This window comes from Nicotiana sylvestris, chromosome 3, assembly GCF_000393655.2.
Source record: "Nicotiana sylvestris chromosome 3, ASM39365v2, whole genome shotgun sequence".
Classification (NCBI taxonomy): Eukaryota; Viridiplantae; Streptophyta; class Magnoliopsida; order Solanales; family Solanaceae; genus Nicotiana; species Nicotiana sylvestris.
The window spans coordinates 75580032-75652120 of record NC_091059.1 but is presented as its reverse complement, the minus strand read 5'-3'; the positions used below and the strand labels follow the sequence as shown (position 1 = coordinate 75652120).

Here is a 72089-nt window from a genome sequence, read left to right as displayed (position 1 = left end):
CATTCCGAGCCTCTTATCATAATCTTCTACAAAAGTTCGATTCTTAACCATACTCCGGACTTGAATCCTTAGGCACCACATTTTTAACTTTTGAATTCACTAGGACCGTTGTTGAGAGTCACCCATTATGGCTTAGTCCCGAATATAATCAACTTCAAGGCTCCGCTGGCATATGAACACCCATCTCAATGAAGCACTCGACTGAATCACTTCCTTTGTAAATCACCCCTATACGAAGCATAAATCCTGAATCTTCCCAAAGCCTGAACATGAGTCAATAAGGCCAACTATAGCACACATTTATCAATTCCTTTGCTCAAATTACCACTCATGTTCTTTTTCCTTAGCTGTAATAACTCACCAATACGCTGATAATTCGAACCTCACAAGTAGATAACCATGCAACCCAATCGTAGGCGATAGGACTCTCCCACTTAGCTTGAAGCCACTATTACATAACTCTGGAACCCACAAGATTCTTTATCTCTTATTGACATGACCTTGGCGCAATCAAACCACAGATTCCTCGAAATCCTTCCATTAGTGTTTCATGAACACTTTGAATCTCTAGCAACATTCGCATCTTCGACCTCTTACTAGATAGTCAGTAAAATCCTCCGCAGGAGCTTCGCCAACCATGTGACCGCTGACCTGCTCACAGGAGATAACTCACCTGTGGAAATTACACGACGACATCTTCCAATGTCGCTGCACGGGGTACAATCACTACGACATCAATAACCCATCCTGATCCAGTGCTCAAGACACTGAGGAAACATCACGCACCAAGACACTTCCCACATGCTCTTCCTCATCCTTCGCTGCCCAGTCAAATACGCAAGAGGAAACATCACGCACCACATTTGCAGTACCATTACAGTTCCTCGATTCCCGATTTAGAACCATCACTTCACATCGCATAAGATTGAATGGGAAGGAAATGAAGGCGTAAGCCTCAAAGGAATCAAACTGCACGATGAAGAATCAAGAAGGGAAGTGCTCCTAACAGCCTTGTAGCCGCTCGAAGATAAGTACAGACGTCTCCGTACCGATCCGCAAGACTCTACTAAACTCGCTCATGACTCGAGAGGCCTAAGGGAACCTAGTGCTCTGATACCATGTTGTCACAACCCAAAATCCACTAAGGGGGGTAATGGCGCCGGACGCCACTGTCAGGCAAGCTAACCACAAATACTTAATTAAATTCTCGTTTTAATAATTTTGAAAACTGTGATTTTCCTTCAATTTTACTAGTAAAAGATAATCATTACAAAATAAATAAAAATATTTATAAATTAATACAAAATACCCCATAATCATCCCAGAACCCTGCATCACGAGTGCATGAGCAATTTCTAGGAAATAAAGTACAATATGATAACTGTCCGGAATACAATTGGACAGAAAATGCTAAAAACACGAATCACACCCCAATTCGAGTCTAATGAAACTAAGAAATTCTAATTTCTACATTCGATGTCGAAACCTATCAAATCACGTCCGATTGACATCAAATTTTGCATACAAGTCACATGCGATATTACGGACCTATTCCAACTTCCAAAATCGGAATCCGATCCCGATATCAAAAAGTTTACTCCCGGTCAAACTTCTCAAAAATCTTCAAATTTATAACTTTCGCCAAATGACTCCGAAATGACCTACGGACCTCCGAATCCACTTCTGGAAGCGCTCCCAATACCAGAATCATCATACGGAGCTATTCCCAGACTCGGAATCCCAGACGGACATTGATAGCATTGAAATGCACTTCAACCCAAGTTTATGAAATTCTTCCAAAATGCTAACTTCCACAATAGGCGCCAAAACGCTCCCGAGTCATCCAAAGTCCGATCCAGACATACACCCAAGTCCAAAATCATCATACGAACCTGTTGGAACTTTCAAATCCCGATTCTGGGGTCGTTTACTCAAAAATCACACTTTAGTCAATTCTTCCAACTTAAAGCTTCCGAAATGAGAATTTTCTTTCCGAATCAATTTCGAACTTCTTGAAATTCAATTCCGACCACACATGCAAGTCATAATATCTGAAGTGAAGCTACTCAGGGCCTCAAACCGCTAAACGACGCGTTAGAGCCCAAAACGAACGGTCGAGTCATTACAAATTCCAACTAAAATTGCTTGTGCTTATACTTAAAAATACTTTTCTTTCCTTCTTAAAATTTGGCCAAACATTTTAACTTTAAAAAGAACACTTTTGACAACAAAAAACACCTTTGGCTAAGCAGAAACTCGGCGAAACAGACTAACACTTGATTTCCAACTATTATTATATTGTTTTAACATAAATATAAATAACTGAAACCTACATTTATACTATATAATATATACACACGAGGTTCATAAGGTTGCATTTAATTGAAAGATCGGTATAGTACATCGCTTCACTTATCTGATGGGAAAATAGAAGATATAATACTAATAATGGGGTACGTAAGATTTAGGTAAAAACTGTTGGTCTATTAATATTTATTAATTATTACACGGATTTGGATTTAAGCTTTTCCGGTTTTAAGAGCACATTTACACAACCAAAATTTTTGTATAATAACTTCGTTTGTCCGAACCTTTTTGCTTGTTTGTTAGCAATTGGATTTTATACATCTATAATAATATTTTGTATATAGATTTTATTTTCTTGTTAGGGACATTGATTATACAAAAAATTATTCTTTTCAAAATTTATTTTATAAAAGATAATAAATTGTTTAAATTTAAAACATCAAGAAGTAAGGTGGAATGTGTGATAAAATGATAAAATACAAAAAGTATTCAATTTTATCTTTTAACTTACAAGATTTAATATATATATATATATATATATATATATATATATATATATATATATATATATATTTATAAATGTTTAAGTAAGCCTGGCAGAAAAGTAATTTTATAAAGAGTGTATCAGTATAGTGAAAGTTTTGTTGTAATAGGTAAAAAAGTGTTATAGAGACGTAAAATATAATATAATATATCGATTTTATAGAAAATTTAACTATTATAGTGAAATGGTATTATAGATGATGATTGTTATTGAGAAGTTTGAATGTACCCATTTGCATTATTTTTTATTATTTTTCGCTTTAGTGGAAAGCTCATTAATGATAAGTAATCCGAATATATTGTCACCAGATTTTCCTCTAGTTTTATAGTTATCGCTCTCATCTGTGACTAAGTCATCTCAAAAGTTTCTTGAAAATTCATTACTGGCTAAGACTTTCAAATCAAAGCATGAGCGTTTGTCATTGAGAGGGAGAAATAGATCATCGATTGAAGAATCAGGTTAGTAAATTTTATCGGGACTTCTATTTATAATATATTTGACTTTAAAGAGCTTTAGCAGTAAACTAATATAATTTTTTTTTAAAAAAGACCTCATAAAAATATAGGAGATGCAAGAATTGCTCGTACTAAGTAGACCTTGTCGTAAAAATTTGAGTTGTAGAGATAATAATTACATCAGATCTAATCTTTAAGTTAAATTTAGTTTTCAAGTTGGTTTAAAAATCGGAACTCATGTTATATAAAAGGCTTTTAATAAATAAAGTTATACATAGATCTCCGTTTGGAATTCGTTTGATAAGAAAAGATCTTCTCATAAATTTGAATGTTCTGAAGCTGTTTCTAATTTTTGGAAAATCTCACATAGTTTTGAAATACTTATGTGATTAGTTCTAGCTGCCTTAATAATTAAATAGAGTTCATTTCATCATAAAATTATCACTACTAGAAATCCGGAAAAAAACGACCAAAGTTGGTCGCTTACGGGTCAAAAAGTGTCCAAACTTGCTTGGTCGCTATTTTGCTGGTCCTTTTACCTTAGAGACCAAAGTTGGTCGCGAATTAGCGATCAACTTTGATCTCTAAGATAAAAGGACCAAATATTCTGGGTACATAATATACCGACCAACTTTGGTCGCTTTAATATTTTCATAATATAAATTTAGCGACCAAAGTTGGTCTCTATATTTAAATTACGTTATTTATTTATTTATTATTAATCAAAATATAGCGACCAACTTTGGTCTGTAAACCAAATATTATATTTTAAAATCTGGAAAATAGCGACCAAAGTTGGTCGTTTTTTAAATTTTTTTAATTTTTTTTTAAACATAAGTGACCAAAAGTGGTCGCTAATTTCAAGAATTTAATTATTTTTTAAACATAAGCGACCAAAATTGGTCGCTATTTTCCAGAATTTTTTTTAATAGAATAGCGACCAAAGTTGGTCTCTTTTTAGGAAATCTGGGTTAATTAGCGACCAACCTTGGTCGCTATTGCCCAGAAAATATTTTTTTAAATAGAAAAGTGACCAAAATTGGTCGCTTTTCTGGTTATAATTTTGGCAGAAATTGCTTGTTTTGGCAGCTACACCACCTGCCAGCATACCAAATTCCCTATTACAAGCAACAACACAACAACAACAACAACAACAACAACAACAACAACAACAACAACAACAACAACAACAACAACAACAACAACAACAACACAACAACAACAACAATATTAACAACAACGTTAAAACCAACAAAGTATAAAGTTCAATAGAACTAACACATTAAGCTAACAAAACTAAGTTAACGCTTATTACAAGACCATTCGAAAACTGGTTCTATTGTCTAGTTCAAAGTATATAAAGTACTCACGGAGTGTTCTTTCAGCATCCTCGTCCGAAAGTTGGATTGCCTCGCCCGACTCATTAGGTGGCTGACTGCGCATGAATTCCTCCACGTCAGCTGTGAAGCGACCCTATATGAAAAATTATATTGAATTAGTATTTCAAAATTTATATAAAAGTAAATCAAAATACTCAATGAAAAGTAAAAAACTTACATATATAGTCGAGGCTCGGCCCTCGACCCACCTTTCTGGATCAGTCTCTTTCTCCTTCTTTACAATACGAGTCTCATTGAATAGCTCATCTTGCTTCATTGGCATCATAAAGCTGTCTGGTGGCTTTGGTGATTATCCTCGTAGTACTATTACTCGGGATGAACTTGGATACAGAGAATAATTTGGATACAGTACCTGACAGGGTGTGTCTTTGATCAATTGTTGTTCTCATTAGCGACAATGATGATGAGAAGGCGATGGCATGTGTTTCAAACAGTGATGGTGTAGGTAGGAATTTAACATTTCCTAAGCAGATAAAAGAAGAGGTTATAGAGGAATTCTCTACTTCATTTTCCAAGAGGAAAAGAAGTTTAATTGAGAGTGACAAGGTTGATGGTAATGGAAAGTTGTCCGTTTCTCATGGCAGTTCACATAAAACGGGGATCATAAGACTCTGTGATGACAAAGACGAAAGGAAGTTTTATTCTCAACTTTCTTCCAAGTCTGATCCGTACAAGCTTAATGGGATTGGTGATATTTCTTCGGATTCAGACAATGATTTGAGTGACAAAAGTATGGAAATACTAATCAAAAGAATTAAAGGTAAAACATTTTTCTTAGAAGAGAAGGATGTTGAACTCTGCATGAACGTGATATGTGCACTTTATAGGCAGCAAATTTCTCCAAACTTCTCTTCCTTAGAGAAGCGTTTTGGTAATTTCGGGATTTGTATAGTATTTTGATTATTTTCACTTGGGCTTCGTTCCCTTAGCCTATTTTGATGTCCTCGTTCTGATTTTATATAGATTCGACGCGAGTGGAGGCCGATTCTAGGGGCAAAGGCGTCGCGAGTTAGAGATTTGACCGGTTCGAGGTGAGTAATGATTGCAAATGATGTTCTGAGGGTTTGAAACTCATTTGTACACCGTAGTGCTATATTGAGGTGAGGCACACGCTTGATGACAAGCGTGGGGTCGTGCACTGTTGGGGATTGTGACTTAGTTCGTCCCGAATGACTATTTTACCACATATTTGACTGAAACCTATTTGCTATCATCATGATTTGAGCGGAATACCATATTTGGGCCTTGTGCCACCTATTTGAACCCTTCGAGGATTTTTATTGGTATTTCCTCACTATTGACTTTATACTTGAACTCAGTCATGTTATTTTCCACTGTTTTTCATACTCAGCCATATTTACTCAATTTTAATACTTTAATGATATTTTAAATAATGTTTGGCTCAGAAACACATGTTTTACTATTGCCCGAGTGGCTTGTAAGGATTTTGACTGAGTAAGGTCGAGGGCCTATGTTGTGAGGAAATATTTGATACCGATTGTGAGGCCGAGGGCCTGAGATATGTATGCCACGAGGTGGCTTGATATTGTGCTTGGGCCGTAAGGGGGCCCCTCCAGAGTCTGTACACCCCCAGTGAGCGCGGGTACCCATTATGATGTGAGATTTAGCCCGAGGGGCTGGTATTGTTCTATGTGATTGCCCGAGAGGCTGGTACTGCTCTGAGATGTTGCCTGAGGGGCGGATTTATTGATACTGTGCCCGAGGGGCGAGCTTTTATGTGTTTACTTTTCATAATTGACTGTCAATTACCTGCTTAATTATTGAAAAAGGCTTTTCATGAAACTATGTTTGAGTTACAGAATTTTATCTATCTTTCTCTGGTTTACTGTTTGAATCGTTTTACTGCTTCATTATAGAATGCTTTGTGCCTTACGTGATTTCTTGCTTTCAGTCCTTATTTACATTTGTTAATCATTGAGTTGGAGTACTCATTTTACTCCTTGCACCTCTGTGTGCAGATTCAGGCGTTATTGATCCTGCCAATGCGAGTTGAGAGCTTCCGGCGGACATTCGGAGTTCACGAGGTAGCTGCTTGATGTCCGCAGTCCCGTGTTTCCCCCTCTTTATCATTTCCATTTCTTATCAGACATTTGTAATAGTTTATGGATTTTTCAGACTTGTATTAGGTTTTATAGATGCTCATGACTAGTGACACCCCGATTTTGGGCTATGTTGGGTTGTTCTTCTGCATATTTATCATATTATCTACTACTTATTATTATTAAACCATGTTTTAGACGGTTTTCTTGTTGTTTAACTGTTTAACATTGAATTGAGAATAGTTAGCTAGCCTTATCTTCACGAGAGGCACCATCACGACCGGGTCCGGGTTTAGGATCGTGACAACAAGTCTATCAATCCCTAAAAGAACCTCGAGAGCAATTGTATCTTCTTTTCTTGTTCATTGACACTTATCTTGCATAGTACTAACACATACAGGTACTTTCAAGACTTCTTCAGGAAGTTTTTGTTAATCCCAAGACTACTTTTAAATAAAAGACAACACATTAATTTTGAAAAGAAAAGGCTACAGATTGAATGCAAGTAGTGAGACTTTTTCTCTGACCAGTAGTCTTTTCTTGTCAAAAATAATGTATGCGTACATTTCTTTAAATAGTATATAATATAATTTAAAAGCGGTCAAGACACTTTGATTTGTCAAAACTAGAAACTTTGATTTGCACACAGAGGGTCCTTTGGTTGCCGGTTAGATTTATGCAGGTATTAGTTATTCATGTATTAGTTATGTATGTATTAGTTATGCAAGAATAAATAATACAGGGATTAGTTATGCATATATTAGTTATATATGGATTAGTTATGCAAAGATTATTTTTTGAAGATTAGTTGTATATGGTCGGGTTCTTTTAGGGATTGATAGACTTGTTAAGATCCTAATTAGTATATATAATTTTTCATCAAGTATATCTGTGTGTAAATTGATTCATCGACTTATAACCTACTCATATGCATCATTGAATATTAAAAACAAAATGTCTCCACCTACACATATATATATATATATATATATATATATAACACGCTTCGTTGTACTATTTTAACTACATATATAGCATGTTAGAGTATATTTTAGTGTATTCATCCCTTATATTACAAAAGTGTTCACGGATTACATTTATATTATTTAGATAGTAAATACAAAAGTGATTTTTAATTTTGACCAATGTTGACCTGAAAAGAGACCAACTTTGGTCGCTAATTATTCAGAATTAAAAAATAGCGACCAACGTTGATCGCTAATTATCCATAATTAAAAAATTGCGACCAACGTTGATCGCTACTTGCTTTCCCTTTCATAACCGACCAACTTTGGTCGCTAACTTTGAATTATATTTATTTATATTTTATAATTTTTTAAAATAATAATATAATTATTAAAATTTTACAACTGGGTCCCAGATTAGCGACCAAAGTTGGCCTCTATCTGCTTCCCCTTTCGTAAGCGACCAACTTTGGTCGTTAATTTTAAATTATATTTATTTATATTTTATAATTTATTTTAAATAATAATATAATTATTAAAATTTTATAGGTGGGTCCCACTTTACTTTGGTCGCTAATTTCAGTATTTCTTTGACCAAGCAAGTCTGACCAGTCCGGTCAACATTTTGACCATATTATCGACCAAAAAGCGACCAACCTTGGTCGGTAATGTTTTTAGAATAATTATTTAATTATTTTCTCAATTTAGCGACCAATTTTGGTCGTTTTTCTTGACAGGCCAATTTTGGTCGCCAAATTTTGGTCGTTTTTTCCCGGATTCCTAGTAGTGAAGATATCATTAAGATAGGAGGATTAATGAGATACAATTGGTTTTATGATTTTTGAAATATTGAAGCATTTTCTTTTTAATCAACGACATCATCCATCTCAAAAAATCATGAATTCTTTTATTTATAGTTTCTTATTTTTTTGGGGAATAATTTCAAAGACTTGTGGGCTTAGCATAACAAAAATGTTTGGTTGGTTAACAAGTTATGAGAATGACTGGGTTATAACATGTGAATTCGTTATTTTACAGATCACCTAGGCATTAGAAGGGTAGATTGTGTCTTTGTCCGATTTTTGTTTGTGAAAATATCTGGTTCTTTAACCTATAGATTTCTATACCAAACACGAAGTAAACTGCAGAAACTTAAAGATACGTGCGATTTCACGTGAAAAACCTCCTTGCTCAAAGGGAGTAAAATATGACCTACCCGTGTATGATTTTCTCAAACTTCACTAACAACAAGAGTAGCTTTTAGGATACAACACAATAATCAAGGGACTATAAACTCTAGTACCTTAACCCCTACAATCAATTCAATTATAACTATTTCTCCTAGACAATAAACTATAGCCTAGAACTCCAAAATAAATTATCATAATTGTTTGCCTACGATTATACTTCTCAAAAGCAAAATAGGTTACAATCAATGAACAATGAACCAAGGCTTAAACAACTAAAGAACTAGACAAATTCTTCATCATTAAATTTTTCAATTGAGTAGCTCGAATCCTGCAGCGTCTTGCTTTGATTGCTATTTGTCATCATTGATTTTGTAGTAGAGCTGTGAAAATATGATGAGTCTTCAATAGCTGCAATGCAAAGCTTTTATAGGGGTAAGGTTGGCTAATTCTTCAATTTTAGCTCCAAAACTTAAAAAAATTTGGACTTGGTTTCCTTAATTATCTCCAGCTCCACACACCTTTTTCTTTATGCAAGTGTAACAATATTAACGAATCTGTATTGCACATGAATCCTTCAGTTGATACAGTACTTGTAGACCACAAAATAAATCTTTCGAAGAATCCGACTTGCGCTAGGAATCAATTTGTAGTTCTTGATCAAAGCACTCTAAGGGACCTGGTTCTTTCGATAAATACTTGACACATCTACAGCTCTATTAGTTTGTACATCAAATATATTCAAGAGACTTGGTTCATTGACAATACTTTTAAATCATCAAACCAATATTTAAGCTCAACTCACAAGATTAAATAATGTTAGAATTATTTAGTGAATATACTTTTACTATTAGAATTTTGATTAATTGGAAAAATAAAATATAAGGGATAATATAAATATGTGTATGATTTTATAGTAAATTGGGATAAACTTTTATTTTTAATTTTAAACATTTTTAACGGACTTGGGGAGAAGAATCTTGGAGAAGGGTATTTTGGTTATTTTGATATTTTATCCTAAAAGTAGTAATTTCAATATTATTATGCTACATTGAAGATCATATAAAATAATATCATAATTATAATATAACTAATTTTAAATTAAAAGTTCGATCAAACACAAATAAAATAATCTCATATTATATTCTATAATTATAGTTTCTTATCCCACAAACAAAACAACCCCTAACCGTCACAGATTGATGTCATATACTAACATAACTAGTCAATGCTTCCACTCACCAACCAAACAGCCCCTAAACGACATAAAAAATGTTTTTTCAAATAGGAAAAAAAAAAAAGAAGAAAAAAACAAAGAGATAAGCATAGAAGTTCTCATGAAAAGGAATTACATGTTGTCAAACAAAGGAAACAACATCCTGCAAACCTTACTGGAATCGTCATCAATATTCTATGGCAAAAGATCTAAAATTAACAAAGCCTAAAGTTTAATATTTAAAAAGGAAAAATGAGATAGAATATCGTAAATCACAAATGAGGTTAGTATTATCTAAAGAGATTAGCAATTGACAGTAATTGATTCACTATTCCTTTCATTGATATTGACAAATATATACAGATTACAACATATAATTTGCCAAGAATAAATAAAATCAAATCCCTCTAATTAAGGGATTATTACAATAGAAAAGGAAAAAGTCAAATCCCCTGCAAACAGATGGGAGGAACTACCATCAGTTTGGCCTTTAAATGAAGAAACCGTTGCTTGGACAATGGTTTTGTTAGGACGTCAGCTAGCTGATCAGCTGTGGGAATGTACGACACCTGAAGATGTTTCTTTCTGACTTGATCTCGTACAAAATGAAAATCCAGTTCAAGGTGTTTTGAGCAGGCGTGGAACACTGGATTGGCTGCTAGATATGTGGCCGACACATTGTCGCACCAGATTCTTGGAATGGTATGAAGGGGTTGCTGGAGCTCTCTAAGAAGTCATTGCAGCCAGTAAACTTCAGATGCTGTTGATGCTAAGGCACAGTACTCTAAATCTGTGCTAGATCGAGCAATTGTGTTTCGTTTCTTCGAACACCATGAGATGACATTAGTGCCATGTAAGACAAGATAAGCTGAGGTACTTTTTCGGTATATTTTATCACCACCCCAATCCGCATCAGAAAAAGCAAACAGAGTTGGAGATCTTGAAGGTTTGAGAATAGGACCATGATCTATTGTTCCTTTGAAGTACCTGAGTATTCGTTTCACGGCTAGCCAACGATTTACGGAGGGTGAGTGTATAAATTGAGCTGCCTTGTTGGCTGCCATGGTAATGGCAGGTCGAGTGAGGGCTAAGTATTGAAGCGTTCCCACCACTTAACGAAATAATGTGGGATTTTCAAAGTTATTGGAAGAATCCTTGGATATGATTGTTTGTGGAGAAGATGATGTGGACACATGGGTAGCTTCATGCATATTCACACGTCTCAAGAGATCTGAGATATACTTGGATTGGGAGAGTTGAAGACCATTTGTTAGCCACGTCACTTCTATTCCAAGAAAATATGTGAGCGAACCCAAATCTTTAAGTGCAACAGCTGAACCAAGTTGCTGAATGATTTTTGGAGAAGACTAACTGTGGATCCTGTCAAAATTAGATCATCAACATACACGAGGCAGTAAGCAATATTTTTTCCAGAGGAGTAGATAAAAAGAGAGTTGTCAGCCTTAGATCCTTTAAAACCAATATTTTCTAATGCTGTTGTGAGGCAAAAGTACCATGCCCGTGGAGCTTATTTTAAACCATACAATGACTTCTTTAATGAACACACATGATGTGGGTTGGTGCGATCAACGAAGCCTTAGGGCTGCTCCATGCATACTGGTTCTTCAAGTATCCCATGAAAGAATGCATTTGATACATCAAGCTGGCGGATAGGCCAATTGGAGTTTACTGCAATAGATAAAATAAGACGAACCATGGCTGGTTTGATGATGGGGCTAAAGGTTTCAACATAATCCATACATGGTCTTTGATGAAAACCTTTAGCCACGAGTCTAGCCTTGTAACGATCAACTGAGCCATCCGGTTTGGTCTTGATGCATTAAATCTACTTGCAACCTATTACATTTGTGGCTTGTGATCTTAGTACCAATTCCCATGTCCCATTGGCCATTAAGGCATCTATTTCCTCTAACATTGCTTGATTCCAAATTTGGTGTTTTGCTGTCTCTTGATAAGTGGTTGGGGTGGTGAGAGCGGCGGATTGTAGTATGATGAACTTTGGGTTTCGGTATCCAGTTTGGGACCTTGTAACCATGTGGTGCTTGTTTTGAACATTTGTATCTTGGTTTGGAAGTATTATGGAGCCAATTGTGAATGGAGAAGGTGGTTGGGGTGCACTGGGAGGTATTGGATTTGCAATTATGTTGTTGGCAGGTGAACTATGACGGTTAGTTGATTCTGGTGATGCTTATGTTGGTGTTATTTGTGGAGAGGGGATGTCATTGGGTGCTGGTTGGTGGGGTAATGATGTGGTAGGTTGTCCAAGAGAAAAAATAGAAAGTGGTGCTGGCGTTGGACCGAGAATTGAAGATCTCCCATCACTTTCTTTAAATGGGAACACCTATTCATCAAATAAGACATGGCGCGAGTAAAACATTTTATTGGTAGATAACAACAAACATTTATAACCCTTATGAAGAAGACTATATCCAAGTAACACACATTTGGTAGAACGAGGTTCAGGTTTATTTTTGGCGTAAGGACGAAGCCATGGATAACAACAACAACCAAAAATATGAAAAAAGTTATATTTCGGGTCACGTCGAAAAATCAATTGGTAAGGTGATTTGTGGTTGAGTTTTGGGATAGGTAAGCGATTTATTGTGTAAACTGCAGCGGCAAAGGCATGATCCCAATATTTTGGTGGTACTGATGAATGGTATAAGTAAGCTCATCATGTTTCAGTGATGTGGCGGTGTTTGCATTCAGCACATCCATTTTGTTCGGGTGTGTGGGGGCAAGAGCTTCTTTGTGCAATGGCATTTTCAGCTAAGTAGTGTTGTAGTGCTTGGTGTTCCACTCCCCAATCTGATTGAAATTGTTTAATGGATTTTCCAAAAAAATTTCAACTAAAGCCCGAATTTAACAAAACATTGAACACATCAGATTTGCGGCGAAGAAAATATATCCATGTGTACTTGGTATAGTGATCAAATAAGAGTACATAATATAAGCAACCATCAGAAGAAGGAATTGGAGTAGGGCCCCATAGATCAGAACAAATTAGTTCTAATGGTTCTTTGGCATTATAATTAGAAATACGAAATGGTAGTTCGTGTGATTTGCTAGCACAACATGTTTCACACAGAGATGAAGTACTCTTGGCAGAAGCAAACAATTTATTCAAAGATAAAACTTTATTAATAGTTCATGAACAAGCATGGCCTAATCTAGCATGCCAAGTGGACAAAGAAACTGAATTACAAACTGGAGAAACATGATCTGAAGTCAATTGATAGAGCCCATCCTTAGTGTGTCCCCAATGAAGTGGCTACTTCGTTTTGAGGTCCTTAATCAGAAAAAAATTTGGGAAAAGTTCAACAGAGACATCGTTAGAAATTGTGAACTGACGGACAGATAATAAATTTGTGTTGGATTTTGGACATGAAGAATATTATCCAAGGGAAAATTTTGAGAATTGAGAGAAATATTATTCGAACCAACGAGTAAATGAGTAGGGTTTTACCATTGGTGAGTGTTGCGGAAGCCAAATGTATATAGTGTGAATAAGTCACAACTACTATACCAAAAATTATGACAGCCACCAAATAATAAATAAGACAATAAAACAACAATAAATGAAACACCAGAATTTACGAGGTTCGGCTAATTTTGCCTACTCCTCGGACACAACCAATATTTTATTTCACTCCAAAAATACAAGTGAAATAATACTAAAGAGAGAAGATACAAATGTCTTAAACAGATGAGAAGGCAAATGAGAGGTGTGTTTAAATCCTAAACATTAAGCCTTCTTTTATAGGGGGAAAATCCCCCCAACTATTGATAACCCACCGATGTGGGAATCTGAAATTTTGACATTTCAACAAATCTCCACCTTGGCAAAAATTCCACGTCTTCAATTTTCTCTCTATAACAAATTTTGGTTGTGTCTTCATCTTCAATCTTCAGTGTTCAACAATGTTGATCAAATCCAAACAATGTTGAAACTTGACCGCAGTCACCACCTTTGTCAGCATATCAGCAGGATTCTCTGTAGTATGAATTTTCTTCACCGTGACTCCACCTTCTTCTATGATTTCTCGTACGAAATGATACCGAACATCAATGTGCTTCGTCCTTGCATGATAAACTTGGTTCTTCGCTAATTGAATAGCACTTTGACTATCACAAAAAATTGTGATACCTTTTTGTTCAACACCAAGCTCCTTTAGCAATCCTTGAAGCCAAATTGCCTCTTTCACAGCATCTGTAATAGCCATGTACTCTGCCTCTGTTGTAGACAAAGCAACTGTTGACTGCAAAGTAGACTTCCAACTAACTGGTGCCTTTGCAAAAGTAAACACATAACCAGTAGTTGATCTTCGTTTGTCCAGATCACCCGCAAAATCTGAGTCACAATATCCAACTACAGACTGATTGTCTTCCTGCTCAAAAACTAACCCGACATCTACAGTATTATGAATATACCGTAGAATCCACTTCACAGCTTGCCAATGCTCCTTCCCTGGATTGTGCATATATCTGCTAATAACTCCAACAGCTTGTGAAATGTCAGGCCTTGTGCAAACCATTGCATACATCAAGCTACCAACAGCATTTGCGTATGGTACCTTTGACATATACTTTCGTTCAGCTTCATCCATTGGCGACATAGTAGTACTTAGCTTAAAATGGGAAGCAAGTGGAGTACTAACTGGCTTAGTCTTGTCATCTATGCCAAAACGTTGAAGTACTCTCTTCAAATATTCCTTTTGAGATAAACAGAGTTTCTTTGAACGTCTATCTCTAATTATCTCCATGCCAAGAATTTTCTTTGCCTCACCCAGATCCTTCATCTCGAACTCCTTCTTCAGTTGAATCTTCAACTTATCAATTTCTTCCGAATTCTTGGAAGCTATCAACATATCATCAACATATAGGAGAAGATATACAAAGGAACCATCTTTAAGCTTGCGCAAATACACACAATGATCGTATTTGCTTCTCTTGTACCCTTGCCGCAACATAAACTCGTCAAATCGCTTGTACCATTGTCTAGAAGATTGTTTCAATCCGTACAACGATTTTTCAAGTTTGCATACCATATTTTCTTTTCCAGCAACTTTGAATCCTTCTGGCTGAGTCATGTAGATTTCCTCCTCCAAGTTTCCATGTAAAAACGCAGTTTTTACATCCATCTGAACTAGTTCCAAATCCAATTGTGCTACCAAAGCCAACATAATTCTAATGGAGGAATGTTTTACAACTGGAGAAAACACTTCATTGTAATCAATTCCCTCCTTTTGAGCATATCCTTTGGCCACCAATCTTACTTTGTAGCGAACATCTACTTGGTTAGGAAATCCTTCTTTCTTTGCAAATACCCATTTGCACCCAATTGCTTTCTTTCCCTTCGGGAGATTGGCCAATCTCCATGTATGATTCTGATGAAGGGACTGTATTTCATCATTCATGGCAATCCTCCACTTATCTTCTTCTGAACTTTGGACAGCATCTTTATAAGTGGTAGGAACATCATCAGCTACAATTGAGGTTGCACAAGCAACTGTCTCTATGAGACGAACAGGTTTCGTTATTGTTCTTTTTGGCCTGCTGGTTGCTATTGATTCAAGTTGTTGTTGAGGTTCCTGAGTTGGAATCTCCTCTACTGGCTCTCCTTCCAGAGGGTAATCTTCATTTGTTTCCTCCTCTGCTTCTTGTGTAGGAAAAATAAATTTTCCCTCAAACTCCACCTGCTTAGAAGCACCTTTATTTTGTTTGGTATCTTCTGTTACCTTATTTACCATAGCAGATTCATCAAAGGTAACATCCCTGCTGAATATTACTTTCTTTGTCATAGGACACCATAAGCGATATCCTTTGACTCCAGAAGTAATTCCCATAAAAATAGCCTTCTTTGCCCTTGGATCCAATTTTGACTCCGTCACATGATAATATGCAGTTGAGCCAAACACGTGCAAAGAGTTATAATCTACAGCAGGTTTTCCATACCATTTTTCAAATGGTGTCTTGCCATCAATAGCAGCAGATGGTAGACGATTAATGAGGTGGCATGCATATGTAATTGCCTCAGCCCAAAATTCTTTGCCCAAGCCAGCATTGGACAACATACACCGTACCTTCTCCAGCAAGGTCCGGTTCATACGTTCTGCCACTCCATTTTGTTGTGGTGTATGTCTAACAGTGAAGTGTCGGACGATGCCATCATTTTCACAGACCTTATTGAAATGATCATTTTTGTATTCACCTCCATTGTCTGTGCGAATACACTTGATCCTCTTGCCTGTTTGATTCTCCACCATCGTCTTCCATTTGAGAAAAATTCCCAACACTTCATCTTTGCTCTTCATTGTATACACCCATACTCTTCGGGAAAAATCATCAACAAAGGTTACAAAATAGTGTTTCCCACCCAATGAAGGTGTTTTGGAAGGACCCCAAACATCAGAGTGTACATAATCCAAAATGCCTTTAGTATTATGGATCGCTGTACCAAATTTAACCCTTGTCTGTTTCCCTTTAACACAATGCTCACAAAACTCCAAGTTGCAAGCCTTTACTCCTTTTAACAATCCTTGATCTGATAGAGTTTTCAAGGATTTTCCTCCAGCATGTCCCAAGCGCATGTGCCATAGCTTGGTTGCTTCTGCCTCTTTGTCGTCACTGGATGTCACTGTCGCTGTCCCAATAACTGTACTTGCCACGATAGCGGTACATATTATTATTCTTCCGATTAGCCTTCATTACCACTAGTGCACCGGAGCATACTCTCATCACTCCATTTTCTGCAATGATTTTGAACCCTTTTGATTCCAGGGCTCCCACAGAGATGAGATTCTTCTTCAAATCCGGTACATATCGAACATCTGTTAATGTTCTGATCATTCCATCATGGTTCCTTAATCGTATTGAACCAATGCCATATGAGGTAAGAGGGCTGTTATCCGCTGTGTGGATGACTCCATATTCTCCTTCTTGAAATTCCACAAACCAGTCCCTGTTGGGACACATATGATGGCTACAAGCCGAGTCCATCAACCATATGTCTGATGATGTTGATGACTCTGTTGTAACTAATGAGAAGTCTGAATCATCACAATCAGCTACATTTGAATCCATAATGGCCTTTCCATTGTTATGTTTGGCCTTATTCTTCAACTTCGGACAGTCTTTCTTCCAGTGCCCTTTTTCTCGACAAAAAGCACATTCATCTTTGCTGGGTCTGGATCTTGACTTGGATCTTCCCTTCTTTGTCCTCGTTTGATTTTGAGGACGACCCCTTACAAACAGTGCTTCTCCTTCTCCGCCCTTCTGTTTTTCTCGCTTTCTTTGTTCATAGCTGTACAAAGCCGAACAAACTTCTCTGAGAGAAACTTCGTCATTTCCATGGAGTAGAGCAGTTTCAAGGTGCTCGTACTCATCAGGAAGTGACGCCAACAACGTTAAGGCCAAGTCACCATCATCATAAGTTGTATCCATATTTTGCAAATCTGTGACCAACTTATTGAAACTGGTGATATGTTCATTCATCGTGGTACCAAGAATATAGGTGAAGTGAAACAGTCTCTTCTTCATGTACAATTTATTTTGACTGTTTTTCTTCAAAAATTTATCCTCCAGTGCTTTCCATAATTTACTTGCAGAAGTTTCCTTTGTGTATGGATATTTCTGCTCTCTAGCAAGGTAGGATTGAATGGTACCGCAAGCAACATGATTGATAATTCTCCAATCTTCTTCTCCAATAGCATCTGGTCTCTTTTCTTCAATAGCAAGATCTAGCCCTTGTTGAAAAAGGACATCTAGAACCTCGCCTTGCCACATCCCAAAATGTCCGGACCCGTCAAATATTTCTACCGCAAATTTCGCATTTGACACAATTCTTGTCATAAGCGAAGATGCCAATGATGACGTATTGTTGACACTTGATGTAGATTCTTCTTGTTTATTGTCTCCCATATTTGACACAAATATTATTTAATAGCTGACGACACAAATCAAGATTATTTCCTTTCTGATGTAGAAGATCAGACTAAGCTGCAACCACAGAGCATACTCAGACAGAACCTTGACTCAGTTACCAAGATAAATCTTTTCTGATGTGGAAGATCAGACTATGCTGCAACCACAGAGCATACTTAGACAGTACCTTGGCTCTGATACCAATTGTTGCGGAAGCCAAATGTATATAGTGTGAATAAGTCACAACTACTATACCAAAAATTATGACAGCCACCAAATAATAAATAAGACAATAAAACAACAATAAATGGAACACCAGAATTTACGAGGTTCGGCTAATTTTGCCTACTCCTCGGACACAACCAATATTTTATTTCACTCTAAAAATACAAGTGAAATAATACTAAAGAGAGAAGATACAAATGCCTTAAACAGATGAGAAGACAAATGAGAGGTGTGTTTAAATCATAAACATTAAGCCTTCTTTTATAGGGGGAAAATCCCCCCAACTATTGTTAACCCACCGATGTGGGAATCTGAAATTTTGACATTTCAACAGTGAGAGCCACTTCGTCAGTGCCAGAGTATTCAGAGTAAATGCCAAGGTTCTCCAATTCAGAAGTCAAGTGATGGGTTGCTCCAGAGTTAACGATCCACGGTTGGTGGGTGAAGTAGGAGATGAAGTGTAGTTGGATGCTGGTTTAGGGTTAAAATCGTTGTGATTGTTGTATTTTGGACTTGGACATTGTCTTGAGGTATGTCCTCAACCCTGACAATTATAGCAGGTGGGCGTGAAAGGCTCAGTATTGTTGTGAGATGCACATCCATGACCAGAATTGGATTGATAGCCTCCACGTTTATTGTCGCGTTCCCTACCTCGTGCGCTACCACTAGTGTTTTGGCGAGCATTGTAGTGCACAATGGCAGGAGGATTAAGAGAGGCATTTGAACTCTTAAGCTGCATTTATTCAGAAAGTAGTAAGCCAAATAGATCATAAAAAAAAATAGGAGTTAACCTTGATTCAATATTACGTGTGAATGATTTGTAGTCTGGGCCAAGACACGCAAGATATTATCAATAAGATCATCCTCAATGATGGTAGCATTAAGTGCAACAAGTTGATCAAATAGTCACTTGGCACGATCTTTGTAGGTTTCAATGGAGTCATTATCCCGAGACAAGGCATAAAGAGCATTTTTTAGAGTGTGAACTTGTGCTCTAGAACCTGAAGCATAAGTGGTCTATAGACGAGACCAAGCAGCATAGGCGGTGGTTACACCAACAACCTGGGAGAGAACTAATTCAGAGAGGGAACTTAAGATCCAACTTAACATAATTTGGTCATTGATGTATCAGTCCGTGTATTCTGTATCTAGAGTATTGTTAATTTCTTTAGGAGGAGCAGACTTGGAACCATCAATGTGGTGAATCAATTGCTGCCCACAAAGAAATGGAATGATTTGTGTTTTCTAGAGAAGATAATTGGAGGACGTGAGCTTGATTGTTACTTGATTATGAACTGAAGGAAGGGGCAAAGGCATTAGAGAGGAAGAAGAGAAAGAGGAGGAAGAAGATGATTGAGGGGCCATGGTTAGGATCGAAAAAATGGTGTTTAAACCATTGGAGGCTCTAATACCATAAAGAGATTAACAATTGATAGTAATTGGCTCACTATTCCTTTGATTGATATTGGCAAATATATATAGATTATGACATATGACTTGCCAAGAATAAATGAAATCAAATCCCTATAATCAAAGGATTATTACAATAGAAAAGGAAATAGTCAAATCCCTGTACACAAGGGATTAATACAACATAAAAGGAATTTATCTATTTTCCTTAATATTATCAATGAAAATTAAGCATGGCGGGAGGTCTGAAATTATCATTTTTTGTGCGAAAATCATGAATTGTAAAATCATTGGTTATGCTTATATTAAATTGTTGAACATTTACAATTAAAGAACGTGAATTCTCACATTTATTCATCTAGGAGAAACATTTCTAATTCCTATTTAGTCTTCATCATCCTCTACAATGGCGAAGCCACAAATTTTAAAAAGGATGTTCAAGGTCTAATATATATCTATAAGAAATAATTTTTGACTTATATATACAGTATAATTTTATATATATTCAGTTTAATTTTCCGATGACTCTATGTGGCTACGCTAGTGATTCTCTACCATCTTTGTAGTATTCATGCTTAGTGTTGAATACTTATTGTGCCTTTTGTTGTTAGTCTATAAAATATTTTGATTATAAATATCAGATCAATCTAACTATGCACTAGTTGATCTGAATCTTAACATTATTAAAATGCAAGTGTTTAAGATCTGTCGCTCTTCTATTTGAGATTAATTAATCAACTTAAATTTTTGATGAAATATTTTTGCAAAAAAAAAAAGAAGCCACTTTTTACCATTCTCTTTACAAAGCTCCAACAAATAATTTAAACCATTATCTAAAGTAACTACATTTTGGACATGATTTTGCAAATATTAGGACTCATGAAATCCACTCATTTTACATAGGAGCTCCGATAATGACAAGGACAAATACAAGACAATTTGGTAACAGCAAAATCATAAATAGACCAATAATGATGACAGAATTGAACAATTTCTATTAATGAAGAAATAAATTTGAACTATTTTTCTTAGTATTAAAAATTAATATATTTAAGTATCGAATTCCAAACCTTAATTATTGAAAATTAAAAATTTGGATGTGGCAGTGCAAAAAAGAAGGCCGTGTACTAGTACTATTAGTATATGTTGGGCACAAATTAGGAAAGTCATGGGGCAAAGAGCTAAGCCTATCAGTCAAAAAGTTACCCAATATGAGAAAGCCACGTACAATATTTGAACGGCATACCCATCTTCTTCTGTATAAAAAGTTGACCAATACACATGCATATATGTGTGTTCTTGCCATATACGGAGTTTACTCTCTCCCGCTCTCTGTTGCTCTGCTCTCTCCTTCCAAAACCCTCACTCTCTTTTTGCCATTTTCAGTTTGAAACAAGAAACAACTTCTGTTTATTGCATTTTCCTTTTTTCTCTTCTTCTGCTCTCTTTTTCACTCCTTCCAAGCTCAACAACAATGGCACCCAGAGGCAGACCTAGAAAGGTTCGATTTTTACACCCTTTTTTTTCCCTTTGTAGTTGTACGGAGTATCTTCTTTCTTGTTTGTTTTCCTTCTACTGTTGTTTTTTCATTATTATTATTTTGGGTTTTCATTGGGCAGAGACTAAGTAGAATGGACGCAGCAGTTGATGCTATGACGCCTTTCGGGTTTGATGAATCGCTCGTTAGGAAAACTGTGAATAAGCTCCTCAAGGTTAGCCTACTATTGTTTTAGTTTTTGAGAAAAAGGAAACGGTGCTTTGAAACATGAAAATCGTTTCATATTCTCTGCCCATTTGGGGATTATTAATAAAGTGGGTTAGCTAAAATATTTTTTGGCTTAGGAATACGAAGGAGATGAAGGGTGGGAAGGGTGGGCGTTCATAGAGGATTGCGGCTACAAGGAGCTCATTGATGCTTTTCTTCGCGACCAAGAAGTCGACCATGGTGAAGAGCGGCAAACCCAAACACAAAAGGTAATATTCCATTCTCAGTTATGGAGGAAAATGATTTTCTTTTTTTTTTATTTTTTTATGAAGAGTATTTTTCTTGGGAAATGCTTATCGTAGGGAATCATATATTTTATTGAGGTTTTAAAGTGGCATACGGTAATTGTACAAAGAGTAGACCTTGCATTGGGTCTGAGAATAGTGTTTTGGTGAGATTTTTAACTATTGACCACAATGTTAAGTGGTAGATTAAAATAATACTATATTGAAACAAGTGATAGTATAAAGCAAGAGTTGGGATATTACCACCAAAAGTTTGTGATGAATCGAGCCTTAGAATAGAGCCGTCTTTGGTAGGAATACATTATCCCCAAGTGAGATTTCTGGGCATGAATGCTGATTAGAGCCGGAAGTTAAAGGTGTTGCGGAAGCCAAATGTATATAGTGTGAATAAGTCACAACTACTATATCAAAATTATGACAGCCACCAAATAATAAATAAGACAATAAAGCAACAATAAAGGGAACACCAGAATTTACGAGGTTCGGCTAATTTTGCCTACTCCTCGGACACAACCAATATTTTATTTCACTCCAAAAATACAAGTGAAATAATACTAAAGAGAGAAGATACAAATGCCTTAAACAGATGAGAAGGCAAATGAGAGGTGTGTTTCAATCCTAAACATTAGGCCTTCTTTTATAGGGGAAAAATCCCCCCAAACTTAACTCCCAACCAATGTGGGACTTTGGCATTTTGCCAAACTTCAACAAATCTCCACCTTGGCAAAATTCCACATTTTCAATTCTCTCTCAATAACAAATTTTGGTTGTGTCTTCATCTTCAATCTTCAGTGTTCAACAATGTTGATCAAATCCAAACAATGTTGAAACTTGACCGCAGTCACCACCTTTGTCAGCATATCAGCAGGATTCTCTGTAGTATGAATTTTCTTCACCGTGACTCCACCTTTTTCTATGACTTCTCGTACGAAATGATACCGAACATCAATGTGCTTCGTCCTTGCATGATAAACTTGGTTCTTCGCTAATTGAATAGCACTTTGACTATCACAAAAAATTGTGATACCTTTTTGTTCAACACCAAGCTCCTTTAGCAATCCTTGAAGCCAAATTGCCTCTTTCACAGCATCTGTAATAGCCATGTACTCTGCCTCTGTTGTAGACAAAGCAACTGTTGACTGCAAAGTAGACTTCCAACTAACTGGTGCCTTTGCAAAAGTAAACACATAACCAGTAGTTGATCTTCGTTTGTCCATATCACCCGCAAAATCTGAGTCACAATATCCAACTACAGACTGATTGTCTTCCTGCTCAAAAACTAACCCGACATCTACAGTATTATGAATATACCGTAGAATCCACTTCACAGCTTGCCAATGCTCCTTCCCTGGATTGTGCATATATCTGCTAATAACTCCAACAGCTTGTGAAATGTCAGGCCTTGTGCAAACCATTGCATACATCAAGCTACCAACAGCATTTGCGTATGGTACCTTTGACATATACTCTCGTTCAGCTTCATCCATTGGCGACATAGTAGTACTTAGCTTAAAATGGGAAGCAAGTGGAGTACTAACTGGCTTAGTCTTGTCATCTATGCCAAAACGTTGAAGTACTCTCTTCAAATATTCCTTTTGAGATAAACAGAGTTTCTTTGAACGTCTATCTCTAATTATCTCCATGCCAAGAATTTTCTTTGCCTCACCCAAATCCTTCATCTCGAACTCCTTCTTCAGTTGAATCTTCAACTTATCAATTTCTTCCAAATTCTTGGAAGCTATCAACATATCATCAACATATAGGAGAAGATATACAAAGGAACCATCTTTAAGCTTGTGCAAATACACACAATGATCGTATTTGCTTCTCTTGTACCCTTGCCGCAACATAAACTCGTCAAATCGCTTGTACCATTGTCTAGAAGATTGTTTCAATCCGTACAACGATTTTTCAAGTTTGCACACCATATTTTCTTTTCCAGCAACTTTGAATCCTTCTGGCTGAGTCATGTAGATTTCCTCCTCCAAGTTTCCATGTAAAAACGCAGTTTTTACATCCATCTGAACTAGTTCCAAATCCAATTGTGCTACCAAAGCCAACATAATTCTAATGGAGGAATGTTTTACAACTGGAGAAAACACTTCATTGTAATCAATTCCCTCCTTTTGAGCATATCCTTTGGCCACCAATCTTGCTTTGTAGCGAACATCTAATTGGTTAGGAAATCCTTCTTTCTTTGCAAATACCCATTTGCACCCAATTGCTTTCTTTCCCTTCGGGAGATTGGCCAATCTCCATGTATGATTCTGATGAAGGGACTGTATTTCATCATTCATGGCAATCCTCCACTTATCTTCTTCTGAACTTTGGACAGCGTCTTTATAAGTAGTAGGAACATCATCAACTACAATTGAGGTTGCACAAGCAACCGTCTCTATGAGACGAACAGGTTTCGTTATTGTTCTTTTTGGCCTGCTGGTTGCTATTGATTCAAGTTGTTGTTGAGATTCCTGAGTTGGAATCTCCTCTACTGGCTCTCCTTCCAGAGGGTAATCTTCATTTGTTTCCTCCTCTGCTTCTTGTGTAGGAAAAATAAATTTTCCCTCAAACTCCACCTGCTTAGAAGCACCTTCATTTTGTTTGGTATCTTCTGTTACCTTATTTACCATAGCAAATTCATCAAAGGTAACATCTCTGCTGAATATTACTTTCTTTGTCATAGGACACCATAAGCGATATCCTTTGACTCCAGAAGTAATTCCCATAAAAATAGCCTTCTTTGCCCTTGGATCCAATTTTGACTCCGTCACATGATAATATGCAGTTGAGTCAAACACGTGCAAAGAGTTATAATCTACAGCAGGTTTTCCGTACCATTTTTCAAATGGTGTTTTGCCATCAATAGCAGCAGATGGTAGACGATTAATGAGGTGGCATGCATATGTAATTGCCTCAGCCCAAAATTCTTTGCCCAAGCCAGCATTGGACAACATACACCGTACCTTCTCCAGCAAGGTCCGGTTCATACGTTCTGCCACTCCATTCTGTTGTGGTGTATGTCTAACAGTGAAGTGTCGGACGATGCCATCATTTTCACAGACCTTATTGAAATGATCATTTTTGTATTCACCTCCATTGTCTGTGCGAATACACTTGATTCTCCTGCCTGTCTGATTCTCCACCATCGTCTTCCATTTGAGAAAAATTCCCAACACTTCATCTTTGCTCTTCATTGTATACACCCATACTCTTCGGGAAAAATCATCAACAAAGGTTACAAAATAGTGCTTCCCACCCAATGAAGGTGTTTTGGAAGGACCCCAAACATCAGAGTGTACATAATCCAAAATGCCTTTAGTATTATGGATCGATGTACCAAATTTAACCCTTGTCTGTTTCCCTTTAACACAATGCTCACAAAACTCCAAGTTGCAAGCCTTTACTCCTTTTAACAATCCTTGATCTGATAGAGTTTTCAAGGATTTTCCTCCAGCATGTCCCAAGCGCATGTGCCATAGCTTGGTTGCTTCTGCCTCTTTGTCGTCACTGGATGTTACTGTCGCTGTCCCAATAACTGTACTGCCACGATAGCGGTACATATTATTATTCTTCCGATTAGCCTTCATTACCACTAGTGCACCGGAGCATACTCTCATCACTCCATTTTCTGCAATGATTTTGAACCCTTTTGATTCTAGGGCTCCCACAGAGATGAGATTCTTCTTCAAATCCGGTACATATCGAACATCTATCAATGTTCTGATCATTCCATCATGGTTCCTTAATCGTATTGAACCAATGCCATATGAGGTAAGAGGGCTGTTATCCGCTGTGTGGATGACTCCATATTCTCCTTCTTGAAATTCCACGAACCAGTCCCTGTTGGGACACATATGATAGCTACAAGCCGAGTCCATCAACCATATGTCTGATGATGTTGATGACTCTGTTGTAACTAATGAGAAGTCTGAATCATCACAATCAGCTACATTTGAATCCATAATAGCCTTTCCATTGTTATGTTTGGCCTTATTCTTCAACTTCGGACAGTCTTTCTTCCAGTGCCCTTTTTCTCGACAAAAGGCACATTCATCTTTGCTGGGTCTGGATCTTGACTTGGATCTTCCCTTCTTTGTCCTCGTTTGATTTTGAGGACGACCCCTCACAAACAGTGCTTCTCCTTCTCCGCCCTTCTGTTTTTCTCGCTTTCTTTGTTCATAGCTGTACAAAGCTGAACAAACTTCTCTGAGAGAAATTTCGTCATTTCCATGGAGTAGAGTAGTTTCAAGGTGCTCGTACTCATCAGGAAGTGACGCCAACAACATTAAGGCCAAGTCACCATCATCATAAGTTGTATCCATATTTTGCAAATCTGTGACCAACTTATTGAAACTGGTGATATGTTCATTCATCGTGGTACCAGGAACATAGGTGAAGTGAAACAGTCTCTTCTTCATGTACAATTTATTTTGACTGTTTTTCTTCAAAAATTTATCCTCCAGTGCTTTCCATAATTTACTTGCAGAAGTTTTCTTTGTGTATGGATATTTCTGCTCTCTAGCAAGGTAGGATCGAATGGTACCGCAAGCAACACGGTTGATAATTCTCCAATCTTCTTCTCCAATAACATCTGGTTTCTTTTCTTCAATGGCCAGATCTAGCCCTTGTTGAAAAAGGACATCTAGAACCTCGCCTTGCCACATCCCAAAATGTCCGGACCCGTCAAAAATTTCTACCGCAAATTTCGCATTTGACACAATTCTTGTCATAAGCGAAGATGCCAATGATGACGTATTGTTGACACTTGATGTAGATTCTTCTTGTTTATTGTCCCCCATATTTGACACAAATATTATTTAATAGCTGACGACACAAATCAAGATTATTTCCTTTCTGATGTAGAAGATCAGACTAAGCTGCAACTACAGAGCATACTCAGACAGAACCTTGACTCAGTTACCAAGATAAATCTTTTCTGATGTGGAAGATCAGACTATGCTGCAACCACAGAGCATACTTAGACAGTACCTTGGCTCTGATACCAATTGTTGCGGAAGCCAAATGTATATAGTGTGAATAAGTCACAACTACTATACCAAAATTATGACAGCCACCAAATAATAAATAAGACAATAAAGCAACAATAAAGGGAACACCAGAATTTACGAGGTTCGGCTAATTTTGCCTACTCCTCGGACACAACCAATATTTTATTTCACTCCAAAAATACAAGTGAAATAATACTAAAGAGAGAAGATACAAATGCCTTAAACAGATGAGAAGGCAAATGAGAGGTGTGTTTCAATCCTAAACATTAGGCCTTCTTTTATAGGGGAAAAATCCCCCCAAACTTAACTCCCAACCAATGTGGGACTTTGACATTTTGCCAAACTTCAACAGAAGGTTATTGGTTCGAAATTCTAATTCTTTTATGTTATTGGGTTCTAAATTAATAATTAATACATGTTCAATGAATTACATAAGACAAATACAAGGTTTAGACTTTGGACTAAAGCTCCGCCCTGCTTTTGTACTTAGATGTTTCATTTTCTCATTCTAGTGAAATTACTTTTCTCGGAGAAAACGATTTCCCTTCTGCAGGTTAATCATACGCTAGAAAATAAGTATTTTCAGTCATGCAGAACATACTTGCATTTTTTTTCTCCTATTTGTTTTTTTGGGTGTAGAGTGTGTTTCTTGTATATTTGAATTTCTTTTTCTTGGGGTTGGCTTGGATAAGGGAAGGGGCTTGAGTTCCCCCTCTATTCTTAACTATCTCTAATCATGAGCCACATATATATTGATCAGGTTTAGATGATTTACAGTGGAACATTAGGCTTCAAGTTGTTCTATTACCAGAAAAGATATCAACTTTGGGAAATACAAAGAAAGACAAAATCTTAGTGAATGAAATGCACAAAATTATTGGATGTTGAATTGTTAAGAATTACTTGCGTATACGTATTTGTAAATGCAGGATGGCTAGTGAATTTTATAGCTCAAGCTCTGTTTTATAAAATTGGCACTAACTAACATCCTTATGTCTAAGGTAGCCCAAAATTTTGAGTTTTACGTGGATTAAGAAGCATTCATACTGTTTGATCATGAAAGGGGTTAAATCTGTCTATTCAGTTTTACCTGGATCCATACCAGCATAGTTACCTGCTCAAATGCATTAAAGTGTTTCTTACCAAAGGTGGAAAAGAATCCTTGTTGTTTATTGGCTGTTTACTTGTGTCATCTAAGTCTGCTGATGAATAATTGCCTTTATGTCAAGAGGAGTCTACTGCCCGTTTTTTCTAATTGCTGGTTTTTGATTGCTTCTGCCTTTCATGTATTATCCGCTGTGTTTACAATAACCTGTACAACAATAATAAACCCACTAAAATCCCACGAATGGTTGTTTACAAAAATCTGTAATAGTCCATCAAATGGTGTCCTTTGCTGTTGGCGTAAATGGTTCCTAAAAACTGTTAAAAGTTACGTAAAGCATCTCATTAAAATCAACATAAGTGGATCCTTTAGGTTGCTCTAATCGATCATGTGTGTATACACTATACAGTATGAGCATCTGAGAACATTCATTTTAAATTTCTTTGGAACTTGATACTAGAGTATTTGTCCGCCAATGATTTTCTGTGGCACAAATAAGTGAAAACTTAAAATTACTTTTAGCAGTATTAAATTTGCATATCCTACAGGACTGCACTAATAATGAGTTTGTATCAGTGACTAAAGTGTATCTCATCACAATCTTTCATGTAAAGTCTCTCCTGAAATTGATTCTCCATTGTTCCCCTGTATGACACTCTGCTACTCTACATTCTGCCTTTTAGTATTTATTTAATACTACGAAATAGACAGAAACAAGTTACATGTTTTTCTCCTTTTGATTCAAACTCCATGATCTGTATTTTACTTTTAATCACATCCATATTTCTACAACTACTAGCCTAAATATTATGATGTCTGTAACTACAAAGCCCTGAACTTTATTTGCTTATCTGTCTTGGATCGTATTTTTTGGGAATCTCTGCTTAGGGTAGATTTAGTTATAATTTTTGGTTAAGCTTGTATCAATAGGAAATCAGCTAGATGGCTCGTTTTCTGTATTGCATTGAGTGCCAATAATATGAAATGATGAAATTTTGTCACCTTTTATTCGATATTGATATGATTGTAATGGATATAATTGCATCTGGAGTTGTATATGCATATCCTGGAATAGCTGAAGACCTTGAATTATAGCAGGGTGTCTCCTCACAAGATGAAAGCGCCGAAGACCCTGCTTCAGAAAGCACCATTGCTCCCTCGGGCACTCTTGTTGTTTCCACATGCTATGAAGCTGGCAATACTGTAGGAGAAACGGCATGCACTGAGCTTGTTAATGCAGTAGAAGAACCAACATACGAAGAGCTTTGCAGCAACAAACAAGACATTGGCAGTACTGGTGAGTAACTTATCATGTTCTAATTCTGCTTCTTGATCAGTGTAAATTTTTAAGTCTAGTAGCCATTTAGCTGCCATGCAGTGGAAATCAGTTAAACAAAGTAGAAAAACATTCGGTCCAGCTGATGCATGAGTAACTTGCATCCATATCAGATAGACAAATTTAGTATACCAACAGACTAGGGAAGATACAAATATTGCATTCTTTTCTAGTGTAGCTGCTGCGTTTCATTCTCTGCCATAGTTTCACCCGTGCTGGGGACTTGGAATGTAAGAATACTGCTTTTTATTTGTGAAACAGTAAAGTAGTGCCCATATGATTTTGAGGCCGTTACTAAAATTTCCCTAACAACCCCATTTTGCAGAAGTATTTTGTCCCCCTTCAGCTGAAAGAGATGGAAATAGGTGGACAGACATAGGGGAGGATCAAACCTTAACACAGAAAGGATCGGCTAACGCTGTTTTCAGCAATAATGGTGAAAATCCCCGGAGTAACTCTCATGTTACTTCTCCACCTCCAACTACTTCCGCATGCCCAGTTAATCGTCTCAAAATGAGTTCTTGGAGCCAAGTGCAATCACAGAGTACCTCTCATGTTTCTACTCCACCTCCAGCTTCTTCCTCAAGCCCAGTTGTTAATCGTTTCAAAATGAGTTTTGGGAGCCAAGTGAAATCACGGAGTACTCCTTGTGTTTCTACTCCACCTCTAACTTCTTCTTCATGCCCGGTTAATCGTCTCAAAATAAATTCTGGGAGCCAAGTGGAATCACGGAGTACCCCTCATGTTTCTACTCCTCCTCCAACTTCTTCCTCAAGCCCAGTTAATCGTCTCAAAATGACTTCTGTGAGCCAAGTGAAATCACGGAGTAACTCTCATGTTTCTGCTCCACCTCCAACTTCTCCCTCAAGCCCAATTAGTGCTGATCATCGCACTAAAACTCTTCCTTCCTCAAAGCCAGTTAGTGTTCCACCAAGAAAGCGCGTTCCTTGTTATGGCTGGATTGGAAATGATGACGAAGAGGATGCTGACGACTTCATACAATTACCACCAATGAAACCAACTACGTCACAAAATTCAAGTGGTGGTACCAATAAGCAAATGAAACGCAAATCAAGGTGGGATATTAGACCCAATGATCCTTAGTATCCTCTCTCTTTAATGATATCAGTGTATAGACATAACTTGTATTGGCATAGAAGACTGTTTTGTTAGTCAATGCTCAAGGTTTGCAATAACTTGGAAGCTTTAGTTTGAGTTAATCATGTATTGTAGGTTGGATATATTTCCAACTTGGGCTTGTACTGACTACCCAAGAAACATGGGAATTGGGTTCCCAGCCAAAAGAAGACCGCATACTTTCTGCTGGTTTCTTAAGTTACACACCATCAAACGTATTTTGGTCTGTGTGGACTAGTCGCAAGTGCTTGGATCCCCATATATTGTGGTAAAGCCCAGTTTTACGCCACCCATGGAATATTTTCATTCTTCGCCGTTGTTGCTTTCTTCTTCTTTGTGCTTAGGGTTTCTTCTTCTTCTTCTTAGTGGCAAAATGAGTTTGTTAAATTTGTTGTTGTTTTGACAATTTGATGATTATGGTTTGTTCTTAATTATATTGAAAGTCATTTGAATCTTGAATCGCGTATGGGATGGTTGAAATTCGAAGAACAAGTTTATGTTTCAAAACATATGATTCGAAATCTGAAGTTGCATTGAAGAGAATGAACTACTTAAAATTCCAAATGTTTAAGTTGCATTTGAAAAGATAGAACTCCAGATTTGATGTCTAAAGTTATGTTGAACAAATTGAACTACTTAAGATTCGAATCTCTAAAGTTGCATTTCAAAGATAAAGAATTTCAGATCCAGCTCCTGAAATTGCATTGAAGAAATAGAACTGCTTTAAATCCGAGGGAGTATACTTTGCAAAATTTTGTGCAATTTTTATTAACTTCAATGGTGGCTCCAAAAGTGGGTATATATGAAAATGCCACATATATCTGTTCACATATACTTAATTTCTGCTTACCATCAATTACAATTACAATTCCTTCTTTCATTTGAAACGCATTCGTCAGAAATTGTGTCTCAACTCTAAGCATAGGCACCCTTGGGCCTTGGGACCTCGCTAATTTCAGTTGGAACATACCAAAACAAAGACTTCAGATTCGATGGACAAGCTTGCTCATGTTTTTATAGAGTAGTGAAGTCATAAGCCGCAAAATTCTCCCAAATATTTGATGTCATAATCAACCAAGTGACCAACCAAAATGGACTGTAGGAACTTTAATCAGATGCATTACTATTTAATGCTTTGGATTTAGCCAAGTATCTGCCATGCTATATACTCTATTTAAGTCTCTTATGGACCAAAAGTGAATCGAAGGACAAAATTTAACAATTCCAAATAATACAATGTCAAATTTGGACCTTTTCCCAAAAAGGAGAAAATGATTACCAGAAGAGCATGCCAAAAAAGTATAATAATAGTTATAATGAAGTTTACAAGCCCCTGGAGGCACATCTTGTTCAGATCTTACGTAATTGTAGACTTGCAGCACAGCATGGATTTAAACCCCAATTACTTTCATAATGCATTTTGGTATAAGATTATCCCATAGCAACCTACTCGACTAAGACAACCATAAATTATATTTACATGTTTAACAATGCAAGTTTGCATTTCAAAGCCACCTTCAGCATTATCTCCAACTACCATCATTGGAACTATAAACAAAGAAGTATTAGTTTAATAGACCATCTAAGAAGGAGACTCTCACTGTACACCTTTTTCCTTTCTCCGCGAGCAGAGATATCATTATCCGATGAACGAGGATGATGATTATAATCCAGAAGACCGCCAAATACCACATTTCTTACTCCTCATAATGGTGTTGAAACAAATTTAGGTTGATCAGAATCTTAGATATACCCTGCTTTGGTAACATCATATCAAATGGATTCTGATACGAAGCTTCCATAATTTATGATAAATACTCGATCATTATCACTAGTTAATGTGCTTTGCCAGAGGATAACGATGCAAGATCCTTCTCATCTTCATCACTGTCATCACTAATCCATCCATAGCATGGTTTGCGAATTTGGTTACTTGGGAAAACATCTTTCACCGGAGTAGAATGTAATGGAGCAATGTCCTGTAAAATAGACTAAAAAGAATCTTCAATTGGCCAAGACAAGGAATTATAACAGCAGTTACAGGGTAGGGGATCAACGAAAAAAAACAGTAGATCAAACATTGTGTTTTCTTTCCAAATAGACCTTGATGCAACATGCTAAACAAGCTGTACTTGAGGAAGAATAGTAGTGATGCTATAAAACTTTGCGTATTGTACTCATTTTCTGGTTTTGCTTACTAATATACAGATGAAGCTAAGATATGGTAGATGCTGTTTAAGGGCCTTCTATGTTGTTCCTTACAATTTCTTGCCATTTGATGCTATTCCTTCTCTGAATATTTTGGTTCTCCAAATTGATCCTAGAAGGTTTGGTAAAGAAGCCGCGAAAGATGACTTCTCTTGCAAGCTCATGACTTAGTACCACAAACAGTTCATTTTACTTTACTCCTTTCTATTGTTCCTAATCCTTGGTCTTAAATTGTGAGATTCTTCGGTTCAACCATGAGCAGTATGGTTCATGTCTACAATTACTTCAAAAGGTGGACCTATCTGCATAGTTGGATAATGTTCTTCCAAGATTACACTCGAAAGGTATAATAATAGTACCAAAATGGATTACCATAATGGCCCTATAGTAGTTCTCTAAGTTCAAGAATCACCAAGATTGTTTTGCTCTCTTTCTGAATTTACTCCCGTAGTTGTTAATTTTCGTTAGGAGCATTATACAGTTTCCCCTGTTCTCATCCAATCTCATATTAACAAAACCACTTCAAGAAGAAGGCAACAATGAGTCAATTTCAACATAGTATCTGCCTCCTGCAACAGAGGCGGATCCAAGATCTGCACTTTATGAGTTCGAGCTAGGTATTCTATGACAATTCTTTTGATTTATTAGGTTTGAAATTAATTATTTGTACTTATTTAATGAATTTGGTAAAACATACATAGAAACGGAGCCAACATTACCGGGTTCAGATGAACCCATAAGTTGAATTTTACATCAGCCCTGTCCTGCAACATACCCCTTAATTTAGAGTATACTACATTGATTGACTTTGCATATAAAACTTTTATCATTATTCGTCATGCATATCGACCAATGAATCTAAGTGGGATTACCTCAAATAGCAGAACGTTTCCAATTATATGTTTTTCATGTTCTTCAAGTTTCACAGGAGTGCCATCTACTTGATCATGCTCTTCGCACACTTCTTCATCACAAGGTTCTGCAAGATTCTCACTTTTTTCCTGAAAATTAGGACATGTATTGCCACTGCCAATTTCCGCTAACTGATTTTGGGGCTCATGATCGTGATTAGACTCAGATTCTCCTTGCGTGTCAAGTATAGTCTCAATCAGAAGCTTGTATGCAGCCTCCTCAATAAATATCCACCCTTCATCTCCATAAACCTACAAAAAACAAGTTGAAAAATTCAATTAAAAAAAATGGAGAAATGCGTTAGGAGAAAAAAAGAAACCTTGAGGAGGTCTTTAATGGATTTTTGGACGATGTGACGAGAAAACCCTAAGCGATCCATTGCATCTAGTGCTGCATCCATTCGTCGGAATCCCAACTGCATTTATAGCAAACAAACACATGTTCAAATAAAAACAAATGTTCATTAAAATTATCTTCAAATAGCTTAATAATCTGTTCGTTTTACCTTTGGGCGTTTGGCTCTGGGAGGCATGATTAATGGATCCCAAAAAAGGAGACGTCAAACAGTAAGTAGTAGGTACAGTGCTTGAGAAGAGGAAAAGGGCGCCTGTGGTTAGAGGCTGACAAATGATTGAAGCGATGGAACAAGTGCAAGCTTAGTAATGGAACCAAATAGAGGCTGTGTTTGGTACGAAGCGGAAACATGAGAGGTAATCCGTGATTTGCTTTTAGCACGCTCATTAAAAAAATAAGTACTAAATTCTATACAAAAATACATACTGTGACTAAACTATCCCTGATTAAACATTTAATATGAGGAGTAAGAAAACTTTTTAGGAATATGTACATATGTGTTATTTTATAAAAACAAATTGAATTCTTTCTTGATTACATAATTGAACACTTATTTTGAACCAAAATGAAAAAACAAATTGATCACATATTGTGAACCGGAGGGAGTAACATTTTCCAAAACTTCTTTTTAATCTTTCCCACTATATTTTCCATTCCCCCACCAACCCACTCTCATCCTCGCCCCTGAACCCTTACCCCTCCCCCCCCCTCCCCCCAAATCCATACACACCAACCTCTCATCTAAATAGAAATATTATTAATGTTACTTTCTTCTTTTTATAATATAAAAAAAAGAATTTTATTTTAGTTTAACAAAAAAAAACTTTCTTTTTATGATGTAAAAAAGCATTTTCTTTGATTTTAACAAAATAATATAGTAAAAAAAAAATTCATTGCAACAAAAAAAAATCTCATGATGTAGAAAAAGTACTTTTTTCATTTCAACAAAAAAGTTTTTTTTTTTCATAATATAGAAAAATATTTTTTTTATTTCAACAAAATGAGTATTTTCTTTTTATGATGTAAACAAAATATTTTCTTTCATTTCAATAAAATAAGTACTTTATTTTCATGTTGTAGAAAGAGTACTTTTTTTTAAATCAAAAAAATAGTATTTTCTTTTTAGTTATGGAACACAAATTTAAATGTTATTTTTGCATAAAATAATAATGCAGCACATTAGTTCCTTTGGGTTTGTCTGAATTTTTAGAAGAATAATTAAATTCTTGAAATTCTGAAAACGTTGGATATTCTAGGGGTTAGGGCGGGGGGAGCACAAGAAACATGGGGACTTGGGGAAGGAGGTGAAAGCAGTAGCATAAAAAATATTTTCTACTCTCTAATAAAACACTAAAAATTATTTTCCAAAAAAAGTTTTCCATTCACCAACCAAACAAGGAAAAATAAGTTATAAAACAACTCATTTTTCATGGAAAATATTTTCCATGTAAAACATTTTCCTTCGTCCCAAATACACCCAGAACGTCACAGCAAGATGCCCTAAATACTACTACCATATATTTTGGTTTCATTGTATTAAATGTTAAAAATGGATATTATTTGATTTTGGGCTTTCTATTAAAACAAAAAACGAGGCAAACTGATTATATACATACCATTATACTTTAAAATTAATTTTTTCCATAATTTTTTTTCTTTTATCCACTTTTTGTAATGGTATTTGTAGGCATGCAAAATTTATTGAATTTAGATTCAATAAAATAATTTGAACTATATCTTAAATTCAAGATATATTGGTCCAAATAAATATTATGGGCTAATATAATTGAATTAATTATATAAGCTCAACACATATGGATTAAATGAGTAAGTCTTAATCCATTGGGCTAGCCCATTTAATTGAGCTAAAGTAATGAGCCTACTTTCTTAAGCCCAATATATCATTTTCCTAGAGGCTCAATTTGATGTCACATGTCAAATGACATGGCACACCAAGTCAAATAAAAGAGCCAATGGGATTATGCCACGTGCCAAATGGACAGGGCATGCCAAGTCAAATTAAAAGGCCAATGAAATCGAGTCACGTGGAACGTATATGTAATTATGTAAATTAAGATAAACTGAAGTGAAACAATTGATAGGAAAATTCAAAATGAAAATTTCATTAAATTTGATGTAATAAAATAAACAGAAGGGAAAGTAAAATAATGTTACGTAATTCTTAAAAAACGAAAAGAATAAACACTCTATCCCACTTCAAAAGAGTTGCAATTTCATTAAGAATAAGAATAAGCATTTTCAGAACTTATAAACTGAAAATGAGCAAAAATTACTTATACAGTATATCAAACATTACTAATATTACTCTAAAGAGTGTGGTGTTTGTGTGTGTGAGAGAGAATTTCGTTTTTACTTTCAATTTTTCTTTCGGTTATTTTACTTCAATGTATTTATTCAAAAATACATCCTTTATATTTCAAAAATATTGATAAAAGTATCATATCTTTACTCGTAAAATGGTACAATCGAATTTGTAATGTGTTTATAGACACACGAATTAAATTGATCCACAAGTATAAAGTAACAAAGAAGAAAAGTAAGAAAATACCATGATGGGCTTGAATTGAACTTCTTCGGAAGCAAAAATAATATCAAGAATAAAGAGCCTAACAAGAAGATGTTAACTGAAAGTAATATTAGCATTTTCGCGTATAAGTATTTCATGTCCTTCCATGGATACACATTTTTCTATCTATAGCAAAATTAGAGAAGACAAGATCCTCAAATCAAGATCCTCTTTAAAGTGTTTAAAGACCCCTCTTGATAGTCGCATAAAAGTTGAGTGCAAATACTAAGATTCTCGGCAATGGCCGCTCCTTTAATGCTACCCTTTTCAACCAGTATCTTGCTTATAATTCTTCTCTCCGATCTTGATGACATCGGGGCTCATGCAACACCGGTCGCATGCTTAGATCCGGTGTCAGTTATTTGGTGATTCATCTATTACGTGCTTTACTGCCACGTATTCATTTGACGAACATCCACCTGTCATATGCTAATTTTGAAGTTGACTTTGTTGCATCCACTTCTTCTAATACCTGGAATGATTTGGGCACCTGGTAAGTATTCGATGTTTCTTCCTCTCCATCGTCCTCTACCGGTACTGGAATAGAAGTTGACACCATTTCCTGTAGTTGTTATTTATCGATTCCCTCTACCTTGCTGCTAGATAAGGTGACTGCATTTATTTCCCTTGCAGCAGGTTTATCACCCCCTAATCTGCTTGATCTCCTTCGGTGAAACTTCAACAATTAATGATAAGTTGATGGCACAACCTTCATTTCACGGATCCATGGCCTACCAAGAATCACATTGTGGCCCATATCACCCTTCACAACTTCGAAAAAGGTGTATTTGTCACTCCCTTGGCATAGGTAAGCAACACGATATCTTATCGGGTCGTTACTCTTGTTAAGTTGAACCCAGCCAAAAGCTTTATCACTTGAACTATGTTTATGGTTAGCTTTGCTTGTTCTAAAACCCTCAATTAGATAATATTGGTTGAACTCCCTGGATCAACTAGCACACGTTTAATATTAAAATCTAAAATATTTAAAGATATTACTAGAGCCTCATTGTGAGGTAAGATAAGGTTGTCCGCATCTTCCTCCATAAAGGTAATTTTATTATCTTCCAGATTTTTCTTTGCTATGAGTAACTGATATCTTCGTCTTTTTAATTGCCAAAAACGTCACCCGATTTACTTCAACCCCAACAAAAATTATGTTAATTATTAGGCGGGAAGAACATGTGATTAGTTTTGCTGGTTCTGTTGCATCTCGATTCCTATCGTAGTTATTTTTAGCTCAATCACTCAAACATTCTCTAAGGTGACCGTTTTTCAATAACATTACTACATCTTCATGAAAGTGTTGGCAATCCCTAGTCCTATAACCATGTGTATCATGGAACTCGCACCACATATTAGGATCTCTTTGATTGGGGTCTAATCGAATTGGCTTCCTTGATTCCTTGATGTTTCTCATAGTTGAAACCAACTATGAGATATCTTGAATCTCGAGATCCAGATGACTCTTTTTCCAGCAAAGCCCTATTATTTCAACCACGATAAGTCCTTTTATCCGGTCCGAACCTTTCTGATGATTGAAAACCCACGCCCATCAAACCTTTCGTTTGGCACATAAGATTGGAAACGATTCCTGAAAGATCTCCGGTCTGCATCAGAATAATTTTGAATATTTCTTCATTTTGATCGCGATTACGACCCTTGGATGATACCGAAGAACTCAATTGATCATCTTCTATCCTAATCTTTGATTTATAAGATTATGGATGGCAACCCATGTGATCGCCTGAAATTCCAATAGACTCCCTTTCAACTTCATCGAGGCATTAGAGCTTAAAGTATTTAGGCCTTTGGTGAAAGCCTCTATTATCCATTCTTGTGGTACTGCCGGCAACATCATCCTCTCCTTTGGAAATGGATCACTAACTCTCGCAATGTCACGACCTAAACTGATGGGCCGCGACGGGCACTCGGTACCTTACTTAACTGAGTATCAACATAATATATCTTTCTTATTGTACTTTAATTGGCAAATGGGCCAACAGGACGGCATGGGCTAACCAGAATAGACATATGGGAATATTCAATATAGGACGACCCAACCTGATATATAAAAAAAAATTATGCATGTGACATACGGGCCTATAAGGCCAACATGATCATTTGTAAACTCAAAACTTAGGTCGGCAAGGCCATACAAGCATCCGTATACATGACATATGTCTACAAGCCTCTAAGAATACATACTTATCATAAAGGTCGGGACAGGGTCCCGCCATACCAAACAATATGCGTCTAAATCATACTGACCAAACAAGCAACTTCGGAGCAAATAGAGAGCACCAATATCTTCCGCTGAGCTAATAGCCTACTTGGAGGACTCTCGACCTGTCTATCAGGACCTGTGGGCATGAAACGCAGCATCCAGAGGAAAAGGGGACGTCAGTACGAATAATGTACTGAGTATGTAAGGTACATAAAAGACATGGAAGAAATATAGAGTAAATGACTAAAACCTGTAAGTCTGGATAACTCTGTAAATCATGAAATACTTATAGTGTCATGCATATGCGTATGAATGTAATGTCGTGCATAGGTACATGTGTTCATAACATCATCAAGCCTCTGAGGGCATCCCATCATATTATTTCGGCCAATGTGGGCAAAATCAACAATGTATACCAGCTGATCAGGTGGTGGTGCATAGATAACGTCATAACCTTTCCCATATATATATACATACACGTATATAATGTCATCTGGTCATGGGTCAATGTGCATGTATAAATGCATGAAATGCATATGAAATACGTTAATAAAATCTCTCGGTACGTCATAAAACCAGTATGCCTCTGATTAATACCATGAAATAAACTTTACCATCTTACGCATTTTGAGACCCATGATCAGATGATAGAATAATATAACACATGGGGAATCAAGAACATAAGCATTTCTAGTATTTCTATGAATAGAGTCATTTATGGAAGTTGTGCATTTGCTCGTTTCGTTCGTGTCGTATATGTCACACCTCCTTTTTTCCTACACCCCGGAAAGGATATAAGGGAGTTTTTCCAACTTAAAGTGACAATCGAAATAAGATTCATTTATTATTAAAAATTCAGAGTCGTCACTTGGGATAATTTATGGTGTCCCAAGTCACCGGTTCAAATCCCGAATCGAGGAAAAGATTGACTCTGTTTTACAGTCCGTGAACACAGAAATCCGGGTAAAGAATTCTGTTAACCCGGGAGAAGGTGTTAGGCATTCCCAGGTTCCGTGGTTCTAGCACGGTCGTTCAACTGTTATAATTGGCCTATTATCTGATTTTAATACATGTTTTAGCCTATGGTTCCATTTAACTTATTAACCGCTCTTATTTATTTTTAGGAAGATTGCAACGTCATTTAAAATATGTCTTGAACCACATCATATAAATGCACTAGCGGTCTACGACACATTTTATTTAACGTTGTTGGGATTTGAATTTGGGTCACATGAAATGCACACCCGAGTTTAGGAAGGTAATTTCAAATTACGCGCCTAAAGCAACTACGCATTTTTCAACTTTGCGAGGGCCATAGAAAATTCGCTAAATGACATGCCTCGAATTCTAAGGATTTAAAATTAATTAAATGAGAGCCGTGAGTTTTGATGTTTTAATGTGGATAGAGTGGTATAAATTGATAAGTACAAAAGGCCTAAAGAAATGGGTTAGCTACATGTATATCACTGGAGCCTTTTGTTATAGCATACTGCAATTCAGAAAGGTGGAGTTGGCATTTATATGAAAATAACAAAAGACAGGTGACAGCTTTGGGTTCATCTCCACATCATCTTCAAAAGACCGACTATCATTTTCAAATTCTAGAAAGAAACTAACAAAATTTTATAACAAAATAATGAATCTTAGATGAACATATGAGCACAAAAAAAAACATGCTGAGAACTATTCGGATGAACCAGAAGGAACAAAACAAACATGGACATACAAAAATGCATTTTTAAACTTGATTATAACAAAGAACACTTAAAGTAATTAATTTATATAACACTATGCTAAAGAGAAAGTTGTAGTATCACCACTATAACTTCTACAGTACCATTTTGAAGCAGAGGAAGTTGAATCTTCACATGATTAATTTAAGAAAATATGCAGTCAATAACATAAACTGAAGATAAGATCCTTCCACTAACACAATCTATTTTTTTTACATCTTAATGTTGACAAATTGTTCAACTTCACATACTTCTTTAAATTTCAAAATATAAACATGGTGCTACATGAGCTTGAAATCTAAATGTAAACAAAACAATACCTGCTGGTTACAAGTCATGAGCCAGGAAAAATAAAAAAAACAACACAAAACGAGACAGAGTCATGAACATACTAAAATAACGTTAACATTTGCAAATCTCAATTCACTCAATCAAAGAAACATCATTCATGCGAACAGATTAAATACGCAAGAAACTTTATCAAAAGAACCAAATCAATTTGCTTCTACTTCAATAAAGATGCTCCGACATTTTTTAACTCAAGAGCTTGAATTACATATCTACAAGAGAGTGAATTCAAATTAATAAAATCTGAAAGTTGTAGAGTCAATACAACAGCAACAACAAAATCTCTATCAACTCTTCTTCAAACCCAAGATTCAAGGCCCGAAATATTGAAAGAAAAATTTAATGAAAATTTTCAACCTAAATTTCTCTCCTCCCCCTCTTTTTTTTTTCTTTTCTCTTCTCAAATTTTCTCCTCTATTTATAGCAAAATTTTCGAGATTTTTAAGATTTTTTTTTTAAAAATATTTTATTATTTTATTATTTTTTAATTAAAAGAAATCCCACTTACTAATTGCTTTTATTTTTTTTATAAAAAGAAATTCCACCTTTCTTTACTTTTATTTTTTAAATTCCAACTTTAATTACTTTTATCTTATTTAAAATTCCACTTTTTTTACCTTTTAAAAGAGAATTCCACTTATTTAACTTTTCTTAAAAAAACAATCCACTTTCTTTTGCTTTTCTTTTAAAAATGCTACTTTCTTTTACTTTAATTTTTTTTAATTTTCAGATACCTTTATATTTGTTTTTTAATTCCAACTTTCTTTTACTTTTTATTTTTTTAAAATTTCCACAAAACTTTACTTTTATTTTTTAAATTTTCTACTTTCTTTTACTTTTTAAAAGAGAATTCCACCTACTTTTACTTTTGTTTTTTTTATTCAATACTTCTCTTTTTCTTATTTTTTAAATCACTCCTGAAAATTAAAAAAAAAATATTTTTTCGGAATTTTTTTATTATTTTAAAATAAAAATAAAAATAAAATAATATTAATAGTAATAATTCACCTTTTAAATTTTGTATTTTTACCCTATAATAAAAAGTGTAACAAAGCTAAAAATTGTAGGTTAAAACCCCTAAAATATTTACATAGAAGAAGTGATAAAAAAATTAAATATTATCAAAAATTAGGTGCTCACAGCTGCCCCTCTTTGTTTGGAAACATGAAGAGTTTTCAAGCAAAGATAAGGTGAGCCATGTGACTAATTTTTGAACATATTTTTATTCAAAAGGGAAGAAATAAGGATAAGACAAAAGAGAAAGGGTGCAACCGAGTCTTGGTTTTGGACAGCCTACATATCCCGGGTTATAGGGGAATCAGGTTGCGTGTAGTTCAAGAAGTTTTGGTAGCTGGTACTACCGAAGAGCTGTGATTTTGCTGTTATTGCTGCTATTTCTGCTTACTGAACTCCTTATTACACCGTGACAAAATAAAAGAAGCCAGACTAAACTATGATATACGAATTACAAGAATCCTATCTATATCTTGAACTTGCAGTTTCTGCTGCCCTGCTGACTTGTACTCTCTGAGTGAGATTCCTTTGCTGCTAACTTAAATTGCATTCTGAGATGCTTTCCCTTTGTTCTTCAAGTGGGCTCCTGATTGTTGTCTTCCTTTGAACCTTACTGCTTCCCTTCGTTCTCCAGGTGGGCTCTTGATTACCAATACTTGCGCTGCTTTTCCTCGAAACTTGAACTGCTTCCCTTCGTTTTTCAGGTGGTTTCCTGATTGCTAAACTCCTTTGAACCTTGCTGCTTCCCTTCGTTCTCCAGGTGGGCTCCTGATTGCTAATACTTGCACTGCTTTTCCTCGAAACTTGAACTGCTTCCCTTCGTTCTTCAGGTGGGCTCCTGATTGCTAATACTTGCACTGCTTTTCCTCGAAACTTGAACTGCTTCCCTTCGTTCTTCAGGTGGGCTCCTGATTACCAACACTTGACTTGCTGCTTCCCTTCGTTCTTTAGGTGGGCTCCTGATTATCAATACTTGAACTGTATTCCCTTGCTCTCCAGGTGGGCGCCTGATTGCCAAAACTTGAATTGTATTCCCTTGCTCTCCAGGTGGGCGCCTGATTGCCAAAACTTGAATTGTATTCCCTTGCTCTCCAGGTGGGCGCCTGATTTACAAAAATGGAATTATATTCCCTTGCTCTCCTGGTGGGCTCCTGACTGCTAAAACTCGAATGTATTCCCTTGTTCTCCAAGTGGGCTCCTGACTGCTGAAACTTGAAATGTATTCTCTTGTTTTCCAGGTAGGTTCCTGATTGCTGAACTCGAAATGTATTCCCTTGCTCTCTAGGTGGGCTCCTGATTGCTAAAACTCAAATGTATTCCCTTGTTCTCCAGGTGGGCTCCTGACTGCTGAAATTTCAACAGTCTTTCCTTGTTCTCCAGGTGGAACCTTATTTCTGAAACTTGGTCCATCTTCTTCTTGAAACTACTTTTCTTTGACTTGTTCTCCCTCGTTCCTCCAGGTGGGCGCCTGATTACCAATACTTGTGCCAATCTTCCTTGAAACCTGATTTGTTTTCCCTTGTTCTCCAGGTGGGCTCCTGATTGCCAAAACTCGAAATGTTGTTCCTTGTTCTCCAGGTGGACGTCTGATTGCTGATACTTCAACTGTTGTTCCTTGTTCTCCAGGTGGATGCCTGATTGCTAGTACTTGGTCACGCTCTTATCTTTGATATCCGTGTTGTTCTCCCTATTCTTCAGATGGGCACCTGACTTCAACAAAAATGAACAAAATAAAAGAAAATTTTCTGCCCCAGTTTGGTAGTTGGGCGCATCTATGAGTTTAAACTGAATCACATCACCAAATATTACTAAGAATTTGAAAGCTAGGTCCCATTATCCATGGAGGTCCTGACAACTCTTAACTAAACGACGATTTTAAGTCTAAGCTATATCTTGTTATCTAAGGAGGTCTTAAACTACTCCCCATTATCCAGGAGGGTCCTGACAATTCTTAATTAAACGACAATTTTAGAGCTAAATTATATCTACTGAAGGGTATGTCTTATGCTAAATCTTGTTATCCAAACTATTTTTAAACTATGTCCCATTATCCAGGCGGGCCCTAACAAATCTTAAATCAAGTCTTATCTTAAGAGTGACAATTCTACGGCTAAATTATATTACCCTACAACAAGAACTTATGCTAAACCTTGTTATCTAATGGAGATCTCAAAGCTAGGTCCCATTATCCAGGAGGGTCCTGAAAACTCCTAATTGAATCATATCTTAAACATGCGAACTTTAAAACCATCTTATTCCTTGGGATACATTTATGCTAGATTTTACTACTCATGGTTGTTTTAAATTTTAAACTAGGTCCTATTTTTCAGGAGGGTCCTAACAACTCCTAACTAAATTCTATCTCCAGAATGAAAATTTTGAAACCAACTTATATTCTTTTGGGGTACATTTATGCCAGATCTTGCTACTCAGTCGTGTATTTTGAATTTTAAACTAAGTTCCATTTTCCATGAGGGTCCTGAGAATTCTGCGATCAAACCTGCATGGTACTTGTCTTCCTTACAGGGTGTTTCCTGAAACAAATGCCATCTTTGCCCCTATTTCAAATCAAAGAAAATCTTATCAGTTTAAACGTGGCGGTTAGTTGTGGCATTCTTGTTGGGGGTGGTTTTCTCTTTGCTAGGCTCTGCTTTGTTTCAACTGCCTTGAACATGGTCGAAGGATTGTTTTGACCTTCTGGCTGATCCTTAACTGCAGGATCCCCAACTGTTGTTCTCCATTTCTGACCTTTCTGTCTGAACTCGTATATCTCCCACGACATTACTGAACCATTCCACCGATTTAACTTTTGCTTACACCATATGTCCCACTTTTCATCATATCATCTCTGGCATGTTCTAGCCGCATTTTTCTTTGTGCAATTTCGAAACTGGTAGTAAGCTTTGAAATTCCTTCTTATTTGTTGAAATAAGGCTAAACTTGGAAAAATTAACAGCAATGAAATGCAATGATTTTGGGAATTAAGAATAAAGAAGAAAATCCGAATTTGGATGACTGTTGGAGATAGGAAAAAGGAACTTATCTGAGTGGAGTCACTGGCACCAATGATCATGGTATGCATTTTGGATTAATCGGCCCAGTCTATTTAACCAATCTCTTTTCCAATTGTTTTACTTTGTGCTCCAAGATGTTCCACAACCCAATTTACTTTTCGCCAACTTTACGGATCTTGTTCGACTTGCAGTTCCCTGAAGGGTTTTCACCGACAAACCTCTCTCATTTGTTGATTCCTCAATTCTTTGTCGCCTGATGGTGCCCGTGAAGGTTTTCACCAATAAGACTCTCTCATTTTTATTTTCTCTCAGCTTTCGTCGCCTCATGGTGCCCGTGAGGGTTTTCACCAATAAGACTCTCTCATTTTCATTACTTTCCCTGCTTGGACCAGAGTGTTACCCTGATATGAATCGCCTCTATTTGCTCGATTTGGCATCTCTCGAAAACTGATCGGAATGTCTTTCTTTGGACCGTAATATGGGCTTTTGGATGGGGTTAGAAAGAAAGAGTATCAAAGGCTCAAAACAATTTGACATGGGTTTAAAATTACAACTTTTGGAATCACATTTCTTATTACAAATACAACATCTGCCCCAGTTTCTTGCTTGGGGATCTTTTGACTTTTATTTTACTATGACCGAACCGTAAAGCTGCCTACATATCCTTAACAGGAATCAGGTCAAACGTAGTTTACACCTGAATTTCCTTGTTGTTATACTTTTCACTTCTTTTCTTTTCCCTTTTTCTTTTCTTTCTTTTTCTTTCTTTTTCGTGATTGATTCCAAAAGAGGGGTATAAAAGAAATAAATAAGGCTCATAAAGGGGAAACAAAGGGTAAAGTGTTTAGATAGCAGAACAAATTGCCTTCGTCATTTCAATCTTTGAAATAATGCAAAATACAAACAATCAACAATTATAACAAAGAAATCATACATAATATCTTTTTACTGCATCAGAATTGATAGTCATGTCTATGCATTTTCCTTCGATATCTGTTAAACATAAAGCACCATTGGACAATACTCTGGTTACAATGAATAGCCCTTGCCAATTCGGGGCGAACTTTCCTTTTGCCCCAGCCTGATGTGGAAGGATGCATTTCAGCATTTGCTGCCCCACTTCAAACTTCCGGGGATGCACCTTTTTATTGTATGCTCTTGCCATTCTCTTTTGATACAACTGGCCATGACCCACAGTTGCCAATCGTTTTTCATCAATCAAGCTCAACTGCTCCAAACAGGTTTTGATCCACTCATCATTATCAATCTCAGCCTCATCGACAATCCGAAGGGACGAGATTTCAACTTCCGTAGGTATCACTGCTTCGGTTCCATATACCAACAAATAAGGGGTTGCACCTACTGAAGTATGGATAGTAGTGCGATAACCTAGCAACGCAAATGGCAATTTTTCATGCCACTGCCTGGAACCTTCTACCATTTTTCGAAGTATCTTCTTTATGTTTTTGTTGGCTGCCTCAACTGCTCCATTCGACTTGGGGCGATATGGGGTGGAATTGCGGTGTGCAATCTGAAACTGTTGACATACTTCTTTCATCAAATTGCTGTTAATATTAGCACCATTATCCGTGATGATCACCTTTGAGATTCCAAATCGACAGATGATATTTGAATGAACAAAATCGACCACTGCTTTCTTGGTTAGAGACTTGAAAGTTTTGGCCTCAACCCACTTGGTGAAATATTCAATGGCTACTAGAATGAATCTATGCCCATTGGATGCTGCTGGCTCAATTGGTCCAATGATATCCATGCCCCAAGCAACGAAGGGCCATGGTACTAACATCGTGTGCAATTCTGATGGTGGAGAATGAATCAAATCTCTGTGTATCTGGCACTGATGACATTTGCGCACAAAACTGATACAATCTCGCTCCATGGTGAGCCAATAATAACCTGCTCGGAGAATTTTCTTTGCCAGCACATATCCGCTCATATGTGGTCCGCAGACTCCTGAATGTACTTCGGACATGATAGTCGTAGCTTGTCTAGCATCTATGCATCTTAACAATCCAAGGTATGGTGTTCTTTTATACAAAACTCCTCCACTTAAGAAGAATCCACTTGCCAACCATCGAATTGTTCTCTTTTGATCCCTCGTGGCTTGCACTGGATATATCCCCATTCTGATGTACTCCTTGATATCATGGAACCATGGTTCGCCATCAAGTTCTTCTTCAATCATGTTGCAGTAAGCATGCTGATCTCGTACTTGAATGTGCAAAGGATCGACATAGGCTTTGTCCGGATGGTGCAACATTGACGGTAGGGTAGCCAAAGCATCGACGACCTTATTATGGACCCTTGGAATATGCCTAAACTCCACTGATCGAAACCGTTGACAAAGATCATGCAAACATTGTCGGTATGGTATGAGCTTCAAATCGCGTGTTTCCCATTCTCCTTGAATTTGATGTACCAGAAGATCCGAGTCTCTTAAGACCAAGACTTCCTGGACATCCATGTCTGCAGCTAGCCTTAAACCCAAAATGCATGCCTCGTATTCAGTCATATTGTTGGTACAATGAAAACGAAGCTGAGCTGTAACAGGATAGTGATGCCTTGTTTCAGAAATAAGCACGGCTCCCATTCCAACTCCTTTCATGTTAGCAGCCCCATCAAAGAAAAGTTTCCAACCTGGTTTTTCGGCCTGTTCTAGCTCGTCAATATGCATCACCTCTTCATCGGGAAAATAAGTCCTCAGTGGCTCATCACCTAAAGCAACTACACATTTTTCAACTTTGCGAGGACCATAGAAAATTCGCTAAATGGCATACCTCGAATTCTAAGGATTTAAAATTAATTAAATGAGAGCCATGAGTTTTGATGTTTTATTGTGGATGGAGTGATATAAATTGATAAGTACAAAAGACCTAAAGAAATGGGTTAGCTACATGTATATCACTGGAGCCTTTTGTTATAGCATACTACAATTCAGAAAGGTGGAGTTGGCATTTATGTGAAAATAACAAAAGACAAGTGTCAGCTTTGGGTTCATCTCCATATCATCTTCAAAAGACCGACTTTCGTTTTCAAATTCTAGAAAGAAACTAACAAAATTTTATAACAAAATAATGAATCTTAAATGAACATATGAGCACAAAAAAAAACCATGCTGAGAACTATTCGGATGAACCAGAAGGAACAAAACAAACATGGACATACAAAAATGCATTTTTAAACTTGATTATAACAAAGAACACTTAAAGTAATTAATTTATTTAACACTATGCTAAAGAAGAAAGTTGTAGTATCACCACTATAACTTCTACAGTACCATTTTGAAGCAGAGGAAGTTGAATCTTCACATGATTAATTTAAGAAAATATGCAGCCAATAACATAAACTGAAGATAAGATCCTTCCACTAACACAATCTATTTTTTTTTACATCTTAATGTTGACAAATTGTTCAACTTCACATACTTCTTTAAATTTCAAAATATGAACATGGTGCTACATGAGCTTGAAATCTAAATGTAAACAAAACAATACCTGCTGGTTACAAGTCATGAGCCAATAAAAATAAAAAGAAAAAGAAAAAAAACGAGACAGAGTTATGAACATACTAAAATAACGTTAACATTTGCAAATCTCAATTCACTCAATCAAAGAAACATCATTCATGCGAACAGATTAAATACGAAAGAAACTTTATCAAAAGAACCAAATCAATTTGCTTCTGCTTCAATAAAGATGCTCTGACATTTTTTAACTCAAGAGCTTGAATTACATACCTACAAGAGAGTGAATTCAAATGAATAAAATCTGAAAGTTGTAGAGTCAATACAACAGCAACAACAAAATCTCTATCAACTCTTCTTCAAACCCAAGATTCAAGGCCCGAAATATTGAAAGAAAAATTTAATGAAAATTTTCAACCTAAATTTCTCTCCTCCCCCTCTCTTCTTTTTTTGCTTTTCTCTTCTCAAATTTTCTCTTCTATTTATAGCAAAATTTTCGAGATTTTTTTTAAAAAAATATTTTATAATTTTATTATTTTTTAATTAAAAGAAATCCCACTTACAAATTGCTTTTAATTTTTTTATAAAAAGAAATCCCACCTTTCTTTACTTTTATTTTTTAAATTCCAACTTTAATTACTTTTATCTTATTTAAAATCCCACTTTTTTTACTTTTTAAAAGAGAATTCCACTTATTTAACTTTTCTTAAAAAAACAATCCACTTTCTTTTGCTTTTCTTTTAAAAATGCTACTTTCTTTTACTTTAAATTTTTTTAATTTTCAGATACCTTTATATTTGTTTTTTAATTCCAACTTTCTTTTACTTTTTATTTTTTTAAAATTTCCACAAAACTTTACTTTTATTTTTTTAATTTTCTACTTTCTTTTACTTTTTAAAAGAGAATTCCACCTACTTTTACTTTTATTTTTTTTATTCAATACTTCCCTTTTTCTTATTTTTTACATCACTCCTGAAAATTAAAAAAAAAATATTTTTTCGGGATTTTTTTATTATTTTAAAATAAAAATAAAAATAAAATAATATTAATAGTAATAATTCACCTTTTAAATTTTATATTTTTACCCTATAATAAAAAGTGTAACAAAGCTAAAAATTGTAGGTTAAAACTCCTAAAATATTTACATAGAAGAAGTGATAAAAAATTAAATATTATCAAAAATTAGGTGCTCAGAGTATAGATCATGCCAAAAAAAAAAGAACGGATAGCCTTAACATACCTGAACCGATTCTCTTTTGCGGAAACACATAACGGATGATCGAAGTAGAGAAAAATCCGTATGATATTCTTGAGAAAGATTGTACCGGGCTTCTTTTGAATTAGCATAACACGTTGGATCTTGTAACATTTCTCTCTGAAATTTCACGTTGGATCTTGTAAGGTTTCAGAGAAATTTTCACGTTGGATCATTGTTATTCCTCTTTTAATGGTATAGAAATGTTATTTGCTTAACTTTGCAAAGTCATATACTTTTCCAATAAAGAGATCAAGCAATCTTTACATGTAAACAAGTTATCGCTTTGTCTAGAGACTCATTTTGTATAATTTGCCACCTTGGCTAAGCTTATGCCATGTGGCAATCCCAAAAAGACTCTTATCCACTTAATATCATAATTATCTCCACTATTAATCAATTATCCACATAATTAAGGACTATCTTAAATTACTTAAAATATTATCCACTTTTAACATACCTTATACACCTTACTATCATGGTCATGTGGTACCTTATATGGCACTAGCCCATAAATACCGAGTATTTTATCTCCGGCCGTATTTTATCTCAACATGTCAAACTTCGACAAAATTCATTTTCTTCAATTTGCTTACCCTCTCACCTTCACGAATTTACTCATCACTTGTTTGAAATAGCATAATGCTTATAATTTCAAAATAATCTCATTCCCGAACTTACGTTGATTAACTTGCGGCGAAACTTTAACGTATGAAAATGCGGGATATAATATCTCATTTCCGAGCTTTCATCAATTTACTTATGTCGTACTTTTATGTACGAAAACATTGGGTGTAACACGTAGTAACTCTGATTCTCCTTGAGAGATTCTAAATATATTCGCCTTCCTACCTTGGACTTTTCTTGCTCCAGTATGAGCTTTGATGAAAGAATCTGTGAGTATTTCAAAAAAATCAATTGAATGTTCTGGTAAGAGTGAATACCAAGTTAGAGATTGCTTTGTTAGGGTTTCGTCAAATTTCTTTAGCAAAACAGATTCGATCTCATGCGGAACCAAATTATTTTCCTTTATAGTTGTAGTGTAAGTTGTGATGTGCTTCTGTGGATCCGAAGTTCCATCGTATTTTAGAATATCCAGTATCTTGAACATCTTTGTAATTAACTCCGAGGCCTCACTTGGTTTGAATGGCAATTGAGTATACTTATTTGAATCCGGGCCCTTCAATACCAGAGGTGCCCCTGGGATCTGATCCATCTGAACGTGGAATTATTTAGCGTTCTGATCCATCGAATCATTCATTTCCCTCATGAAACTCATGAGTTCGGTTTCAAAAGGATCATATGTGTTGTTATCATTCGTGAATCCATTGTCTGCACCACCTGCTTGATTATCATTAGATCTAAACTCGTCCCTTGAAGTGATGTTACCAGTTCTTTGTGATGTCTGATTTGCAGGCACGCTGGGAGTGGCTCGAACTCCTCTATCGGAATTATTTGAGGCAAACGATAGCGCTTGCAGGAGCTCAGTCATTATCTGATCTTGTCTTCAGAGATGATTCATGATTTCCTTTGTTCTGCTCTTAAAACTTTTACCGTTTTGACAGCGGGTTCATCATCCACATCATTAGGAGTAGGACTCCTCGCATGCCAAGTATTTCGTTCATTCCGGACCAGAGTCATCTCATTTTCATCAATGCAGATGTCACTAGTCGAATCATCATGTTGATCTCCACCACGAAAATTATCCTAGTGCTCATTGTTTGTCCTAACATTGAGTGAGTTATTGAAATCATTAAGTACCATACCTATTTTTGTTTTACTAAAAAAAACGTAAAAGTATATTAGTAAAATATGAATGGATCAAAGTAATACCGCAATTGTCTATGTCCCACTGTGAGCACCAAACTGTTTACTTGTAATGGTACAGTTAAATTTATTACGTGGTTTCTAGATACATAAATTAAATTGATCCACAAATATTAAGTAATGAAGAACAAAAGTAAGAAAATACGAGCCTGGCCTTGAATTGAACTTCTTTGCAAGCAAAAATAATATCAATAACAAAGAGCTTAACAAGATGATGTTAACAGAAAGTAATATTAGCACAAGTATTTCATGTCCTTCCATGAATACAAATTTCTCTATTTATAGCTAAATTAGGGGAGACAAGACCCCTAAATTAAGCTCCATTTTAAAGTGAATAAAGACCCCTCTTAATACCCGCATAACGGTTGAATGTAAATACTAAAGTTTCCTGTAACTGTTGCTCCTTTAATGACGCCTTCTTCAACCGGCATCTTGCCTTCAAATTCTTCTCTCCAGTCTTGGTGACATTGGGACTTATGCAACACCGGCCACATACTTAGATTTGGTGTCAATTATTTGCTGACTCATCTCCTACATATCTTTACTGCCCCGTGTTCACTTGACGAACATCCACCGGTCATCTGCTAATTTTACCCTAATACATTATCATATGGGGGTTTAAAGTTTTAAGTGGAGTAATTGCTTTTCAACTATAGGATAAACGTTATATTTGTGTGAGGACCATTTTGCGAATGGGTAAATTGAGGGAATGTTTCATTTGAGTAGTATATCAAATTTAATAGTCAGATCCTTTATGAAATTCCGATAATGTAAAAGAATTTGAAATGCAGCCAAATAATAGGAGCGACCAAATCTGAAAGTTAACTGCAGAAGTTGAAGTGTAGCAGCTGCGGTGCACCAGGGGCGGTCTGACGAGTTTTGTGGCTTAAAGTTAAACTTTACGAGTGGCCTTAACTTTTTTAAAAAAAATTATTTATTTATTTGAGGTTTATTTTTCTAGAGTTTCTTAAATACAAAGTTATTAATAGTTTTCTCATAATCAATAACTCCTAATAAGTTTTTCTCAATTGACAATATAGCTAATTTATTTAATCTTTATTGAGACATTATTGATCTTAGGTGAGATTTTATCAATTTTAATATTGAAAGTTTCTTTCCACCGAAGCGACGGAAACAAAAGTTATTAACGTTATTCCATAAGCAATATAGGCATTTGAAAAATAATCAATTTTTTTTACTTAACTGAGTGTATCAATTAAACTGTTATCTTCTAATTGTACTATTTTTGTTAATATATTTAATTCCGAAAATAAATCTAAACCATCAATATCGAATTGATTATTATGCTTTAAGGAACATTCAAGATTAAGGCAATATTTTTTTAAAATTTTCATCATCTAGTGATCTTAATTTTTACCGCTAAATGGAAACCCAAAAATATTTTCATATGTTTTGAATTGTTCAAATCTATTTTGAAGTGAAAAAAATAGTCTTGTCTACTATGTATAAAGTAATCATCTCCAAAAGACTCTTCGAAAGATTTTGAGATTTTATTATCAATATTTTCATCAAATTGTTACTTATTATATATCATATGTTTATTATGAAATTCGGGTTGGATATTCATTTCAAGTGCAATTTTCTTTGCAGAAATCATAGCAGTTGAAAATACTTCTTCTTTATACTTGTTAAAAAAAGAAATGAAACGTTTTTACTTCACAAAACCTTTTCTAAAACTTATACCTAGCCTATTAGGTGTAACAAAAAATGGGGCCTAAAATAGCTATATTACTTGCTTTATGAAAGGGCCGCCCCTGCGGTGCAGCAGTTGCAATTTGAAGGTGAATGAGCAGTCTATTTATAATGTGGTGTATCAAAGTTTTACAATAAACTGTCACACAAAATGCTAACCTAAACAGGAGGACATTATCTACTAGTGTAAAGAACTTAGTTGGATGTTGCAGCTCAGTGCATTAGAGATTAATGTTTTTTTCTTACCTTTGGAAAATTATGACATGGTTTTTAAGAGTTTGAAACTTTTTTGATGCTTTTTTGGACAAAAAGCACATTTCTAATGCTAAAAAAAAGTTACATAATTATGTAAATGCAGTATTATACTGCGTTTTACTTTAACGGAAAGTTAGTCGTTAAAGTAAAACGCAGTATAGTACTGCGTATTATTTAAAAATTATTTTTTTAACTAATTCGCAGTATTATACTGCGTTTTACTTATAATTTGGGCCCAACTATATTTTATTAAAGCAATTCGCAGTACTATACTGCGTTTAAGTAAAACGCAGTATAATACTGCGTTTAAATAAAACGCAGTATAATACTGCGAATTGCTTTAATAAAATAAAGCCCCTTCTTCTTCCTTGGACAACGACAGAACCGACTCCCCCATTAAAAAAATTTCGAGCACTTATGGTTCCCCTCCCCCCCCCCCCCCCGCGTCAAAGTTAAAAAAAAAATTTTAGGCCCCACCCGTCACCTAAAGAGCAAGGAGTGTAGGTCCCACACACAAGACAAACTTTGGATTCCTTCTTTCGGGTGCAAAAATTCGATTTCAATCAAATTCAAAAAACTTAAATCGAGGTATTTCGATTTTGTTTATGTCGAAACTCGTATAGTACATGCATATTTGTATTGTTTAATGTGTTTCCATGTTAATTTGTGTTATGTTTGTGTTTAAATTTGTATCTTATTTATACCCGGATTGATTTATTAGCTTTGGTACAAAAAATTGTTAAAATTTGATAAATTATTTGTATTGTTAAAAAATTAATATTATTTATTTTGTTTGTTGTTCATATTTGTATTTTATGTTAGTTGTTTTTATATGTAATAGTGACCTTTTAGCGTAGTAAAATAAATAGCCTTTTAGCGTAGTAAAATATAGAGCCTTTTAGTGTAGTAAAATATAGAGTCTTTTAGTGTAGTAAAATATAGAGCCTTTTAGCGTAGTAAAATATAGAGCCTTTTAGCGTAGTAAAATGTAGAACCTTTTAGCCTAGAGTCTATGTAGTTTAAGTATGTAGTAACTGCAAACTCTATCCAATTACACTTTACAAAATCAATTATTTAATTTATAACAATAAACTTACAAAAGTAACAAATTAATATATGTTGTAAAATTAACTCCAATATCGAGCCTGAAACCCATACATAATTATACAGTCCAATATTAAACATAATTAATTATTTAATTTACTAAGCTAACAAAATTCTAAAAATGTTGAAATTGACACACATAATAATTAAGGATAACTTGGTGCTACCGGGCCTCAAATATCGAGCCTGGAACCCATACATAATTATTCAGTCCAATTCAATAATTTTTAATTTAATTTCTTAAACTAACAAAATTCTAAAAATATTGAAATTGACACGCATAATAATTAAAGATAACTCGGTGCTATCGGGCCTCAAAAATCAAGTCTGGAACCCATACATAATTATTCAGTCCAATTTTAAATATAATTAATTATTTAATTTATTAAGCTAACAAATTCTAAAAATGTTGAAATTGACACGCATAATAATTAAGGATAACTTGGTGCTATCGGGCCTCAAATATCGAGCCTATAACCCATACATAATTATTCAGTCCAATATTAAACATAATTAATTATTTAATTCCTTGAACTAACACACACAATTAATTTTATTCAAATTATAGTAGACGACATGGACTTTCCTCCGCCTGCGCATCCTGGACCTGCCGAGGATCAGCTACTAGTGTTGCAGGGCGACCATAGGTCCTCCTTTGTATGGGAGGGACAACTATCGATGCAGGCTCTCCGCCCCAGGAGACCTGACGATTTGTGGGAGTTCATCGCGGAGCATCCTTTTCATGACCGTGTAGTCGCGCGCCTACAGGCTACGGGCTTCTATACGATTTTTGAGCTTGGACGGATGCAGCTTGATTGGTCTCTCATCACAGCCTTGATAGAGTGGTGGCGACCGGAGACACACACTTTTCACTTGCCCACTGGAGAGGCCACCATCACGCTGAAGGATATTCAGGTTTTGTACGGGCTGCGCGTAGATGGACGGGTCGTGGCACTGCCCCAGTACATTAGATCCATGACGCGTGCACAGTTTTTGGATATGATGGGGCAGTTTACTAGTTATAGACCTCAGGGTGACGCCGGGGGTAGTCGCGTTGCTTTGTCAGCCATCAGAGATCATATGGCTGTTTTGCACCCAGACATTACCGGTGAGACGGAGGATCTCCATATTGAGAGGTACACGCGGTTGGTGCTGCTCCTGTGTTTTCGGGTGTGTCTTGTTCCCGAACACTTCGGGGAGTCTTGTGAGTATGCGCTTTCTCCATCATCTTCAGCAGCTGGATGATTTACCCTAGTACAACTGGAGTGCTGCTGTTCTTGCATACCTGTATAGGAGCATGTGCCGGTCGAGCATGGGCCCAGCGGTGGACATATATGGTTTTCTACCCCTCCTACAGGTGACAACATTTTCGAATACTCTGTTCATTACTCCGAATTCTATATGGTCGAAATGACTCATAAATTTTACATCAACCTTTTATCTTAGGTTTGGGCCTGGCAGCGGATCATGCCGTTGCAGCCACCTCTACCACCACTTGCGCCCGGTGAGGCTTATCCATTTCTCCCTCTAGCTTCTAGGTGGATTCTCCGGCGTGGGAACTACCGAGGGACCGATGCTCATTTATTGCTCAGCTGCCCGTTTATTGCTCAGTCGATCGACTGCTTTGGAGCACCTCCGTCCCGATGATCTTCTTCGATATGGTTGAGTATCATGCCGTAAGTTTAAGGTTAACCGAACGCCTCCTATCACTCATTTTTTTACGTAACAACGATACCAATTTATCGTACTCCATAGTAAGCGGCAATTTAACATGACACTGTGGAGGTGAGCTATACCTCACAAAGTTATTCTCCAGCACAAGCTCACTCCCCCATATAGTGAAACCCTTATTTTTGGCACTTCAAACATTGTAAAAAAATGATTGATAAGAAAAAAAGAGAAGTATGAACGTAAGTTTGAAGTAAAGTATTGAATGGATTTTCATAAAATTGAAACGCCTTTAAATAAGGCAAGTCCGAGCTTGGGGTGTAGAATTTTTCTATGTAAAACGCAGTACAATACTACGTTTTATGTATTTAAATTATTATTATGTCAGTTAATTGGTGGGGCCAAAAATTAGAGTAAAACGCAGTATAATAGTATATTTCAGTGTAAAACGCAGTATTATACTACGTTTTACAAAAAAAACAAATGTTCTCTGCATTCCTTCAGAATTGGGCATTAATAAGTGAAATGCAGTACTGTACTGCGTTTAAGTAAAACACAGTATAGTACTGCGAATTAGTTAAAAAAATAATTTTTAAATAATACGCAGTACTATACTGCGTTTAACTTTAACGGCTAACTTTCCGTTAAAGTAAAACGCAGTACTCTAGTTATATAACTCTTTTTTTTAGCATTAGAAACGTGCTTCTTTTTTTTCGGACTCTGGTTTTTAACGGGTAGAGGCCACTGACAGTTGGAGATATCAAGATTGAACTCTCTTACGCCAAAAAGCTCTGGCTTAGAAGTTTTACTTCTGCTAACCAGACATATTAAGGGTAACGAGTTCAATAAACCGGCAGCATCAACTACCAGTAGTCATCACAAAAGAAAGCTAGCTCATAGAGATCATGTGTAGATTACAGGAAAGTCAAAGGTTACTAGGCAGAGGCTGTTAGCTTAATGTTAGGTTCATTCATCTGTATATGTGTGTGTAATTTGCCTATTCATAAATGAGGATCAGTTTTTTTCACTTCTCCTGGTTAGCATTTCTTATTTATAGACAAATGGACAGGTAATGTTTTAATTTAATATTCCTCCATGTAATGACTAAAATAAATAATCATTCGTTAATTGACCAAAATCAGTTTCAGAATTCAAACAGAAAGTTCTGTCGAGATGCAAAAAAAACTGAGTAGTTCTATTTCATATTTGCAATGGGCTTTCTTTCACCAAAAAAAAAGACATCATCTTCAGACTATTTTTATAGTATATGACCGTTTAACCAAAAATTTGGGTCTTTGGTCAAAGCTAAAAAGAAATTCGGGTTACTGATAATCAGGAGACGAAAATAAAATACTTTTGAGAATGATGGTAAAATAGCAAATAATTTTGTATTTCAATGAGTTCCCAATAGTATTCTGTGTCCTTACAAATGATGATACTTATTCCTTTTATAGGTCATTCTAGGTAAAGGAATGAAGCCTCAGCTTTAATGATATAATTATGAGTAATAAATGATATTAAATAAGCCGTTATACAATCATTCCTATTAAATACCAGTTTTCTAACGTATCAGGTATTTAATAATGAATTTGGACTCCTTTCTGTCATCAGATCTTTGTCTTTAATGCCTTCTAATCCGTTGACTGTAAATGACTTGAATTGGTACGAGACTCGTATCTGTACTTCGTCTCGTGCCTATTTAAATTCCTCTTCCCGTGGCTGTCTCCATCCGTGCCTCTTAGTCAATTGTTGCGCTTTGACCATTTAACCAAACCACGTGTCATGCCACGTCATCTTTAATATAAACTCAATTTTTTTCCAATACAGATAGTCCCCCCACTTTCCATTTATTTATCAATTAAATAATTGGGAAGTGGATCTTCATAAAAAAGGAATTTTCGCCACAATTAATGCTTATGACAATATTAACGCCTCAGTAGTCTTTTCCATTTAATGTTCCGCCCATGTGTCATTTTCTGATTGATTCTGCTATTTATACCCTTTTTCAAGACTTTTTCATTCTCACTATTCACGAAGTGATAGTTGCCTTTATTATAGGCTTTCCATCATTGCACTTCTAAGTTTGACGGTTCCCATTATATACATAACTTTTTCTTCCTTTGTCTTCTTCACAAATCTTCAGCAAACACTTTCTTCTTTATTTCTACTTTCTTTCGAATTATCCTTCCTAACAATGTCTTCTTCAAACCCTAACCGTAAAAAAGTTCCGATTCTAGACCAATTCCCCAACGCCCCTGTTAGACACAGAAGAGGCGGAGGAGGTAGGCTTCGAACAGGGTTAGAATCTACTCGAGGCGGCTCTTCTGGTTCTTCTTCAAGGAGTTCTATCCCAAAGGCCCCTCTTCTAGAAGTAGAGAAATTCTTGATTCTTCTCAAGAACCCTCAGTTGATGAGATAATTCCCAGTGATTTGTCTTTTGAAAGTGACAAAACGTCTCTTCAAAAGCAAATTGCAAATTTGGAAAAAGCCGATACTTACCCTACAATAGTAACCGAGCTTACAATCCCCACCATAAGAAAAGATTGTAACTGGAAGGATAGTCTTCGAATGTCAATTCCTTCCCCAAATCAGAGAATTTCCTCCTTTAGAAGTGGGTATTCTTCTGTTTATACTTACCCCTTCACTTTAGGTTTTAATCCTCCGATTGACCCAGTTATTCTTGATATTTGCCGTTTCTTTACAATTTGTTTGGCCCAAATCGGTCCACTAGTGTGGAAAACAGTGGCTTGTTTAAGATACTTATCCTCCAAAGCCAATGTCAATTTCACCTTCTCTCACCTCATTCATTTATACCACCCTAACTTAATACGCCATGGGGTTTTTACCTTAACTGCAAGGATAAAAAAAGTTCTGGTAAATCCTGAAGATGACAAAGATCGTGGATGGTATATCCGTTACGTTGCTATTCGTACGGTGGACTTGATTGGCGAAACAAATACTCCCTTCCCTGAGAAGTGGAATTTTGAACGTAGGTTTCCTTTTATTTACCGTACCTACTTTTGAGAATTTCAAAAGAAATTATGTTTTTAACCTCGTCTCTTCTTGGTTTTTTGTAGCAACCATGGGAGATGTGGAACCTATTCCCAACTTCCGTGGTTGGGTAGACTCACTTTTGAAGATTGCTTCTAGGGAGCAAAGAACTTGGAAATCGATTTCTTCCTTACATGGCTGGAAGGTCAAAACACATGGTATGCCCCTTTTCATATGATTTTTTTTACATGTTAAGCACTTTTTCCTCAACTTTAATCATGTATATCCATCCTTTAATCAGGATTTGGCATTAGAGGAATGACGGCTGAAGTAGCTATGGCCATTCGCATGTCTGCGAATGCTGCTCTTGATTTGGATAAGGCTCGAGCCTTGCTGCCAAAAAGGAAAGCTATAAAGGAAAGTTCTGAAGAAGAGGAGGGTACCTCCCTAATTACCAGGCCAAGGGTCAGGAGGCGAATAATCATTGATGATGAAATTGAAGACACTCCTGCTCGAACCTCCACCACCGAGCCTGTTTTGATTCATTCTGACGAGGACACCGAACCAAGAGATAATAATGAGTCAATTCAGCATCTTTTTGATAGTGGTTTCGGGAGTGGCGAGCTCGGCCCTGTTTTTGATGAAGCTCCTCTTTCCTCATTCGTTCCTATTTCCTCCATTCCACTGCCAACCGTAAGTATTTCTTTACCAGTTTTGATGACTTCCGTTCTTTTGCCAGTTTCTACTGCTCCTATGTCCGTTCCTGCGTTGGTTTCTACATCTTCTCCTTCCATTCCTGTTTCTGCATCTTCTCCTTCCATTCCTTCCATTGCTCCTCTTCCCTCTGTTCATCATACAGACGAAGTTCCCAATTTTGAAAAATCTGAGGCGTGCTTTCCTATTGTAATATCGTTCAATTACTTGCTTTTGTGCTGCCATCCTTATCAATGTAGCTTCTCTTCTTCCTTCAAGTAAATCAAGGTTGACCCGCATCTCTTCATCATTAGATTCCTCCGTTGCGTGATCGTACCGTGTGCTTGGCTCACCTATTTCAACTAGAATTAAGGCTTCCGCACCATAAACCATTGAAAATGGTGTTTCTCTAGTGCCTGTTTTGGTCGTTGTACGATAAGACCATAATACTCCAGGTAACATCTCAGGCCAATTACCTTTTGAATCCTGTAACCTCTTCTTCAAGTTGTTGATAATAACTTTGTTAGTAGATTCTGCTTGTCCATTACCTACTGGATGGTATGGCGTAGATGTTATCCTTTTGATCTGCCAACTTCGAAGAAATTCTGTGATTTTAGCTCCAATGAATTGTGGTCCATTGTCACACACGATCTCCTTTGGTGCTCCAAAGCGACATATTATATTTCGACATATGAAGTCTTTAACTTCTTTCTCTCGTACCTGTTTAAATGCCCCTGCTTCTACCCATTTAGTGAAATAATCTGTAAGTACAAGTAGAAACTTTACCTGACCTTTTGCTTGTGGAAGTGGACCTACGATATCCATTCCCCATTTCATAAAGGGCCACGGGGCTATAACAGGATGTAATAACTCAGCTGGTCTGTGCATATTGTTGCCGTACCTTTGACATTTATCACATTTGGACACGAAACTGGTTGCTTCTTCTTCCATCTTAGGCCAATAATATCCTGTGCGAATTAACGTTCTTACCAGTGACTGTCCCCCTGCGTGATTCCCACAATGTCCTTCGTGCACTTCTCTCATCACATATTCTGTTTGAGAGGGTCCGAGACACCTTGCTAGTGGTCCACCGAACATCTTTCGATAAAGATTTCCTTGATATAAACAATATCGAGCAACTTTTTTACGAAGCGCGTGAGCCTTTCCTTTGTCATTAGGCACGGTACCGTGCTGTAAAAAGGCAATAATTTTGTTTCTCCAATCCCATGTTAAATGATTAAAATTTACCTCATTTTTATCAGATTCGAGAATGGAATGAAATAAATGTATGACTGAAGCATTTGTATCATTTGCTACGTCTGCTGCAGATGCGAGATTTGCTAAAGCATCTGCCTATACATTCTCATCTCTTGGGATCTGCACTACTTTCCAAGTTTGGAATTGTTTTATTAACTCCCGTACCTTTGCGAGGTACTCTTGCATTCGCGTCTCTCTGGCTGTATAAGTCCCCAACATTTGATTGACCACGAGTTGAGAATCACTCTTGATTATAATCTATGTTATGCCGAGTTCTCGCGCCAATTCTAAACCTGCAATTACAGCCTCATACTCTGCTTCGTTGTTAGTTATAAAATAACATTTTATAGCCTGTCTTATAGTCTCACCCGCAGGTGGTACAAGGACTATTCCTAAGCCTGCCCCTTTTACATTAGATGAACCGTCAGTGAATAAAACCCAAGTCCCCGGGTTTGCACCATTAAAAACTAGTAATTCTTTTTCTGCTTCTAAATGCATCCCCTGGCTAAAATCAGCCACGAAATCAGCTAGTACTTGAGATTTTATAGCGGTCCTGGGTTGATAAACAACTTCATATTCACTTAGTTCTATAGCCCATTTTGCTAATCTTCCTGAAAGTTCGTGTTTATGCAAAATATTTCGAAGCGGAAAAGCAGTAACTACATTAATGGGATGACATTGAAAATAAGGTCTTAATTTTCTAGATGCCATGATCAAAGCTAATGCTAATTTTTCTAGCTGTGGGTATCGTGTCTCAGCTTCCAATAAGGACTTACTTACATAATAAATAGGAGATTGTTTACCTTGGTCCTCGCGGACTAAAACAGCACTCACCGCGACTTCAGATACGGCCAGATAGATGAGAAGTTTTTCCCCCACCTTTGGTTTTGCCAACAACGGTGGTTTTGACAAATAAGCTTTCAAATTTCTAAGGGCTTGTTGACAATCTTCATTCCATTCAAAATGATCTTGCTTTTTGAGTGCAGAGAAAAACTTAAAACACCTTTCTGAGGATTTGGAAATAAATCTCCCCAAAGCTGCAATTCTTCCCGTTAATCTTTGTACTTCCTTTTTATTAGTAAGGATATCAGGGATTTCTTCTATTGCTTTGATCTGAGAAGGATTCACTTCAATACCACGGTTAGAAACAAGAAAACCCAAAAACTTACCTGATGCAACTCCAAATGCACATTTTTCTGGGTTGAGTTTCATATTAAATTTTCGCAAAATTTCAAAAGTAATAGATAGATGAGAAATATGATCATGAGATTGCTGGGTTTTGACGAGCATATCGTCTATATATACCTCCATTGTTTTCCCTAAATGTTCTTGGAACATTTTGGTGACCAACCTTTGATAGGTTGCCCCAGCATTTTTGAGACCAAAGGGCATTACTTTATAACAGTAAGTCCCCCTGTCTGTGATGAAAGAAGTTTTTTCTTCATCACCAGGATCCATTTTAATTTGATTATATCCCGAGTATGCATCTAAAAAACTTAAAAGTTCATGACCTGCGGTTGCATCAATTAGTTGGTCTATATGCGGTAAGGGAAAAGAATCTTTTGGACAAGCTTTATTTAAATCGGTATAATCCACACAAACACACCACTTACCATTTTTCTTGGGTACGACCACCGTGTTAGCTAACCAATTAGGATATTTTACCTCACGGATCGATCCGATTTTTAATAATTTTTGGACCTCATCCTGAATCACCTGGTTCTTGAAAGCACCTTGCTTTCTTTTCTTTTGCTTTATTGGTGTGAAAGAAGGGTCCTCATTGAGTTTGTGAGTCATCACATCCGGTGGTATCCCTGTCATATCAGCGTGGGACCAAGCAAAGCAGTCTAAGTTAGCTTTTAAAAATTCGATTATCATACCTCGCATGTATAAGCTTAAATTGGCCCCGACATAAACCTTCCGTTCAGGCCATTGCTCAAATAACATCACTGCCTCAAGCTCTTCAATTGTCGTTTTGATGCTTTCATTTTCTTCAGGTTCCTGAATTGTGTCAGGCCTTGAGTCCAAATTTGTCTTTTCTTGTTCAGCTGAAGTTTGATCTTTTTTACCTTCAACTGTTTCCTGTAATTGCTATTTTTCTTTACTTACGGTGCTCGTACTTGTTACAGTGTTGACACTTCTAGCCATCTGCTTATCCCCACGAATTTGGAAAATTCCCCATGGTGATGGGAATTTAATAACCTGATGTAGAGTTGATGGGACAACATCCATATCGTGTATCCATGGTCTCCCCATGATCATATTGTAGGCCATTTCCATATCAACTACCTGAAATTTAGTTTCTTTAACAACACCCGTAGCAAAAATTGTTAGAATTACCTCTCCTTTTGTTACTACACTTGAATTGTCGAAGCCTGACAAGGTGTGCGCCTTGGGTATCATTTTGTGTTCAGCTTGCATTTCCCGTAGTACCCTTAGTAATATAATATTTACAGAACTCCCTGGATCAATCAAAACTCGTTTTACATTAGTATCATGTACAAGTAAAGATATTACCAGTGCGTCATTATGTGGAGTTGTCACTCCTTCGGTATCTGCGTCATCGAACGAGATACTTTCATTTTCTTGGACCTGCCGCACCCGTTTCCCGTGTGTAATTTTTATCTTAGAAACCTTGTTGGAGGCTGTGTAGGTTATGCCGTGAATATCTTCTCCCCCGCTTATGACATTCACTATCCTCTTGGGTGAAGGAGGTTGCGGTGGCTCTTGCCTGTTTTTCATATAAGCTTGTTTTCTTTTCTCGCTAAACAACTCAGTGAGGTATCCTTGCTTCAATAGATGATCCACTTCACTCTGCAAGAATCTACATTCGGAAGTTTTGTGCCCGTGATCATTGTGGAATTCGCACCAATGATCTGGATTGCGTCTACTTGGATTTGACTGCATCTCTTTTGGCCACCGTACCTTATCTCCCATGCTTCTTAAAACAGCTACGAGCTCGGAGGTAGAGACATTAAAATTATATCCACCGAATCGTGCCTTTAAACTTCTGTCATCATCTCGTGATTCTTGTCTGTTCCGATCATTCCTGAACTTTGAAGAAGAGCCAGAATCCCCGTTCCTCGATTTTTGATCATATTGCTGGCTATCTTGTTTCGACCGTGGGTCTTTTCCTGCAGGTCCCATATATGGATCGTACCTGTTTTTACCTGATCTTTTTTCGGTTTCTGATCTTCGGGGACCGCCCCTTTCTTCATGATGAAACTTAGGTACGGTATCTTCTTCAATTCGCAGCTTTCGTACTATACCTGTTGTAAACATCATTCCACGTGGTTGCAGGAAATTCTCGAAGGCTTTCTTTGAGTCGTCTCGTGGCTTCAGAACTTTTGTCATTTAAATTACTTGCAAAGGCTATTGCAGCCCAATTGTCAGGCGTTAAATTACTTTCACGCTGAAATCTATCAACAAAATTTCTAAGCAACTCTGAATCCCCTTGTTTGATTTTGAAAATATCTTCCATTCTTTTCTCAACCTTTTGTGCTCCCGAATGTGCTTTAATAAAAGAATCTGCAAGCTCAGCAAAAGAATTAATAGAATTTTCAGATAAAAGAGAATACCAGATTAATGCACCCTTGGTGAGTGTTTCTCCAAATTTCTTGACCAGTACTGATTCAATTTCTTGTTTGGTCAAGTCGTTGCCTTTCACGCCTGTTGTAAATGCAGTCACGTGGTCATGTGGGTCTGTAGTACCATCATATTTTGGGATGTCAGGCATTTTGAACTTTTTCGGAATCGGAAGGGGAGCAGCACTTGCCTTCCATGGTTGTTGTGAGTATTTGTCCATGTCTACTCCTTTTATTACAGGCGGAACTCCGGGGATTTGTTCAATACGCTCATTTTGTTCCTTAATCTGTTTTTGCAAGGTTAGTACTAAATTTTGCAAATATGAATTATTTGAATTACCTGGTCCCCCTTCCTGTGGTTCACTGGGGGTTGCTCCGTTTCCAGAATTATCAAGACCAGAACGGGGATTCTCCAATGTATTATTATTAGGAGTTGGTGTGGGTGGTGCATCAGGCAATCAACTAACAAGTGCCTGAAGAGCTTTGCCGACCTGTGCATCAATTAGCTTTTGTAAAGCTTCAGTTGTAACTCCTTCAAAGTGTTCAGATTGTTCTTGTTGATCAACACGGGATTCAGTAACAGGAGTGCCTTCACGAGATTGACGTGGTGAATCTGGAGGGGAGGGAACCATGTCATCTTGATTTTGATGAAATTGATTTTCATGGTTTCCCAATGTGTTATTACTGTTATTGTCGGTGTTGTTGTTTGACATGGTGACGACAATCGACAAGATATAGCTTAAAAGAAAAGATTATCAGATTCCCGGTAACGGAACCAATTTGTTTAACCAAAAATTTGGGTCTTTGGTCAAAGCTAAAAAGAAATTCGGGTTAATGATAATCAGGAGACGAAAATAAAATACTTTTGAGAATGATGGTAAAATAACAAATAATTTTGTATTTCAATGAGTTCCCAATAGTATATTTCTTCCTTTTATAGGTCATTCTAGGTAAAGGAATGAAGCCTCAGTTTTAATGATATAATTATGAGTAATAAATGATATTAAATAAGCCGTTATACAATCATTCCTATTAAATACCAGTTTTCTAACGTATCAGGTATTTAATAATGAATTTGGACTCCTTTCTGTCATCAGATCTTTGTCTTTAATGCCTTCTAATCCGTTGGCGGTAAATGACTTGAATTGGTACGAGACTCGTATCTGTACTTCGTCTCGTGCCTATTTAAATTCCTTTTCCCGTGGCTGTCTTCATCCGTGCCTCTTAATCAATTGTTGCGCTTTGACCATTTAACCAAACCACGTGTCATGCCACGTCATCTTTAATATAAACTCAGTTTTTTCCCAATACAACGACAAACACTGAAAGTTACCAAAAGCATGACAGAAATAACTAATTCCCTCCCTATGATTGCTTCTACAACTTGGGAAAAAAAAAATAACGAAATTGAATCTACTTTCGGTCAGGGGGGTGGCACTGATAACACTTAGCAAACAAGCCAAAAGTATCAACTTGCTTGATGAAATTGGTCATGCTTGCCCATCCTCCGAATCCAAATCCAACAACAAAAGCCCATACCACCACAAACACATTCACTGCATATACCGCTGTCCAGCTTGGAAGGAAGAAGGGAGGTTTTTCAGCTGCATTCTGCATCCACAACATAAAACAACCCACTTCAAGTCAATGTCAGAAGCAGAGACAGACTTGAAGGCAGGTGGCTCTGTGACTTCAACGGAGTCCATTTCTTTTTACTCCATCTATGTATGCATATACAAAAAGCTTTTATTATGTAAGTTCATACTTGCTCTAAACTCAGTAGTTTTAGGGGAAAAAAAAAGTAGACTCTTGAACTTGTGGCGTAAAATGAGGCACGTATATTTTGTATTGATATAAATCATTATATAAAGGTAAATTATTTTCAAATAAAAAAGAAGTCATTCTTTTTGACACGGGAAATAGATTCATATAAATTAAAAGAGAGAGAGAGTAATATTCAGATTATCATCCAAAACACCATCAGTAGTCAGGAGGTTGAGTGGGTTACGAACAATCCCAAGACGAACGCAACATACAACTCTTGAATGACAAGGACATCCCACCAATTTTGTCAAAAAAAAAACTTAATTGTTACCAACTATCGCAATCACTAGGTACATCAAATTGCAGTACTTAAGCGTAATGGGGTGGTCCACTTGTAGAACTAGAAGTATTTGGAGCCATAGGCACATTGTTAAAATTTTGTTGTTTTAATGCAGCAACTTTTTTAACAGAATAAGTTGCTTAGTTTTAGCATGAATTTCAATTTTAAATTTCTGTTAGATTGTTTACGTTAGTTGATAGTATATTTTAGATTTATCGAATTTTAAATTATGTGGATTTTTTGTTCCTAATTGGCTATTTAAAGTCTTCTTATACTTAATAAAACTATTGATAGACTTTTTCAATCAATACTTTAAATCTTTTTGCTGCCCCATTTTTTAAAAAACTAACACACAACCTAGATATTGCTATTCAGTAAATCTTATAAGTATAATGCAACAATTGTTCATAAGAACAAAAAAGAATTTCAAAGTGATTAATGCAGTTTTATTTCCACTTCCAATTATTGCACTACAAAAATAAACGAAGACAGCCTCTTTGAAGTATCTGGCCATCAAAGGCAAAAGGCTAATCAGTGAGTGTGACAACCAAATGTAATGATCAGCAGGGGAGGGCCCAACTCCCTAGCTGACATGAGATGCTCCGAGTCAGCATTCAGTCATTTTCTCACAATTCTTCTCCCAGTAAAAATTCAAATTAAGCAGTTCACTGAGTAAAATTAATCCACAATTTGAAGTTTATAGGTTCGAGATTGTAATCCATTTAAATTATTAGGTTCTAAATCAACAATTTGCACCAAATACCCGTTGGACCAAAGTTAGTGGGTGGGTTCGGTTCGGTTCGAACCCGTAATTCAAATGCTAAAATACATCATGAAAGCCTCCGTGGAAATGCAAAAAATAATGTTATCGGAGTGTGATAGCCAGCAAGTTATGTTATAGTTTTTTATGCCTGCAAGTCATAAGGTAGAAATGAGATGAATAGGTGGAAGATAAAGGACTAAATACATACCTGTCGAGCAGAAGCCTTCCTGTAAGTGAGCATATGAGCAGCAGCAGGAATGATGTACACGGTGAAGCTAACTAATAATGCCCCCACAGCCGAGTTAATAGGCCCAAAGAATGGAAATATGATGGCCAAAAACCATATTGGTATCACGACTGGTAACCTAGCCAATGCCCTCCAACATATGCTCTTCGTGTCGTGCATCCCCACAACTTTTTCCCAAACAAAGTACAGAGGAGTGCAAGCAAATCCAAATGTAATAAACTGCAAGATTATCACATCAGGTTCACAATGTTGGAACAGGAAAAGTAACATAATACTAAACTTATGAACAGAGACCTGGTGGATTAGCATTAGAATGACAGCTGTGTCGCGAAAACCGTTTCGAGGGAGGAGGGAGAAGGCATTGGCATGGTCAAGAAGCTGGTCACCGAAGGCCCAATAGACAGCTGCTGCTGATGGGAGTGTTAATGTGAAGACATAAAGTGTAGCATACAGATATATGTACTTGAATTTTTGAGGTTTCCACATTGCATGCATGATTTCCCTATAGAAAAATCAAGACTATTTGATTAGTATCACTCTTTTCTTCCATGCCTTCTCCTTTTTTTTTTTTAGCATAACAACTGTAGTACCTAACATGCTTAGCAGAATATCCCAACAGTTCTAGTATTAATTAATCATCCAAATATATAATCTAAAACTAGCAGAACTTCATATACTTATGTTATAAATAGGGGTGTCAATGGTTCGGTTCGGCCGGTTATTTTATAAAATTTGTACCATACTAATTTCTTGGTTATTCTATTATGTATAACCAAAATTAGACTTTTCGAAACCGTCCCAATCATGTCGGTTTCTCTTCGGTATCGGTACGGTTCGGTTAATTTTCGGTATTTTTTTTAATATCATGTAAAATTCACCAGTAGAAGTAGAATTGCAATAACATATGTTCTTTTATAGGACTTAACAAAACTCTCTAGACATTTTAACTGTTTAAAGGGTGATGAATTAAAAAAAAAGATGGCTAGAGTATAGATCCATCAACTATTCTACAACAACGTAAAAGAAATCAAACAAAGGCAAAGAAAATATTAATCACACGAGTTGAAAGATATACCAAGTTGGGACTCAAGAATAAAGTCTATAGAAGATTAAATATTCAAAAAAATAAATCTAAATTATATGAAAGGAAACATATTTAATACATTGTAGTTTGCTACTCATAATCGCTAGAATACTTTGTGTCTTGCTAATAAAGATACTTGAAATAACTTAGTTTAAGTAGAAGTAGCATAATATGTTTTAGGAATTAGTATTTTTAGTTTAATTACTTGTTGGCTTGTAATAGTTTTCATAATTCCAAGGCTCAAAGAAAATTTAATGCATTATTATTTTTAAACTTATTAAATAAATATATTTTCTACATGTAAAATTTATTCGGTACGGTTCGGTATTTTTTCGGTTTATTTTTATAAAATAAAAAACCTACCCTAATTATCGGTGCGGTTATATATTTATATAAAAACCTACGGTTTCTTAAAAAGAAACCTAAAAATTGGTTTGGTGCGGTACGGTTCGGTCGGTTTAGTCGGTTTTCGAATATCCATTGATATCCCTAGTTATAAAACACGGATTTACTCTGCAGGCAAAAAAAATGGCATCCGCGGTGAGTAATCTTTGACTCATAAATTTTGTCAACAGCTGAATGAATTATACATCCGTCTCCAGATAAAAGGAAAAACTTTGAAGTGCAGAAACCAGAGGCTCTCGTTAAAGAAAGAAACTACTTCTCCGTCCAATCTCGGGGCCAAGGTTCAATTTTTTCTTTACACTTTCCAACTCAGTGCTATTTGGGGGCATCATATATCAAATTTTAATTGGATTTCAGCTGAATGAAACAATACTAAGCGACAAAATGCATGAGATGCAAGCAACTTTTAGGAGTCTAATTCTTTAAAAACACTGCCCATTTAGCATTCAGTGACATCTTTGACCTAAAACAGCTTGCTGCTATGTAACTCACAGAGCAGGATAATTTTGGGGCAATCATCGTAAAGCCTTTTGTACCAAAAGGAAAATATAACATCAACCTTATGTTCAGAATGCATATTATTGAACTCGTTTTTAAGTTCTACGCTTTCACATTGTTAAAATACAATCGAGTTGTTTAAGCCAAAAATCAATAAATTAGTGTTGCCCAACTTCTTACTTTTGGATTGTTTTAAGTAATTTTTAACTTATTTTAAGTACTTGTTGACTTTGCCGAACACCGAAGAAGTTATAAAATAAATAAACTTAAAAGCTGATTTGACATGGCACTTAGTAAAAATGACAACTTAACTGTTTGACACTTAAATTCTATGAAATCACAAAACCTTGACGCCAATAAAGTTTAAATGGGCCTGAGTGTTGTGGATGAGTTGAATTTAGAGAATGAAGACATTTCTTACACGGTGACGGCATGTCCGCCGAAAGTGTAGAGTATGTTAGTGGCACCCGTAAAATAAAGCACCATTTTGGTTGGGCCACTGTGAATAACTCCTTCAACCTGCAGTATTATCAAGTGGTCAAAAGTAATTATTGATTGTTGGCCATCACAGTAATAATGTGAATTTTGACCATAACAAAGAAATTAAAAAGGCACTTTAGTTGTACCTGCCCATGAACAAACGCTGCAATAGTCAAATACCAAGCTGTATAAGTAGTCATCCCCAGTCCAAGAAATGACCATATTCTATAGTTGTGAAATGATGGAATAAACACAGTAGTCGCACAGCATGCCCCAAATATGTATGTCCATGTCCTCTTATCCAAATGGTCGTTTATATAATAAATGTTACTATTAACCAAACAACAATATTTATTAATACATCATAATAACAACAAATTCAAAAAATAATACTTAGTACTTAGATCTTGTTCATATTATTTATCTTTAAAATTTTTCTATGCAACAATTAAAAATAAATTTCAATAGAAGTAGCTTTAATCATAAGAATTTTTGTCCTACTATCACTCATCTCCATTAAACGCACAAATGAATTCTTATATTTTAAAATAAATTTAATTTATCAAAACGATTAATATTTGAGACGAAAGTAAAAATAGTAATGAGAATTTCTATTTTTTGGGTCCATTGAAGAGGATGGGATAGAGAGTGGGAAAATAATATTGTGGAGTCACTCTCAAAATAATAGTCGAATATATATATAGACACACACACACATACATTTGTGTATGTTATAATTCATTCATTTTAGATGAGGTAGTTTGACTCGGCACGAAGTTAAAAAAAAAAAAAAACTTTTGAAACTTGTGGTCTTAAAAGTTTAAGGGGTAAAGCTTTGTGGACCATGACATCTGTGTGGTTATTAAAGTTGAAGAGTTTAGAAATGTATCATTTATTTTGGAACAAACTAAAAAGAAAAATACCCATCTAATTTAAAACGGAGAGAGTATACAAAAAGTATACAAATTTTATATGTTTTTGAGTCTAGAATTTGAATAGTTTTGATCACGGGGTAAAAGCGATTTTTGACTTTTTCATTTAAGAATAAGCATATACCTTGCACAAGCAATGAGCTGTATGACCGAACCAAATAGAAGGAAAGTACAGTTGAAGGCCAAACCAATAGCTTTCCACTTGGGTCCCAATAAGCCATCCAACACTTCAAACCACTGTTAAAAAAAGATATTGATGAGATTATTTCTTGACAGAAAAGAGAGCATTCTTTTACAACAGTAATTTATAGTTGGATCTTGGAATATAGACCTGAATGACATGGTTCTTGAAGCTAACACTTTCTTTCTCTTTTCTACTTCTGTACTCAACATATAGGACACTTATGAGGTAAGCTGTCCAGCTTCCCATTATACCATAAAATATCTGCAGTAGAATTCCTGAAAGCATTCCCATTTGAGAAAATGAGTATGGTAAAGTCAACAGAACCTGTGCTACCTGCAACCCCACAAACCAAAAGAAAACTCAGGATTAACGGTACTTGAAATTCAAATGTAATAAACATGTTCGTTACCTGATTTGATGCACAGCTAAACCAGGCATCATAAACTGAACCACCATGCCAAAGAAAGCTTTTGAAGCTCAAATTTGAATTAATAGCCATTTCTTCTTGTCTATCATCTGCCTCTGTTTCATTTTGGACAGCTGAGACTATGGCCTCTTCTGCTTGTTTCTCAGGCACCATTTTCTTGATGATGATCTGGGATTCAAAATAATCTCATTAATTACAAAAATAATCTTCCTAAATTGCAAACCATAAGTGGGGGGAAAAAAAAAAGACAACCAAGATTGTAACAGCTTCAAGGCACTCTGTTACTTGGGTTTTGTTAGGGAGGTGCTTGTGTTAGTTATATATACAACACACACCATAAATACTATGTAACTGAAGATATACTGCATTTGACAAATGGACATGCATCCAAAAATTAATGAGCCTTTTATGGCTTTATAAGCAAGAA

General features: G+C 36.2%; 4 protein-coding genes across 6 annotated transcripts in view; 2 read left to right on the top strand and 2 right to left on the bottom strand.

The window, feature by feature from the left end:
- The first annotated feature begins 20990 nt into the window (after positions 1-20990).
- On the top strand, positions 20991-30716 carry LOC104221187 (probable GPI-anchored adhesin-like protein PGA55). 2 transcript variants are annotated; one of them, XM_009772189.2, is made up of 5 exons: positions 20991-21214; positions 21333-21425; positions 21556-21687; positions 28933-29134; positions 29499-30716. In XM_009772189.2, the coding sequence occupies exons 1-5, from the start codon at positions 21188-21190 to the stop codon at positions 30275-30277; spliced, it is 1233 nt and encodes a 410-aa protein (XP_009770491.1). In that variant the 5' UTR covers positions 20991-21187; the 3' UTR covers positions 30278-30716. The 2 variants fall into 2 exon arrangements, with proteins under 2 accessions (XP_009770491.1, XP_009770492.1); XM_009772190.2 differs by having other exon boundaries at positions 20995-21214; positions 28936-29134; positions 29499-30715.
- An 869-nt stretch (positions 30717-31585) lies between these two features.
- LOC104221186 (uncharacterized) lies at positions 31586-34089 on the bottom strand. Of its 2 annotated transcripts, none has more exons than XM_009772186.2 (4): positions 33936-34089; positions 33750-33845; positions 33391-33681; positions 31586-32301 (listed from the first exon to the last, which is right to left on the bottom strand). In XM_009772186.2, the coding sequence occupies exons 1-4, from the start codon at positions 33960-33962 to the stop codon at positions 32146-32148; spliced, it is 570 nt and encodes a 189-aa protein (XP_009770488.1). In that variant the 5' UTR covers positions 33963-34089; the 3' UTR covers positions 31586-32145. The 2 variants fall into 2 exon arrangements, with proteins under 2 accessions (XP_009770488.1, XP_009770489.1); XM_009772187.2 differs by having other exon boundaries at positions 31586-32289.
- Positions 34090-54921: 20832 nt separating this feature from the next.
- LOC138887542 (serine/threonine-protein phosphatase 7 long form homolog) lies at positions 54922-55590 on the top strand. The gene has a single exon (XM_070169302.1). It carries the CDS (start codon positions 54922-54924, stop codon positions 55588-55590), a length of 669 nt encoding a protein of 222 aa, XP_070025403.1.
- Positions 55591-65787: 10197 nt separating this feature from the next.
- The window catches only part of LOC104221797 (auxin transporter-like protein 2), a 6844-nt gene continuing 542 nt past the window's right edge, over positions 65788-72089 (bottom strand). Inside the window, exons 2-9 of the mRNA XM_070170844.1 lie at positions 71645-71830; positions 71383-71568; positions 71176-71288; positions 70266-70449; positions 70061-70158; positions 67947-68154; positions 67614-67871; positions 65788-66149 (exon numbers count right to left, since the gene is read on the bottom strand). Of these exons, the coding sequence (XP_070026945.1) occupies positions 65952-66149; positions 67614-67871; positions 67947-68154; positions 70061-70158; positions 70266-70449; positions 71176-71288; positions 71383-71568; positions 71645-71815 (1416 nt within the window). The 5' untranslated portion in view covers positions 71816-71830 and the 3' untranslated portion in view covers positions 65788-65951. The remainder of the gene's footprint in view (positions 66150-67613; positions 67872-67946; positions 68155-70060; positions 70159-70265; positions 70450-71175; positions 71289-71382; positions 71569-71644; positions 71831-72089) is intronic.

What these genes read in the sequence shown, in the direction of transcription:
- LOC104221187 (XM_009772189.2), top strand. Translation starts at nt 21,188, where the DNA reads ATGGCACCCAGAGGCAGACCTAGAAAG. An exon ending in CCAGAGGCAGACCTAGAAAG is followed by an intron (nt 21,215 to 21,332) that starts GTTCGATTTTTA and finishes TTCATTGGGCAG; the next exon opens with AGACTAAGTAGAATGGACGC. An exon ending in CTGTGAATAAGCTCCTCAAG is followed by an intron (nt 21,426 to 21,555) that starts GTTAGCCTACTA and finishes TTTTTGGCTTAG; the next exon opens with GAATACGAAGGAGATGAAGG.
- LOC104221186 (XM_009772186.2), bottom strand. Translation starts at nt 33,962, where the DNA reads ATGCCTCCCAGAGCCAAACGCCCAAAG. An exon ending in CCAGAGCCAAACGCCCAAAG is followed by an intron (nt 33,846 to 33,935) that starts GTAAAACGAACA and finishes CTATAAATGCAG; the next exon opens with TTGGGATTCCGACGAATGGA. An exon ending in GAAACGTTCTGCTATTTGAG is followed by an intron (nt 32,302 to 33,390) that starts GTAATCCCACTT and finishes GATTCTTTTTAG; the next exon opens with TCTATTTTACAGGACATTGC.
- LOC138887542 (XM_070169302.1), top strand. Translation starts at nt 54,922, where the DNA reads ATGGACTTTCCTCCGCCTGCGCATCCTGGACCTGCCGAGGATCAGCTA.